The 72,089-nt window shown below is 35.8% G+C and overlaps 2 protein-coding genes across 2 annotated transcripts; both read right to left on the reverse strand.

Annotated features, from left to right (window-relative positions):
• Nucleotides 1–17,599: 17,599 nt before the first annotated feature.
• Nucleotides 17,600–23,135, reverse strand: LOC137387959 (alpha-(1,3)-fucosyltransferase 7-like). The gene is made up of 3 exons (XM_068074476.1): nucleotides 21,959–23,135; nucleotides 17,764–17,859; nucleotides 17,600–17,661 (listed from the first exon to the last, which is right to left on the reverse strand). Exons 1-3 carry the CDS (start codon nucleotides 23,133–23,135, stop codon nucleotides 17,600–17,602), a joined length of 1,335 nt encoding a protein of 444 aa, XP_067930577.1.
• An 18,829-nt stretch (nucleotides 23,136–41,964) lies between these two features.
• Nucleotides 41,965–43,086, reverse strand: LOC137387961 (glycoprotein 3-alpha-L-fucosyltransferase A-like). The gene has a single exon (XM_068074477.1). It carries the CDS (start codon nucleotides 43,084–43,086, stop codon nucleotides 41,965–41,967), a length of 1,122 nt encoding a protein of 373 aa, XP_067930578.1.
• Nucleotides 43,087–72,089: the final 29,003 nt, after the last annotated feature.

The raw sequence follows: 72,089 nt of genomic DNA on the forward strand, positions 1-72,089 counted from the left end.
GCAGAGACACTTGAAATTGGTTTAATAATGTTTGTTTTAAATGTTTTGAACAAAAATTATCAGACATTCAAATTAACTTTTAAAATATATTTTAAATCAGAATTTTGACCATTATTATTCATAGATATAGGAAAAATGTAAACGAGTTAGAGAAAGCATTGGAGGCTACATGTTTTATTTTAATATTTTATTCAGTCTAAAAATATCAAGGAAGGATGATGTAGTAAAGTTCTTGCAAAGACATACAATGGATCAAGATTTGAAGTCAATAAAGTACATGTACAGAGATCTTATGCTTAAGACTATGTGAAATTAACCTGAGATTTTATGCAGCTATAACTTATGTAAGAAATGTACGTAATGAATTCAAACAAATCTTTTGTATAATAAAGCGCAATTTTTTTTAATTGCGTATAAACTACAACCATACTAAAAATAAAAGCTAGTAAGTAAAGAAGGATGCATATGTGAGAATATTTGAAAAAAGTACAAGAGCTCTCAAGGATTATTAAAGGCCTGAACTATTGAAGGAAGCAAACGAGACACACTTTCAAATGTCTTCTGAGCGTGTATAACTGCTGACCAAATACATTATATTGTAAAAAAAACTCTGCAAATGCTAAACTACAAAATACATTTGTAATGCAGAAGAGCAAATATAGCCTTTAGCTAAACATAAGTTCAAAAATAGTATAAACGCTCAATTTGCTTCTGAAGCTACATTTAAAAAAAACTCACAAATATTGTGACTTTTCACTCACAAATATTGTGAGTTTTCATCTCTTGTAATTTCATTCTTGTAGCAACTCGCAAATATTGTGAGTTTTTACAAGGTAGAAATTAGCTCCCCAATAAGATATAATGTCCCCAATTGTTAGGTAAAAAGTTTCTATGAGAAGAAAACTCCGAAAATATTTGCCTACTAACAAATGGAAACATGTCAAATGTGTGGAAGAATTTAACAAACTTAATGGGGACTTACATATTTTTACACACACCCACACTCACAGATGTTCTCGTACAAATGCAGGTAATTGGGGACAGTGCTCAGATTTTGTCGGGAGTTGGATTAAACTATATATTTTTTAGTTTTTTATAAGAAAAAAGGGTTTAAAAGATTGGGGACGTCCCCAATTTCCGAACGTCCCCAATTTGTCTGTTAAATTCTGGTGTGAGTCCCCAATTGCATGCATTTACAAGTTCACACACACACACACACACACACACACACACACACACACACACACACACACACACACACACACACACACACACACACACACACACACACACACACACACACACACACACACACACACACACACACACACACACACACACACACACACACACACACACACACACACACACACACACACAATGATTGCCGTTTATATAGTAGACTAGCTGCATTACCCGTTTACAGGAATAGATTCACGCGCAGCATAAGGTTTATTGAGAGTTGTCTTTCATACTGTAAAACAACTCCAAATATGCAGTTACATCTCCCTCTCTCCATCTCTCCCTCTTTCCCCTCTCTCCCCTCTCTCTCCCTCCCTCTTTCTCTCCCTCTCTCTCTCTCCCCCCCCCCCTCTTCTCCTCGCTCTCCCTCTCTCTCTCCTTCTCTCCCTCTTTCCCCTCTCTCTCTCTCTTTCCGTCTCTCCCTCCCTCTTCCCCCTCTCCCTCTCTCCCCCTCTCTCTCCCTCTCTCCGTCTCTCCGCTCTCTCTCCCTCTCTCTCTCCCCTCTCTCTCTCTCTCTCTCCCCCCCCCCTCTCCTCCTCGCTCTCTCCTTTTCTCCCTCTCTCCGTCTCTCTCCCTCTCTTCCCTCTCTCCCTCCCTCTTCTCCCTCTTTCTCTCTCTCTCCCTCTCTTTCCCCCCCCCTCTCCTTCTCGCTCTCCCTCTCTCTCTCCTTCTCTCTCTCTCTCCGTCTCTCCCTCTCTCCCCTCTCTCTCCCTCCCTCTTCCCCCTCTCTCTCCCTCTTTTTTTCCCTCTCTCTCCTCCCCCCCCCCCTCTCCTCCTCGCTCTCCCTCTCTCTCCCCTTCTCTCCCTCTCCCCTCTCTCTTTCTCCCCCCTCTCCTCCTCGCTCTCCCTCTCTCTCTCGCCCTTTCTCTCCCTCTCTCTCTCTCCCTTAGTTCAACGCAACACATGCGGATAGACAACATTTTTGGTTTTTTTTGTCGGGCGTATGAAAAAGCAGTTTTCGGCGTGTGCCTACTTTTGAGCAGGCGACGTATAGCTGGTCATGGCTGATGCAGGGTAACAGTAAGTCGATAGCAGCTGCTCTCTTTTCACAATAGCGTATCACAACGCTCGGAGTACTCGTGAAAGTTCTGTAATAGTAAGTTACAGTAGGCCTACTCGTAGCTGGAAAAAAATTAGTAACTCGGCTGCTGAAGGAAATGAACATGACCCACTATCACGAACAGCGGCAAATCCAACGTTATTAAGTAGTGGAGATGTGGCAATTCATAGACAATACAACATCGTATAAGAAACACTTACCTTTTTGATGTGGAAATTTAGTAGGTGAGAAATGCGTTTTTCCAGTGGCTCCAAGAAACAAACGTTTACGTGACCTTCTCGGTACACGTTGGCAGTAAATGTTAATTGCATGTAAATAACTACTCGTTAATTTATTTTATTTAATGAATAGTATATTTGTATAGCTGTATAGACACCTTTGTATAGGCCGCAGAACTCAGGAAAGGTGCTTTTAAACACGGCAGAAAATTTGCCGTTTAAAAAGCGTGCTAACCGGGGATTTCGGTTAATGCGCTCGAGCGGTGAAAGAAAAACAACAGAATCGCCACACCTTTATTTAAGCCGCTTGGCTCAAATCGTCAGAGAAAAGTAGCGGCTAATAGTCCATATTACGAAATTACGATATCGTGATGCTTAATATCACAATTTGTAGTTGTCTTTCCTTGAGATCAAACATGTTCAGTGTAAAAGTTTGAGGTCTTTTTCTCCTCGCCTCTCCTGTGTTATGCATTGTCGTTATTAAGTATTGTAGCCTTACCAGCATTCACTCGCCTCGTCGCTTGTTTAAGGTTAACCATAACATAAAAAACTTCCGTTTCTTTACTTATCTTCTCTCTATAAGGCTCAACCAATTTTTCATACTGTAACCAGCCCTTGAAATCAAAGGCATACAGCAGCTGAAATCAAAAGCAAAATTTAATAATGGTTTTAAACTATCTTTGTTTTTGAATTTTAACATACTGATAGTACTATTAGTAATAGAGGTAATAGTAGCATTAGTAACAGTATTAGTGGTAGCCGTGGTGTTAGTAGTAGTAGTAATAGTAGTAGTAATACTAGTGACAGTACTAGTAGTAGTGGTAATACTAGCAGCAGTAATGATCATAGTAGTAAAAATAGTAGAAATATTAGTTATAGTAGCAGCAATTATAGTAGCAGCATCACCTCTCGTTATGGCCACATTGTAAAGAATATGTCAGCAAATCAGCAGTATGACCAATTTATGTTTTATATTTCAGCATAGTAATTGTTATAGTTATCATTCAGTACTCCATATGACTTGAATGTCTCAAAAATAAAGTCTGGTATTTTTGTTCTTATTAGATACATTCGTATATATTTTAGCCGGAGTTTATAGAATGTGGATGGTGCCATGCCTTAACCAATATACCGAAACTCGCAACAATTATTTATATTGATTTACTGCTAAAAGAGACAAGTTATCTGGTATTTGTTTAGTTAAGTTCTAAAATATGCAAAGTACATATTTACTAAAAACTCTAAACGACCTAACTTCTAATAATTATTTTCATTTTTAAACAAAGTTTCCAGATCTGTTTTACTAAGTCAATTTTGTAATTCTTCCAGTGGCATGATGCTATAAACAGATATTTCTGACATTTTTGAAGTTGTGTTCACTCTCATAAAACCTCTCTTCTCCAAGATGACTTGTTAAAAGCAGTTGCAGCTGAATATTTTAATTACAATTAATCAATCAAGTGGTTTATGAGTGCCCTATAGCGGATTATATTATCTGTACCTCCATGTAAATAACAACATTTCCACCGCCTTAACCTACTTTAAACGTACAACATACACAAACAAACCTTAAAAATTGTCAACTACAAGTTGCAAAATACTTTCAAAGCAACCATTTTAGACTTAGAAATCAAAAATATCTAATGCTAAAAAACCCTTCAAAGAGACATACATGTAAAATAATGTTATTGTCAGAAACAGATGACGCATAAGTCACTTATTCCTGTTTGCCAAGTTTCTACAGTTGCTCTGGTTATTCCACTCATCTGCAAAGAGGTGGCTCTGAACAGTTTGAAGTGACTCAGGATGATTGATACTTTCACAAAAACTACAAACAGACTTCTTGTTGGTTTTTCTGGTTACTGTGTAGCTGTGGTGCCACTAATGGTACCTGTAATAGGCAGCGTCATAATTCATTAGATATTGGAGATATTTCCCTAAAGCCTCTATTGATGAGAAGTTGTAGTCCTGAATAAATGAATCGAGAGGAGCAACATCAGTATACTCTTCAATTGATAAAAAAACCGAGAGCTACAGGAATAAAATAACCTTTGTTTTCTAAAGTCTTCCAAAACTTTTCTGTTATGTAGTCTTTGCATAAAGAATTCTCAAAAGCTAAGTAAAACCGGTATTGCGAGTGCACCTTCGCTTCACATGTAATATCAACTTTTGTTGGACGCGGCTGATGATTAGTGCAGCTTCCGAATATGTCTCCATTTACATATGTTAAAAGAAGCTTCATAACCTCTAGTCTATTATACTGATGAGAGCCACAGTTGGAGACATAAGCCTACGCCTCTTTTGTCTTATTTTTAGCATAGTCAACAACACCCTCTGAAGTATTCTCAGCTTGTTGTTTCATAAAACCATAAGAAAACTGTGCAAGAATAGAATCTGGTGAGTAGGTCATGCTTCCATTAAATGAGTTGATGACTTTGTTGAATCTGTTGTGAGAGAAGGCTGGTGATTCCATGCTGAAAACAAACCAGAGTTTTCGCTCACAATTGTGACCGAAGATGAGGACATCAGCTTGTTGGGCATAGTTGGTGTTATTTAAACTGTGTCTGAATACGCAGTTTGAATATTGACAATCTTCAAAGTTCAACTTCTTGCTCAACGATCGTCCACTCTGATCAATGCTCAGTATTAGCTTCATCTGCTCTACCCTCACTACTCCCTCAGAGTTATTCGACTGTGTTTCCATTTTACTCCTCTGGCTCATGTCTTCAGTTGTACTCTGGGTAGAGAATACTTCACTTTCTCGCTGCTGATGGTTCTTTACTAAATTCTTATACACGTAGTTGTTAGTATGTTTATGTAATACAACAGCAAGGCAAATGAAGATTATTACAGCGATACAAAATTTTCTCAACAGCTGATCCATTATTGACAACTCCCATACAGCTTTACCTGTAAAATCAATTCTTAAAATTTATATTATGATAGAAGCGATTACTGTCTGTCCATCCGTCCGAAGTCATGGTTAGAGGTTATAATATAACATTGTTTTGTACTCATATTCACAGTTATCTTCTTCGTACCTTGGCACATTGATACCTGCACCAATCAACAGCTTTACATCATCTATATATATATATATAAATCTCAGTGTAAGTGTGAATGTTATTTTGTGATTCTGTAAATCAGTGTGTCTGGCTATAGCTTTTAAAATCTTGGAATGAAAAGCTCACACCGTGATGGATTTGAACTCACAAAGATTGCAACCACATGTTTGTAAAACAATCATCTAACCACAAGTCTACGAAGGCTCTTATAATATTAGAGCTTTTACTATATACTCAATACCCTTTTCTCGATTTCACTCACTAAATGATATATTAGTTGATACATTGCGCCTACAGGTTAAGATGCCCCTGTTATAAAACATTTTTTGCTTATGCCTATGAAACACAATGCGTTTTTGTTTCGCCATATTAGGGCAATCTTGTTTTAAGCCAAGCGATATTAATAAAAAGTTCTCTCGAATTAAAAAGTTGACAATTGTTGCATGACAAAACAACAACTTTCCTTTGATTTTCTCAGTTCGTATTAACTGTGTCAATAACAAATCATCTGTTTTGTAGTTTACATACTTTTTATTTATTTCACATATACACTTATTTGCTCTCCAAATTTATTTCATACCCTCAAAACACTTTTTTCCAGCAACACTAAGTTTTCCTTCAATTTGATTATAGCACATTAATTTATAGCGAGATTTTGATGCTTACTTTGTGTTCCACAATCATTAAATACAAACAATATGTGCTTCTTCTCCTTATATAGATTACCTTTTGCATTTGTTTTTTTTAAGTGCTTTTAATTTATAACCATTATCTTTTTATTTTGTAATTTTGAAATGTGTTGCTTCAATTTCAAATGTGTGACTATAACGACACGTATTCAAATTTATTTTCCAAAGGGCATTCACTTAAAATTGCAAAACTAAAACCTTTTTACATGAAAACGCTCGAGTAGGGTTTGCGGCATTTGCCTCTACATTCTCTCCCCATTCAGTCAGACAAAGTACCTTTGTGCGCTTTATAGATGTGTGTAATTTCAATATATTTTACCTTATCTTATATGAAGAACAAGTAACATCGTATTCAAAGTTTTAATAGATAACTTTTGCTGCAACAGGAACTCTTTTCATACACACTCTTCCATGTAATAATACTAATTGCTATTAAAAATTCAACATATTCATTATTTTGTTTTGTTTACAATATCGAACAACTTTTTGTTGTAATCGTTGCAGCAAAACAGATTATTTAGCCATTATTAGAATTATTTCTTATTCAAACACTTTTATAGCTGTTTCATTTTTTCTTTTTAATTTATGTTTAATTTTAATTTATTTTAACTGAAAAAAGCATTTTACACATGATATGAAGTTTAAAAGTTAGAATGGTAAATGTTGCAAATGTTAAACAGAAATAAATTTTCGAGCATTCTTCTAGATAGGGAATAATTATCATCATCAGAGAGTAATTACGTAAATAGTTATTCTCTCATGCCATACACTACACGCAGCCTATCAGCAGCCTGATTACATAAGTAGCCTAGCATGCTGTCACTGGATACTTTGCTTACAATTTAGTTACTTTGATATATAGTGGGTTTATCAGTTAAGTTTATACAGTCAAAGTCTGTTGTGAACAGTTGAATCTCCAATTTTTGTCACCAAAAAATTTCTCAAATTCAATCAAAAAACAGTTTGAACGTATTAAGTAAATATAAAAACAATTTAATTATGTATGAAGAGGTTTGACCGTACCTACATACATAACTACTTACCTATCTACTAATATACATGACTAGAGAGCGGTATGATGAGTTGACTGAGTGCCAGCCTCAGTTGTTTATATGATAATAAAATAATTAACACCAAACCCAGAATCAGAATTATTTTCGTTGTTTATATTGTTCTTAAATATTTGTAGGTGAAATCATATAGTTCTGCAGGTTTGTGATAATTCAATTAACTTTTGTTTATTCAGCTTTGCTGTTAACCAGATCTACAATAGGCCTATTGGTTAAAGGTCATGCCATGGCTTTGGCAGCAATCAATTTTGGCCGATGAGTAGACAAGGAGAGATACAGCAAAACGAAGCTTGCCTTGACTATGCTGGCAGCAAAGATTGAGTAAATGTAGTTGCCATAACTGAGGATGAACCAGATATGGTTTTACAGAAAGCTACTCAGTTTGCTGCCCACTAGTATAATGGTCACAATACCTAGTTTTATATCCGTAAAAATAGCGAGTGAAAATTCTTAAACTACCAAATAATTTTACAACAGTGGCAACAGAGTGTCAATTCTTTCGGTCATGTTTGAGTATGTCTTATAGGCTTTGCATATTTTATTAAAATCTTTTTGGTTAGTAACAAGGACAAGTCGGAATTCAAAGCATAGCTCAAATCATCCTCGGGTTGTTCAAATCTGCTGATGATCTTAGAAAAATGCCAAAGAAAATCAGTGTTTTTGCAGTTTAAATAGGAAGTGATGATTACTGATTTAGGCTTATCGCAGTTTGAAGTTGTCTTTCCTTGAGATCAATAGCACTTTGCGTAAGAGTTTAAGGTTTTTTACTCCTCCCCTATTCTATGTATTAGTTATTCTTGTTATCAAGTCTTTCAGCTTAGCAAGATAATTGTCTGCCTAGTTAACTGTCAAAGACTTAGTAATAGTAATAGTTGTGGCAGTAATAATAGTACTAGTTGTAGAAGGAGTAGTGGTAGTTGTAGTACCAGTGGTAGTAGGAGTAATAATAGCGTCAGTGACTATGGTCGCGGCGATAGCAATAACAGTAGTGGTAGTGTGGGCGCGTGTGTGTGCGTGTGTGTGCTTGTGTGCGCGTGCGTGTGCGAGCGTGTGGGTGCTTGTGCGTGCGTGTGCATGCGTGTGTGTGCGTGCGTGTGTGTGCGTACATGTGCGTGCGTGTGTGTGCGGGTGTGTGCGGATGTGTGCGGTGTGCGTGTGTGAGCGTGTGAACTTGTAAATGCATGCAATTGGGGACTCACACCAGAATTTAACAGACAAATTGGGGACGTTCGGAAATTGGGGACGTCCCCAATCTTTTAAACCCTTTTACAAGACTGTGTGTGTGCGTGTGTGCGTGTGTGTGTGTGTACACGTGTGTGTATAGAGGTGTGTTGTAAACTCTCAACTTTGTTCAATGCATAGGATTATACATGACGTGATTTCACTGGTTATTAGGCAGGTCCCAATTTTTAATGAGTACCGTGAAACCTAAAAGAACATCTCTGTTCTATTTCCATACCAACACGTTTAGCACAGTATTTATGAATGCAATAAAACATGAAAAATTACCGTATGATAGCAAGTAAAAGTACTGAACATCAACTGAAATGTTAAAAAAGACAATATAACATGGTATAATAAAATAAAACAGCATAAGCAACTGACCTGCAATCTCTAATAAATAATCCAATGGTAATTGACAAGTAGATGTTTAAATTGGGCTGCTTTCTAATAAAGCTAGTGAAACTTACAGCTATAAGCTAATCACCACTTTAGCTTATAACTCAACGCCGGCAACTATCATTGGTTAGCACGTATTAGGCCATCCTGACTCAGCATGAAATCTAGGAACACTAAACTAATAAACTTTAGCTACAGTGTATCTGTGTGTACGCATTTGTGCACATGTTTGTGTGTGCATGCATGTGTGTGAATGTGTGATTGTGTCATTGAATGCATGTGTCAACTTGTTTATGTAAAAATTATGCATGGTCACATCTTGACTGATTTCATTCAAACTTCATACGCATATGCTCTATGCCTTCAATAAGCTCATCAAAAAGTGTTTATTTTAAAACTTCACATGGTTCTTGAGAACCTGCCTCTTAACCAGTGATCTAATTAGAAACTCATGAATGTGCCTTCCCATGAATTCAGAACAATTGAGGTTAACAACCAGGAGTTAAAAATACTTCTCTACAGTGATACTAGTAATAGTCAATACAAAGTACAGTGATACTAGTAATAGTCATTATAAAGTACAGTGATACTAGTAATAGTCATTATAAAGTACAGTGATACTAGTAATAGTCAATATAAAGTACAGTGATATTAGTAATAGTCATTATAAAGTACAGTGATACTAGTAATAGTCATTATAAAGTACAGTGAAGCTAGTAATAGTCAATATAAAGTACAGTGATATTAGTAATAGTCATTATAAAGTACAGTGATACTAGTAATAGTCATTATAAAGTACAGTGAAGCTAGTAATAGTCAATATAAAGTACAGTGATACTAATAATAGTTATTATAAAGTACAGTGATACTAGTAATAGTCATTATAAAGTATGGTGAAACTAGTAATAATCATTGTAATGTACAGTGATACTAGTAATAATCATTATAAAGTACAGTGATACTAGTAACAGTCATTATAAAGTTTATTCACAGATATTTATATAATTGTAGATATGGGGTCGGCAATAGTAGCCGCGCACATCTCTAGATTACTTCTAGACAGCTGCCTTTTTACAACCATTCTCTCAAAATAAAAGCAGTTGCTAAAATCAATTTGAAATGAAAAATAAGCTACTATTGTTTTTAGTGTCTGTGTTAAAATAGTACCGCTACTACTTGGATTTCATAGAATAATAGGACTTGATAAGAAAATTTCTTCAAGTGTAAAAGATAGTTTGGTGGCTTTTGTTAAATTTTTAGCAGACTAATACTCGTTTCTTAAAGCGATTTCTCAGATTTCTTTTCCCAAGTCAACTCCTTAACCCTTCTCGTGTTGTCATGTTGCAAGCAAAACTTTCTGGCATTTTGTATTGGCAATTTCTGTCATTATTATGTTCACTCTCATAAGTCCTATGCTGCTCTTGCAACAGTATACTTCACAGTACTGATAAAAAAATCTTATGAAGTTCAGGATTTACTGATTACAGGCAATCACTAGCTGCCATTGTTTAGTAGTGAAACAACAGGAAGATGTTTTTTTAATAGACATATTTTGTGTAATTTGTTGCTTTTCTAATCCTGCCTAAGTATTATCGATGATTACATTTCATTAATTTTAAGAGACCAATCAAAAACTGAGTGAGCTGAGTGCACGATGATGAAATTACAAAAGAAAGTTATGATTATGAACAGCATAATGATTACTACAGATCAACAATTGTATTATTTCTTTATTTTTATTTCGTATTCTTTGAATGCTTCTAGTATATTAAGTATTTAAAGTTTTATCTGATTTGGCAAAAGTCTGGTGATTTCTCAACAATTATGAAAGTTAGGGAGCCAGAACACAGTCAAAATCTCAATAATGTGTAGCCATACATAGCCAGCTGATCATACAAGTTTATTTGGATTGATGACTTAGAGTTATTACCCGCTACACTGAATATTTTTATAATACTTGGGCTAATCTGAGAGATATTGTCTACAGTTCCATGTGCTTTAGCTACAAACTTATTACATTTGACCTGAATTATGATTCGTTAAAAGAATTACAGCTGACATATTATTACAACTTATCAATAAAGTGTTCAATGATTGCCTTTTAACATATGATATCATCTGTACTTGAATAACAACATTGCTTCTGCTGGCAACATGCTTTAAATATAAAACTCATACAAAGACACTCACAAATTTATATAAGGTATTGCAAATTATTTTTGAAGAAATAATTTTAATACTTAGATATTTGAGCTATTTTATGTGAAAAGACTGCTCAAATACATACACCCAAAAAATAATGTTACCACCATAAATAGCTGCTGCTTAAGTGACACATTCCTGTTTGACAAGTTCTTACAGGTGCTCTGGTCATTCCACTCGTCTGCAAAGAAGTGACTCTGGGCAGTTTGAAATGTCTCAGGATGATTGATACTTTCACAAAGACTACAAACAGACTTCTTGTTGGTTTCTCTGGTTATTGTGTAGCTGTGGCGCCACTCATGGTACCTGTTATAGGCAGCGTCATCATTCATTAGATATTGGAGATATTTCCCTAAAGCTTCCATTGATGAGAAGTTGTAGGCGTGAATAAATGAATTGGGAGGTGCAACATCAGTATACTCTTCAATTGATAAACCACCGAAAGCTACAGGAATAAAATAACCTTTGTTTTCTAAAGTCTTCCAAAACTTTTCTGTTATGTAATCTTTGCATAAAGAGTTCTCAAACGCTAAATAAAACCGATATTGTGAGTGCACCTTCGCCTCACATGTAATATCACCTTTTCTTGGACAAGGCCTTTGATTAGTGCAGCTTCCGAATATGTCTCCATTTACATACGTTAAAAGAAGCCTCATAACCTTTAGTCTATTATACTGATGAGAGTCACAGTTTGAGACGTAAGCATACGCCCCTTTTGTCTTATTTTTAGCGTAGTCGACAACATCCTCTGAAGTATTGTCAGCTTTTTGTTTCATAAAACCATAAGGAAAGTGGGCCGGAATAGAATCTCGTGAGTAGGTCATGCTTCCATTAAATGAGTTGATGACTTTGTTGAATCTGTTGTGAGAGAAGGCTGGTGATTCCATGCTGAAAACAAACCAGAGTTGTCGCTGCCGTACTTCAGTTGGAACTTGTAGCGTTATTTGCGTATAATTAGGACCAAAGATGAGGACATCAGCTTGCTGGGCATAATTGGTGTTATTTAAACTGTGTCTGAATACACAGTTTGAATATCGACAAGCTTTAAAGTTCATCTTCTCGCTCAACGATGGTCCACTCTGATCAATGCTCAGTATTAGCTTCATCTGCTTTGCCCTCACTACTCCTTCAGAGCTATTTGTTTGTGTTTCTATTGTACTCCTCTGCTGTATCACTTCAGTTGCACTCTGAGTTGAGAATACTTCACTTTCTTGCTGCTGATGGATCTTTACTAAATTCTTATACATGTAGTTGTTAGTATGTTTATGTAATACAACAGCAAGGCAGATGAAGATTATTACGGCGATACAGAACTTTTTCACCAGCTGATCCATTGTAGACAACTCTCATACAGTTTTACCTGTAAAAGCAATTCTTAAAATTATTACTATGATAGGAGCGATTACTGTCTGTCTATCCATCCGAAGTCATGGTTAGAGGTTATGATATAACATTGTTTTGGACTCATATTCACAGTTATATTCTTCGTACCCTGACACATTGACACCTGCACCAATCAACAACCTTACATCATCTATATATATATATATATCTCAGTGTATGCAAGAATGTTATTCTGCGATTCTGTAAATCGGTGTGTCCAGCTATAGCTATTAAAATCTTGGAATGAAAAGCTCACACCGTGAGAAGTTTGAACTCACGAAGATTGCAACCACAAGTTTGTAAACCAATCGTCTAACCACAAGTCTACGAAGGCTCTTACGATATTATAGCTTTTACTATATACTTTATACCCTTTTCTCGATTTCACTCGCTAAATGATATATTAGTTGATACATAGCGACTACGGGTTACGATGCCCCAGTTATAAAACATTTTTCTAGCAACACTAAGTTTTCCTTCAATCTGATTATAACACATTAATTTATAGCGAGTTTTTGATGCTTACTTTGTGTTCCACAATCATTAAATACGAACAATATGTGCTTCTTCTCCTTATATAGATTACCTTTTGCATTTGTTTTTTTAAGTGCTTTTAATTTATAATCATTATCTTTTTATTTTGTAATTTTGAAATGTGTTGCTTCAATTTCAAATGTGTGACTATAACGACACGTATTCAAATTTATTTTCAATTTTAATTTATTAATTTATTATTAATTATATTTAATTCAATATTATTCAATTTGACACAAGTCAAATTTATTTTCCAAAGTGCATTCATTTGAGATTGCAAAACTTAAACCTTTTCACATAAAAACGCTCGAGTAGGGTTTGCGGCATTTGCCTCTACATTCTCTCCCATTCAGTCAGACAAAGTACCTTTGTGCGTTTTATAGACGTGTGTAATTTCAATATATTTTACCTTATCTTATATGAAGAACAATTATCATCGTATTCAAAGTTTTGATGGATAACTTTTGCTGCAACAGGAACCTTTTTCATACACACTCTTCTATGTAATAATACTAATTGATATTATTACTTCAACATAATCATGATCTTTATTTTATTTTCTTAGTTTGTAATAACTGCAACAATATCAAACAATTTTTTTGTTGTACTCGTTTCAGCAAAACAGACTATTTAGCCATTATTAAAATTATTTCCCATTCTAACACTTTTATAGCTGTTTCATTTTTTCTTTTTAGTTCATGTTTAATTTTAATGTATTTTAACTGAACAAAGCACTTTACACATGATATGAAATTTAAAAGTTAGAATGGTAAATGTTGTAAATGTTAAATAAAAATAAATTTTCTGTGCAAAGACCTATTTTATCGAGCATTCTTCTAGATAGAGAATAATTATCATCATCAGAGAGTAATCATGTAAATAGTTATTCTCTTGCGCCATACAATACATGCAGCCTATCAGCAGCCTGATTAGATAAGTAGCCTAGCATGCTGTCACTGGTCACTTTGCTTACAATTTAGTTACTTTGATATATAGTGGGTTTATCAGATAAGTTTATACAGTCAAAGTCTGCTGTGAACAGTTGAACCTCAAATTTTGTTAGTCAGTTTTAGATTTGTCACATGAGCTAAAATTTAGGACACTAGCTGTTGTTTTAGGGAAGCTATAACTAAATTTATGGCGCGTGTAGCAAACGAGACTTGGTGTGTGTCACTTGCTTATTCTACATAAAGTGAAACTGATAAAGGGCTGAAAAAAATAAAATTTGGTAAATTTTTATCATCAAGTAAAATCAAAGCTTTTAGTTTGCATCTAACATAACTATTCCTACTTAATTTGAAGTTCGTTTAATAAAGTGTTTGCTTTTAATAATTATGAGTTGATATTTGAGTTGATAATTATAACTTAAATTGGTTTAGATTTCAATGAATTTAATGTTAAAAAACGTTAGGTCAGTTTTTAGTCTCACCATTTTTAACTTTGAACACATACATCACCATGCCTTTTATGTATCTATAATAAGTTATTCATAAAAACTTTTTTTGTTGATTATTAATATTTTAATTATTACGTTTAGAACAAATGTTTTGTTTATTTTACATTTATTCGGTTATGTAAGTTTTTAAAATACATTCGTTTGAATGCCATCTATAATTGTTAGATTTTCAGATTTTAGAGAGAATGAAATGATATACAATGTATTCTCATTGAATTACTCGCTTTGACGCTGAACAGTTTTAACATGTTAAGTAAATATCAAAACAATTTAACTATGTATGAAGAGGTTTGACCGTACCTACATACATAACTACTTACTTATCTACTAATATGCATGACTAGGTAGCGGTATGATGAGTTAACTGAGTGCCAGCCTCAGTTGTTAATAAAACAATAAAATAATTAACATCAAACCCAAAATCAGAACTCTTTTCGTTGTTTATTCTGTTCCTAAATATTTGTAGGTAAAATCGTAAAGTTCTGACTGCAGGTTTGTAATAATTCAATTAACTTTTGTTTAGACAGCCTTGCTAGTAACCAGATCTACATTAGGCCTGTTGGTTAAAGGTCATGCCATGGCTTTGGCAGCAATCAATTTTGGCCGATGAGTAAACAAGGAGAGATAAGCAAAATGAGGCTTGCCTTGACTATAATGGCAGTAAGAAAGTGAGTAAATGTAGCTGCCATAACTGAGGATGAACCAGATATGGTTTTACAGAAAGCTACTCAGCCTGCTGTCTACTAGTATAATGGTCACAATACCTAGTTTTATATCCGTAAAAATAGCGAGTGAAAATTCTTAAACTACTAAATAATTTTACAACACTCACGCAGGTCACTCCTTTTGGTCATGTTTGAGTGTGTCTTATAAGCTTTGTATATCTTGTTAAAATCTTTTTGGTTAGTAATAAGGACAAGTCAGAATTTAAGCTCTTTTACTCTTCCTCTATTCTATGTGTTATTTATTGTTGTTACCAAGTCATTCAGCTTTGCAAGATAATTGCCAGCCTAGTTGACTGTCAAAGACTTAGTAATAGTAATAGTAGGAGTAGTAGCAACAGTGACTATGGTAGTGAGGGCAGTAATAACAGTAGTGGTAGTGCGTGTGTTTGTGTGTGTTTGTGTGTGTTTGTGTGTGTGTGTGTGCGTGTGTGTGTGTGTGTGTGCGTGTGTGTGTGTGTGTGTGTGTGTGGGTGTGTGTGTGTGTGCGTGCGTGCGTGCGTGCGTGCGTGCGTGCGTGCGTGCGTGCGTGCGTGCGTGCGTGCGTGCGTGCGTGCGTGCGTGCGTGCGTGCGTGCGTGCGTGTGTGTGTGTGTGTGCGCTTGTATGTGTGCGTGCGTGTGTGAGTGTGTATGCATACGTGTGTGTATAGAGGTATGTTGGTAACTCTCAACTTTGTTCAATGCATAGGATTGTACATGACGTGATTTCACTGGTTATTAGGCAGTTCCTAATTTTGATTGAGTACCGCGAAACCTAAAAGAACATCTCAGTACTGTTCCCATACCAACTCGTTTAACACAATAATTATGAATGCAATAAAACATGGAAACTTACTGTTTGATAGCAAGTAAAAGTACTGAACATCAACTGAAATGTTACAAAAGACAATATAACATGGTATAATAAAATAAAACAGCATAGGCGACTGACCTGTAATCTCTAGTAAATAATCCAATGGCAATTGACAATAATAAATTGACAGTAGATGTTTAAATCGGGCTGCTTTCTAATAAAGCTAGTGAAACTTACAGCTATGAGCTAATCACCACTTTAGCTTATACTCAACGCCAACAACTATCATTGGTTAGCACGGATTAGGCCATTAGGCCATCCTGACTCGGCTTGAAATCTAGGAACACTAAACTAATAAACGGTTCCTACCATTGAACTTGACTATCACATGACTTTACGTTGATAGTGATACGTAACGTATGCGCCTTATTGGAGAGTTAATCGAAGGCTAGTTCCGTTTGTAAACAAACGGTGAAAAATGACAGAAATGTACATAATGAATAGTTATTTTCCTGCTGGGTGTTAATGAAAACTCCTCCTACACAACGTTTCGAGTACCCTGATAGAAAAAAAACCTATTTATAACATATAGAGTGAGATATATCAAATGATAAGTAGATGTAAAATATATTTACGTGGACCATGTATCCATACAAACTGTTGTATTACAGATGCATAAACTCAGCAAATGATATATTCAGGCAAATAACAACTGTTCCATTATATTTAAAATATATATTACATATACATAAGTGCATATGGAAAAACTTAGCTCATGAAGTATTTCGATAAAAACAACACATAGGTATGCTGCCAAAACAGAAACGGTTTTCAAGATTTAAGTGATAATAGCTTATGAATGTATGATATGTATAATACAGTATCTGTAAAAGATGGAATGAACTACTGCAACAACTAAACAGAAATTAAAAACAGTTGTGATAGAGGATAATCAAAATAGTGCAAACAAAAAAATGCAGGAATTAGTGGAATCAGATAATTAAACTTATACATACACGTTACAGAAACTGTGTAAAAGGAGATTGTTATAGCACTGGATATTGAGCCAAGGTGCTTCAGAGTTTCTTAGAACTAAATCAGATTAGGAATAACAGCACAACAACAGCTGCAGATAAATATTACAGTGATTACATTGTTACTGGACTTTAAAAAGTACTACTTTAGTATTGTATGCCACAAAGAAGCACCTTGCAGTTTGAGTGTAGGATTTTACCATAATGATGCTGTCGGTGATCATAAAACGACTGAATAAGTTTTTCATCAATGCAGTGGTTGGATATGCCATCTGCCGTTTCCTAAGGCATAACACATCACTAGATCTTACACTACTGATAAAATACACCACACAATGGAGTGGATCTGGCTTTATATTAATACGAAAGTATTGATCTGCAACTAGCAGGATCCTGATGACACCGTCTGATGGACGCACCAATCCTCCATTGTTTTGTAGCTCGAGTAAAGTATAGAGATGTCGGTACTGGATACTTGACTTAGTGGTAACCATCGACTGATGGCCAATGTCACGACAGCACTTTAGTTAGCTTTTGCACAATGTAGCCAGCTATATAGACTATACTGTTACCTATAACAGAAATTTGACATCTGAAATCATTGAGTTCCACAAACTGATCAACTTTTGGAGTAGCCTGTATGATGAGAATCTCGTTTTGAGCAGTAACATTACCTGTCTTACCAGCATCTGATTTTGCACCACATTTGCTGATAAGCTTGCAAAAGGTAGCCTTGAACTGAGTAACAGTAGGATTATTATTCCAACCACCTAAACAAAAGCATCAATTATAACAATTACATAAAATCAACAAAAATGAATGTCTTATTCACATAAACATAGTACCCTTAATATACAACAATACAACTAATAAATTAAGCGAAAATAAAACAGCTCAAAATGCTACCATATCGCTATGTAAAATGAAAATGTGGCAATTTTCACTGAAGTCATTTACACCCATCTTAGGCATAAAGCTTAAAGGTTGACTTGCAACAAAATTCACATTACAGTTATTTGGTATCAACAGATTCACCATGTTTTATTCTGTTGTGTTGTAGGTGCCAAATATGTGGAAATGTGATGACAAGCTCTCGAAAGCTCAAAAACAAAAAGCCGCCGTAGATTGGAATCTGTTTATCTATCTGACGTAGTCATTACATTTTGGTTAAACTACTTAAGTTGAACAACCTTGCAGCACTATGCTTGACAATATGGTTTTAAATTCCATCATTGAAAAGCATCGTTCAATATTGAAAAATATTACCTTTAAATGACTTCAGTCGAACGTTTTAACCTGTTGTCAAAACATGGATCATTGAACTGTTCATTGCAGATAAGTGCCCAAGGATCAGGCTTATTCATTCTTCTGCAGTTGTGATACCATTGTAAATAACGAGAGTTCTCAGTTTCTTTGTTTGAAAATCTAAAAATTAAAATGAAACTGTAGTAGTTAGTTAGCCACAGTAGTAATAACAATAGTATTATTACTCTTATTTCCTTACTGCTAACTATATCTAGGTACAACAATAAGTAATATTATAAGCAATACAAACATTTTTTTTAATTTTTCTAAATATAAATGTTTAGAAATAACGTAATGGTTTGTACTTTCAAAATATTAATATAAAAAATTCCAAGTTTAAATAATAAAAGTCCCTCGTTCTGAAAGAAGAACATTTCACTCACTAACTTATAAATTTATGTAATCCCCGACAAAATACAGTCAAACTCGTACACTCAATAGTTACACTGATCGACTCTCACTCACCCAGTGACTAGTGTAGTAGAACTACTGTAACTAGTGGCAGCACTAACTAGTAGTAGCACAACTAGTAGTAGTCGTAGACTAGTGAAACTTGTGAAATGACTCACTTGTGAAATGTCATGCTCTTTCCTTTGAAAGTCCATTCTGCGGTTTTTGCAGTTCATGGAATAGCAACAGCACTGTCCACCTACACACCCTTCTCTCTCTTACACAAATTATTAGTAGTAATCTCAGTAGTCTGTTCCTTTGATTTAGCGGTGTATTCGTGATCTTCCATAGCTGTTAAAAATGAAATTAGATTTCTTTCTCACGTTGAATACAATGAAATTTACTAAAACGGTAACTGAAAATCACAGGTGTCCTTTAGCGGGAATATTGCCGAAGCCGAGACCGGGCCGTAGTCTACACACACAAAAAAACAACAAAGGTCCACGTAGTTCTGAGCAAAAACAAAAGTATCCATCCAAATATCTCACCAATCCGATGAGCAGCACACACAAAAACTAAACCAATCGACAGCGCCACCCATCATGTCAAAATATTCCAAGTTTCAAGCCATGTCTTGCACAACTCATCTTATGGTTTGTCAAAACTTGTCCCAAAATCCTTATTAATTTGAGACTGTCTAATATCCGTTTTAGAAATGGTCGCCGCTAGCCTAACCTAACGTTCTGATTCAACATCTTGGTAACTATCGGGGCATTGCTGAGTTCTCTTGATCTTTTTGAGTCCCTCTTAAGTTTTGTTTACAATAGCGTTAACCTGATTTTGATTGGTTTTTGCATGCTTAAGAAAGATTCATAAAGATCAGGAGCACTCAGCAATGCCCCGATAGTTACTAAGATGTTGAATCAGAACGTTAGGCTAGGCTAGTGGCAACCATTTCTAAAACGGATATTGGACAGTCTCAAATTAATAGGGACTTTGGGACAAGTTTTGACAAACCATAAGGTGAGTTGTGCAAGACATGACTTGAAACTTGGAATATTTTGACATGATGGGTGGCTCAGTCGATTGGTTTAGTTTTTGTGTGTGCTGCTCATCGAATTGGTGAGATATTTGGATGGATACTTTTGTTTTTGCTCAGAACTACGTAGACCTTTGTTGTTTTTTGCGTGTGTAGACTACGGCCCGGTCTCGGCTTCGGCAATATCCCCGCTAAAGGACACCTGTGCTGAAAATGGTGTCGGCCGGATTTTCGTACTCGCAAATGACCTCTGCCATTTCAGGGGTTTTGAGTTCAATGGTTCCTACAGTGTATGTGTGTGTGCGCATGTGTGCTCATGTTTGTGTATGCGCGCATGTATGTGAATGTGTGATTGTCTCATTGCATGCGTGTGTCAATTTGTCTATATAACAATTATGCGTGGTGATATTTTTGGCTAACTTCATTCAAACTTTATTTGCATATGCTCCATGCCTTCAATACGCTCATCAAAAGTGTTCATTTCAAAACTTCATATAGTTCTTGAGAACCTGCCTCTTAAACAGTGATTTAATTAGAAACTCCTGAATGTGCTTTCCCATGCATTCAGAACAGTTGAGGTTAACAACCTTGAGTTAAAAATACTTTTCTACAGTGATACTAGTAATAGTCAATATAATGTACAGTGATACTAGTAATAGTCAATATAAAGTACAGTGATACTAGTATTAATCATTATAAAGTACAGTGATACTAGTAATAATCATTATAAAGTACAGTGATACTAGTAAATAGTCATTATAAAGTTCATTCATAGTTATTTATATAGTTGTAGATATATAGTCACCAATAGTAACAACACACGTCTCTAGATTACTCCTAGACAGCTGCCTTTTAGAACCATCGTCTCAAACTAAAACTAATTGCTAAAAACAATCTAGAAAGACCAGTAAGCAACTATTGTTTTTAGTGCCTGTGTTAAAATGGAACTGTTTTTACTCGGGTTTCATAGAATAATATGAATTAGAAAAAAAATTTCTACCAAATTAAAATATTTTTTGGTGGCTTTTATTAAATTTTTAGTAGACTAGTACTCGTCTCTTAAAGCGAGTTTTCACATTTCTTTTACCAAGTCAAATTATTAACCCTTCTCGTGTCATCATGTTGTATGCAAAAATGTTTGGCACTTTGTATTGGCAATTTCTGGCATAGTTGTATTCACTCTCATAAGTCCTTTGTTGTTCTTGCAACATTACACATTGCAACATTGATAAGAAAATCATATGAAATTCAGGATTTATTAATTACAGGCCATTACTAGTCACCATTGTTTAGTAGTGAAACAACAGAAAGATGTTTTAATAGACACACTTTGTAATTTGTTGCTTTTCTAACTCTGCCCTAAGTATTATTGATGATTACATTTTATTAAATTTGAGAGACCAATCAAGAACTGAGGGAGCTGAATGCACGATGATAAATGTGCAAAAGAAGGTTATGATTATGAACAGCATAATGATTTCTACAGATCAACGTTTGTATTATTTTTTTATTTTGATTCCGTATTCTTTGAATGCTTCTAGTATATTAAGTAATTAAAGTTTTATCTGGTTTGACAAAAATATGGCGACTTCTAAGCAATTATGGAAGTTAGGGAGCTAAAACAAAGTCAAAATCTCAATAATGTGTAGCCATATATAGCTAACTGATCACAATAGTTTATTTGGATTGAAGACTTAGAGTTATTACCCGCTAGACTGAGTACCTTTATAATACTTGGGCTAATCTGAGAGATATTGTCTACAGTTCCATTTGCTTTAGCTACAAACTTATTACATTTGACCTGAATTATGATTTGTTAAATGAATTACAGCTGACATATTATTACAACTTATTGATAAAGTGTTCAATGAATACCTTCTAACATATGATATCATCTGTACTTAAATAACAACATTGCTTCTGCTGGTAACATGCTTTAAATATAAAACTCATACAAATACACCTACAAAATTATCAAAGGTATTGCAAATTACTATTGAAGAAAGAATTTTTGACTTAGATATTTGAGATATTTTATGTAAAAAGACTGCTCAAATAGATATACCCAAAAAATAATGTTACCGCCAAAAGTAGCTGCTTATTAAGTGACACATTCCTGTTTGACAAGTTCCTACAGTGTCTCTGGTCATTCCACTCGTCTGCAAAGAGGTGACTCTGGGCAGTTTGAAGTGTCTCAGGATGATTGATACTTTCACAAAGACTACAAACAGACTTCTTGTTGGTTTCTCTGGTTACTGTGTAGCTGTGGCGCCACTCATGGTACCTGTTATAGGCAGCGTCATCATTCATTAGATATTGGAGATATTTTCCTAAAGCTTCCATTGATGAGAAGTTGTAGGCGTGAATAAATGAATTAGGAGGTGCAACATCAGTATACTCTTCAATTGATAAACCACCGAAAGCTACAGGAATAAAATAACCTTTGTTTTCTAAAGTCTTCCAAAACTTTTCTGTTATGTAGTCTTTGCATAAAGAATTCTCAAACGCTAAGTAAAACCGATATTGTGAGAGCACCTTCTCTTCACATGTAATATCACCTTTTCTTTGACAAGGCCTTTGATTAGTGCAGCTTCCGAATATGTCTCCATTCACATATGTTAAAAGAAGCCTCATAACCTCTAGTCTATTATACTGATGAGAGTCACAGTTTGAGACGTAAGCATACGCCCCTTTTGTCTTATGTTTAGCATAGTCAACAATACCATCTGAAGTATTGTCAGCCTTTTGTTTCATAAAGCCATAAGGAAAGTGGGCAGGAATGGAATCTGGTGAGTAGGTCATGCTTCCATTAAATGAGTTGATGACTTCGTTGAATCTGTTGTGAGAGAAAGCTGGTGATTCCATGCTGAAAACAAACCAGAGTTGTCGCTGCCGTACTGTAGCCGGAACTTGCAGCGTTATCTGTTCATAATTAGGACCAAAAATGAGAGCATCAGCTTGCTGAGCATAACTGATGCTATTTAAACTGTGTCTGAATACACAATTTGAATATTGACAAGTTTCAAAGTTCAACATCTCAGTCAACAATAATCCACTTCGATCAATACTCAGTATTAGCTTCATCTCTTCTGCCCTCACTACTCTCGCAAAGCTTTTTGATTGGGTTTTCATTGTATTCCTCTCCTTCATCACTTCAGTTGTATTCCGTGTAGAGAATATTTCACTTTCTTGCTGCTGATGGTTCTTTACTAAATCCTTATACATGTAGTTGATAGTATGTCTATGTAATACAGCAGCAAGGCAGATGAAGAGTATTACAGCGATACAGAATCTTTTCAACAACTGATCCATTGTAGACAACTCTCATACAGCTTTACCTGTAAAGGCAATTTTTCAAGTCTTTACTATGATGTGAGTGATTGCTGTCTATCAGTGCATTCGTTGATCCATCTGTTCAAAGCTATGATAAAACATTGTACTGAACTCAAACCCGCTCAAACTCTTATCTTATCAGTAGCCTACCTGGTACACTATTACCTGCACCTATCAACCACCTTCCAACATTAAAGAATGATTATCATCATCAGAGATTAATTATGTACATAAAAGTAGTTATTCTCTCGTGTCAAATACACTCACTGCCTATCCGCAGCCTGATTAGATAAGTAGCCTAGCATGCTGTCACTGGTGTCACTTTTCTTACATTCTAGTTACTCTGATGTATAGTGGACTTATCAGATAAATTTATACAGTCAATGTTTGTTGTGAACAGATGAACCTCAAATTTTTGTTAGTCAATTTTAAGATTGTCATGTGAGCCACAATTTAGGACACTAGCAGATGTTTTAAGGAAGCTATAACTACATTTATGGTGCATGTGGCAAACGAGACTTGGTTTGGGTCACTTGCTTGTTCCACATAAAGTGAAACTGTTAAAGGGGTGAAAAATAATAAAACTTGGCAATTATTAAAGTTTCAAGTTCAAAGATAAAAGTTAAGGAATTTATTTGTTCTTTTGTAAAAAATGAGCAGATCCTTTTAGTCACTCACAAAAAGAGGAGTACATCACTGTCATTGTTGTTTGGTTGTTTTTTAGAATAACCTTTACTTCTAAATTTAAGAAAAAGCTTTTCTTCAGCTACTTTTACCTTCATCGGTCATACTCACCTATTACCAAGATAAGAAAGCTATATAATATCTTTATTTTACGTAAAACATCATTTCCTTTTTTATCTTATGAAGTATATGCAAGTATCCGGTATTTAAAACATGTTTATTTTCATAACGTTTCAAATTATTTTCAGCTTTTGAATGCATAAGTATATTTAGTTCTTTCAAGTGGAATTACTTGTAATTCAAGTCAACCTATTGATCGATTGATACACTAGCTCGATCAGAGACAATATTAACCTTGTATTTTAATTTTTAACTATATGTACTCGGCATTGACAGAACCCAAATTTATTAAATATATGTAACTATCGTTACAGTAATACATGTAGAATAACAGATGTAAATAGTGGAAACATCTACAGCATTACTTTTAGGTTGACTATTTAATAAATATATTATTTCTAGATATTTTTTTGTTTAACTCATGTTTTGCATACATTTATTTGTACAGGTTGTAGTCTTGTATAAAAGTCAATATAATCTATTGATGAGTGTCTTGTACTTATACACTATTACATATTATACGTACTTATGAAGTGATATTTTATATTAAACAAACCTTGACTCACCTGAACACCATCTTGTGTTATAGAGCAGTAAGTTTATAGTTTCTAATTCTACACACTTTGATTTTAGAAAAAAGTTCTCTTACTGCACTCTTAAGTACTGGAGTTGCGAGACCTTTAGGAGTGGTATGAGTTACAATCATAGGGCTAACAACAGCTCTATGTACTGGCTGGTTTATTCTATAAACCAGCCAGTACATAGTTCTATATTTTCTATATTTATAATTTCTAATTCTACACACTTTGACTTTAGGAAAAGGTTGCCTAAGAGTAACATTGATAAACAGATTAGCCATTTATTACATTTGTTTATTAAATTTCTCATTAGGTTTAGAATTAAGTTGACCTGATTTTATTATCAAGTAAAATCAAAGCTTTTAGCTTGTATCTTACATAACTATTCCTATTTAATTTGAAGTTCTTTAAATCGAGCTTTTGCTTTTATTAATTTTGAGTTGATATTTGAGTTGATAATTATAAATTGAATTAGTTTAGATTTCAATGAATTTAATGTTAAAAAAATTTATGTCAGTTTTTATTTTCACCATTTTTAACTCTAAATGCATACATCACCATGCCTTTTTATGTATCTATAATATAGGAAATGGCAAGTTAGTAGTACTAGTAATAGTAGTAATAGTGGTGGCAATATTAGTAGTAATAATAGTAGTAATAATAGTACAGGGCACCCTCAGGAGTAACCTGTCTTGACAAACTGTTGTTTTGCAAAGTTGTCCCCGTCGAGCGAAGTGAGCAAAACTACAGCTTGTCATAATACGCACTGCACCTGATGCATCAGTTGCACTGAAAGGGAGTTGTTCTCTTCCGTCTTTGCGGCTTGGCTGGGATGTTTTGTCGGTCGCTCCATTGGTAATCATAACGGATTTTATTGAAAAAAAGGATAAAAACATTTAATCAGAGACTAGTCTCTGCGGTAAACTTTAGTAGAACTTGAGAACTTAGGCAGCAACGGCAACTAAACGTGTTGTTATTTGTGCGCTCAGTCCGTTTTATTTGTATTTTTGTACCAGTCATTTTTATTTGTTCTAAAGTAAATTCAGTTTTATTGCTGGCTTTTTATTGCTGGCTCACTCATTGTTTTCAGTTAATTAGATTATAAATAGATAAGTTATATGGATGCCAAAATTCAATTACCATGGCTTCTGCTACAGAAGTTCAACATTAGCCAGATCAGGTCGTTACAGTATGACTTTTTGCAACCTGCAACCTTTTTGCAAAGATATGTTAATGTCAACGTTTTTATCTCATTTTTTTCTACATAAATGTTTGAGCTAATTCCATAGATATAGTAAACCCTAGATATGCAAATAATCAAAACAAGTGAGGCCTATAATTAGCATGACGCTATGTCATGGTGATGTGTAAAGTGAATCAGCTGTTTTATGAACTCCTATTGACTTAACACCTAAAACTGCTCAATGTTTCCATATTTTGTGCATGTGAGACTGCATATTTTATTGATCTACTATATAAATGGCAATCGTTGTCTGTGTGTGTGCGTGCGTGTGTGCGTGCGTGCGTGCGTGCGTGCGTGCGTGCGTGCGTGCGTGCGTGCGTGTGTGTGTGTGTGTGTGTGTGTGTGTGTGTGCGTGTCCGCCTTATAGAACACCGTACTTTTCGTACTATTAGCCGCGACTAGGTATCTAGGGCGCATTAACGGGAATCTCCGGTTAGTGCGCCTCTATACATAACCTATTCATCATTTTCAGTTTTCACAAACAAATGACGTCATATTCTGTTAGTTATCTCCGCCTCTTTCCAGTGCCCAACGGCACCGTTCCGTTTTAAACAGCAAAGCTGCTGCCGTGTTAAAAAGCACCGTCCTGAGTTCTGCGGCTTATACAAAGGTGCCCATACAGCTATACAAATGTACTAATTAAATTGAATAAATTAACGAGTATTAATTTACATGTAATTAATCTTTACTGCCAACGTGTACCGAGAAGGTCATGTGAACGTTTGTTTCTTGGGGCCACTGGAAAAAATGCTGTTCTCACCTACTACATTTATACATCAGGTGAGTATTTTAAAAGGTGAGTACTTCTCATTCAATGTTGTATTGTATATGAATTGCCACACCTCCGCTACTTAAAACGTTGGATTTGCAACCGTTCGGGATAGTAAGCATGTTCATTTCCTTCGGCAGCTGACTTACTTTTACTTTTTTCCAGCTACGAGTACCACAGAACTACAGCTACTGAAGAACTTGCACGGGCACTCCAAGCGTTGCTATAGGCGACGGTGAAAAGAAAGCGAGCTACGTATTTTACAAAAAAGCACACCATCTCATTCACTTTTAGAAACGCTTGAATCTGTGCAATGCCTTCCAAAAAGCCTACTGCCCAAACGTAAGAACAGATTGATTCCCTTAGAGAAAAAGACCGAATTTTTAAAGCAGCAGAGCAAACACAGTTACGCCCACAATGAAACAGAACTGCTACTGCAGCTGCTACAAGCGCGGAAACTACAGAGCAAACACAGCTACGCCTACAACGAAACAAAATAGCAGCTGCTAGAAGAGCAGAAACCGCCGAACAAACACAGGTACATCGAGAGCAGGCCAGAATAGATGCTGCAGTCGCTAGAAGTGCAGGGACTACTGAAACAACCCCTATCAGCAACTCAAATGGCTCAGAGCAGCCGCTACAGCGGCCAGACGTGCAGAAACCTCTGAGCGGATGCAGCGGCGGCAAGAACATGGTGCATTAGCTACAACAGCTGCTCGGCGAGCTGAATTTTTAGAGCAGATGAAACGGAAACAACAGCAAGATGCACTAACTACAGCAGCTGCTACCAGGCGCTGTGTATGGGCAGAAAACCTCGCACTTGACTACAGTCCTGCAACACAGTATAGGGCCAAATTTTTCTGTGGGACAAATGTCCAAAAATGCTCCAGATATAATACCTTATGTTGGACAGGTGAGAGGCCATATATGGGGTTTATGTAGTATATTCTATTGATAATAAATTTCATCGACACAACCACATTATTGCTGCACTGTTTGTATATACCATGTCAAAACACAGGCTATAGACAAAGAACTGGTGAGTCATGATTAGTGTTTTTAAACATGTGGAAGTCTCAATTCATTAAACGCTAGCAATAGCTTAGCATTGCAAAAGCAAAATATTTTCTAGAATTTCTCAAAATAAAAATGTAAAACTTTTCAATACTGCTAGTTTGAAGAACTTCAGTTTGCCTAGCAATGTCAATTTCATTATCAGTTCTGTGTACAAAATTACGACAACACCGATTTGAGTGGTTCGAGACTGATGCATTGTAGACTAGCTGTAGAACACATTGCATATTTTTATTGGTCTCACCAACATTATTGACATGTATGTCTGCATATGTGTATGCAGTCTGATCAGCACAAAAATTTCAGTAGATTGCATATTTGGAGTTGTTTTACAGTATGAAAGACAACTCTCAATAAAACTATTGCTTCACCTAAATCTGTTCCCGAACACGGGTAACGCAGCTAGTAACATATAAAACTGACTTTGAATGAGAAAGGCAAGAATTTTAGACACATGGTAATGAATAATACTAACGATTTAGAAGCTTCTATGTCATTGATAATACAAAGAATGATCAAATAGAAATTAAACTAATAACAAACTAATGAATCAAATGAGATTTAGAAGCAGTTGTCTGCAGATGGCATTTTTCAAATTCTTGATGACATCTGTCAAAAAGCCAGGCTGGCACTCTACTGTTTCAGACCCTGATCGGATAGTGTTTGATTTTGGCAATGTAAATTGTGTCCGCAGGTATTCATAAGCTTTGGGAGAATAATAGAACAATGTTATACGAAACTTTTTTACCTTTCCGCTGTAAGTCGTTTTAGTCTTTCTAGCTTTGTTTGTGGTTTCATTTGACAATAATTCTTCTAGACATCCATTCATCGATGTAAGCTCTATATTGTTAAGTTTATTGTCCTTTTTCAGTATTGTGATCAAATTATTTTGAATCCTATTCCTCTGCTCTAATCGATTCTTCTTTTTAATATTGCGATACCTGTGACAGCAGGCTGCTTAGGTCTACCACCACATCGGCAGCTCGTTGTCGAGGCTGTAGGTGTGTCCTGATTGTCAGAAGCTGCAGGTTGCTCATCGTCATGGATATTAGTATCACCAGGGGTAGTATTTTCAGGGTCAGGTATTTTGGTGCTGGCTGTTGTCTGAGATGTTCATGCACATTTCGGAGGCTTTCTGTTCTTATGGTCAGTGTCCGTCTTTTCACAGCTTTTGGCTGAAGGTAGGATGGATACATGAGCTGTAAATATTGTAGCTATTGCGTCAGATTTTAGCATTGGTTTTCTTCCAATACCTGGTGGAACCTTGTAGCAGTCTTTCTGAAAATATCTACTGCATAATACAGAGCTTGATGTTGGAGTCCAATCCTGTCTTCGCACCGTCTTTACCCAAGCTTTACGGGTTTCAGCTCATTTCTCGTTTGGAAAGCAGTGAAACGCCAGATCTAGGCATTTCTCAGGATTGCTTGAACATCCATAGGCACAGCACCAGCTGCGGCTTGACTTTTCTTAGCCTGAACATTAACAATGCATACATGTAGTAGAATGAATATCATTACATTACTTAGAATATGACAAAAAAGGCATTTGATCAATCATGCCAAGCTAGATTACAACCCTATCAGCTGAGAGACGAGTTTGTAATATATGTTGTTGTAATCAGTCTAGACACATTTTCTTTTATAGTCCCAAGAATTTATTCACTTTACTTCAGAATAATCGTAGAAAAGTTTGTTCGTTGTTATGAGACCATGATAAGACAAGTAAGTTCAGTTGAGTTGGTAAGGTAGTTGGTTTGTTTCCAGTAGTAACTTACAACGTGAACCAATGGTATAGTACATGTGCAAAGGTTAAGTTTACCGATTGTTTAAAATTTTTATTGTGGGTTCACATACCAGGGGTAAGTTATTAGAGTTAGAGTTATTAAACAGTGTAATAAAGTCAATAAACTCAAAAAAACTTTGACAGTGAGAGAATGTTTAATTTGAAACAAAATGTCTCAATGGTTACTTGAAAACTAGTTTTGTAGTCAAGTTTTATAATTTCAACTTTCCATCAAAGAATCAAGATCCTGTCTTCATGTTCTACAAAATCTACTAGTTCTCCATTCAGAGAATCATTGTTCGACAAGTCAATAAGGTCTGATGACAAAGCTTCATCAAATTAGGAATGGTCAGAGGTAGGAGTAGCAGAGTAGGAGTAGCAAAACATTTAGGAGTTTAGTTTATGTTTAACCTTTCATTGACGAGTCAAGAACCCCTCTTCATGTATCACAAAGTCTATTTTTTCACCATTCAGAGAACCATTTGTAGACAAGCCAATAAGGTCTGGTGACAAACTTTTACCAAATGAGGAATTGTCAATTGTCACTGGACCCACGAGACCTTTAGGAGTGGTATGAGTTACAATCATAGGGCTGACAACAGCTCTATGTACTGGCTGGTTTATTCTCAAAGTTGGGCTGACTTCAACCATTTTATTATCTTTAGCGTTCTTTTGTCAAGGTGAATCATATTGCATGGGAGAAAAAGATGTTGATTCTTTAAAACTCTTTTCTTGCGAATTATCAGCGATCCATTCATCTAAATCCGTGATCATTTTTCTGTGCATTTTTTTCTGTGTATTTTTGTAGTTTTTCTGAATGTATTCAAAGATGAATCACCCCAAACTGCCTATGAATTGTTGATATGTTACAACTTGCATCAGTGCTGAAAGAGAGTATATCGATTAGAGTACAGTCGTATACCTCGTTATAAGTGTCCTGACATACGAGAAGTTGGAGATATGAGCATAATTCTGAGCGTATTTTGGCCTTGTGATAAGAGACGACTTTGAGATACAAGCATACAAGAAGGTTCTCAATGCAGTCGTTCGACAACTGAGTATATGAGAGGCTGTTTATGAGAGTAGCAGAGCTCAGTCTTTATTGTCGAATCAGTTTGAAAGCGTTTTAAGAGGGCCGGCTAAAAGTGAAGGCAAAAAGAAGTCAAACAGCGAGGCAAGAAAAGGCGAACCAAAGAAGAAAATTCAAAAACTTAAAAGGAAAACCAAGTTACAATTAAGTTTTGATTGTGATTTGAGTAAAATTTATTTTTAAGTATGTGTTTTAATAGGCTAAGTTCATTTAAGTTAAGTTTAATGCTTACGTTGTGTAGTGTCAAAAAAGTGTAACGTTTTGAATTTTTTGCCGTCACTCATTGCCATCAGCTGCTACTGTCTGTCTCAAAAGTAAGAACTCTATACAGTACTGTACATAGTTATGTCACATTTTGTTGTAGAACGTAACCATTAAATAGGGATTTGTTACTTTGTGAGTGTAGGTGGTGAATTAGAGCAATTAAAAATAATGTTGCTCGGTTGTAATTTCCCGTCTTGTGATATGTTTTTAGAGGATGAAAGAGGATTAGTTTTCATTTACATGTAGTTGTTTTATATAGAAAAAACGATTTGAAATACAAGTGAACTGACTTACAAACTTGGCCCTAGAACTCATTAAGCCCGTATGTTGAGGTATGACTAAACAACAATTATGTTCAATAGAAATCATTGAATAAAACTGGTTAGGTTTGTTGGAACAGCTGGAAACATGTTGCCAGATACTATCGACCAGATCAATGACACAGTAACAGTATATTGGCATTTCTCATATATAAATGCATGTGCACACATGCGTGTGCACGCATGCGTGTGCGCTTGTGTGTGTATGCATGCACGCATGCACGCATGTGCGTGTGTGTGTGTGCATGCGTGTGTGTGTGCGTGCGTGCGTGCGTGCGTGTGTGTGTGTGTGTGTAAATATGCTTGCGTGTGTATGTGAGCATGCATGTGTATGTGCACGTGTGTGTACACTCGCGCGCATTGTGAGCACATGGCTATGGAGGTAACAAAATATGGTTGTACAAAGAAGTACATAGTTTGCTGCACACTTACATAAGATTCGTAATTTATAGTTTATATGCGTAAAACTAGCTAGTAGATTTCTCATACGTCAGATACTTTTAACCCTCTAAATCACTTTAGGACACTTGCTATAGGTTGTCACTAATTCCCATTATATTTGATCGTTTGTCTTAATATAGTTTCGCTTTTTTATTATTATATCTTTGGGTTAGCTTAGAGGCAGAGTTCATTCAAGTTATTGGTTTCATTGCAAAATGTTCTTACATAAATTTCGCTAATGAATATTCAATCAAAAATAATTTTTTTCATATACTTTAATCTAGCAGTTTATCGTACAGAATAGACTGACATTTGAGCATAACACTTTTCATACTCAGTGTATTAAAGTCTGCTGATGATTTTAGTAAATTACTAACAAACCATTATTGCTTTTATCCTAACTACTGGGTATATAGTAGATATCTGAATGCCTAATATCACAATTTGTAGTTGTCTTTCCTTGAGATCAAACATGTTCAGTGTAAAAGTTCGAGGTCTTTTGCTCCTCGCCTCTCCTGTGTTATGTATTGTCACTATTAAGTCTTGTAGCCTTACCAGCATTCACCCACCTCGTCGCTTGTTCGAGACTAACCAAAACATGAAAAATTTCCGTTTTTTGCCGATCTTCTTTTCATAAGGTTCAACCAATTTTTCCATACTGTAACCAACTTTTGAAATTAAAGGCACAAAGCAGCTGAAATCAAAAGCAAAATTTTATAATGGCTTTAGACTATCTTTGTTTTTGAATTTTAACATGCTGATAGGACTATGAGTAATAGAGGTAATAGTAGCATTAGTAACAGTATTAGTGGTAGCCGTGGTGTTACTAGTAGTAGTAATAGTAGTAGTAATACTAGTGACAGTACTAGTAGTAGTGGTAATACTAGCAGCAGTAATGATCATAGTAGTAACAATAGTAGAAATATTAGTTATAGTAGCAGCAGTTATATTAGCATTAGTAATAGCGGTAATAATAGTAATAATAGTCATCATAATAGTAGTAGTAGTAGTACCAATAGTAATAGTAGTAATAGTAGTAGTCATAATAGGAGTATTAATAGTAATGGTGATAGCGGCAGTAGTCGTGGTACTAGTAGTGGCAGTAATAGTACTAGTAAAATGGTTTTGTTTCATAGTGAACTGATCGACTATTTTGTATACTATTTTTCTACGGAAAGTTTAGATCTAGGATAACTGATCATGAAGGATTTCAGGGATACATATTTACATCAGCTCTTGGTGTGGCCACATTGTAAAGAATATGGTAGCAAGTCAATAGCGTAACTATTTATGTTTCATATTTCAGCATAATAATTGTTATATTTATAATTCAGCACTCCATATGACTTGAAATTCTCAAAAATGAAGTCTGGTATTTTTGTTCTTATTAGATAAATTTGTATATATTTTAGCCAGAGTTTATAGGATGTGGATGGTTTCATGCCTTAACCAATATACCAAAACTCGCAACAATTATATATATTGATTTACTGCTAAAAGAGACAAGTTATCAGATATCTGTTCAGTTAAGTTCTAAAATATGCAAAGTACGCATTTACTAAAAACTCTAAAGAACTTAAGCTCTAATAACTGTTTTCATTTTTTTTTAAAAGTTTATAGGTCTGTTTTACTAAGTCAACTTTTTAATTCTTCCAGTTGCATAATGTTATAAACAAAGATTTCTGACATCCTTGGAGTTCGGTTCACTCTCATAAAACCTTTTCTCCAAGATGACTTGTTAAAAGCAGTTGCAGCTGGATATTTTAATTACAATTTATTAATAGAGTGTTTTATGAGTGCCCTATAGCGCATTATAATATTATCTATACCTCCATGTAAATAACAACATTTCCACCGCCTTAACCTACTTTAAACGTATAACATACACAAACAAACCTTAAAAATTGTCAAATACAGGTTGCAAAATACTTTCAAAGAAATTGTTTTTGATTTAGAAATCAAAGTCATCTAATGCTAAAAACCGTTCAAAGAGACATACAGGTAAAATAATATTACTGTCAGAAACAGATGACGCATAAGTCACTTATTCCTGTTTGCAAAGTTTCTACAATTGCTTTGGTTATTCCACTCATCTGCAAAGAGGTGACTCTGGGCAGTTTGAAGTGACTCAGGGTGATTGAGACTTTCACAAAGACTACAAACAGACTTCTTGTTGGTTTCTCTGGTTACTGTGTAGCTGTGGCCCCACTCATGGTACCTGTTATAGGCAGCGTCATCATTCATTAGATATTGGAGGTATTTCCCTAAAGCCTCTATTGATGAGAAGTTGTAGGCATGAATAAATAAATTAGGAGATGCTACATCGGTATACTCTTCAATTGATAAACCACCGAGAGCTACAGGAATAAAATAACCTTTGTTTTCTAAAGTCTTCCAAAACTTTTCTGTTATGTAATCTTTGCATAAAGAGTTCTCAAACGCTAAGTAAAACCGGTATTGCAAGTGCACCTTCACTTCGCATGTAATATCACCTTTTGTTGGACACGGCTGTTGATTAGTGCAGCTTCCAAATATGTCTCCATTTACATATGTTGAAAGAAGCCTCATAACCTCTAGTCTATTATCATGTTGAGAGTCACAGTTGGAGACATAAGCATACGCCCCTTTTGTCTTATGTTTAGCCTAGTCAACAACATCCTCCGAAGTACTCTCAGCTTTTTGTTTCATAAAGCCATAAGGAAAGTGGACCGGAATAGAATCTCGTGAGTAGGTCATGCTTCCATTAAATGAGTTGATGATTTTGTTGAATCTGTTGTGAGAGAAAGCTGGTGATTCCATGCTGAAAACAAACCAGAGTTGTCGCTGCCGTACTTCAGCTGGAACCTGCAGAGTTATTTGCTCACAATTGTGACCGAAGATGAGGACATCATCTTGTTGGGCATAGTTGTTATTTAAACTGTGTCTGAATATGCAGTTTGAATATTGACAATCTTCAAAGTTCAACTTTTCGCTCAACGATGGTCCACTCCGATCTATGCTCAGTATTAGCTTCATCTGCTCTACCCTCACTATTCCCTCAGAGCTATTTGTTTGTGTTTCTATTGTACTCCTCTGCTGTATCACTTCAGTTGTACTTTTAGTTGAGAATATTTCACTTTCTTGCTGTTGATTGTTCTTTACTAAATTCTTATACATGTAGTTGTTAGTATGTTTATGTAATATAACAGCAAGGCAAATGAAGAGTATTACAGCAATACAGAATTTTTTTAACAGCTGATCCATTGTAGACAACTCTCATACAGCTTTACCTGTAAAAGCAATTCCTAAAATTATTACTATGATAGGAGCGATTACTGTCTGTCCATTCATCCGAAGTCATCGTTAGAGGTTATGATATAACATTGTTTTGGACTCATATTCACAGTTCTTCTTCATAGTCTGACACATTGACACCTGCACCAATCAACAGCCTTACATCATCTATATATATATATCTCAGTGTATGCAAGAATGTTATTCTGCGATTCTGTAAATCGGTGTGTCTGGCTATAGCTATTAAAATCTTGGAATAGAAAACTCACACCGTGATAGATTTGAACTCACAAAGATTGCAACCACATGTTTGCAAACCAACCATCTAACCACAAGTCTACGAAGCTCTTACGATATCTTTGCTTTTACTACATACTCTATACCCTTTTCTCGATTTCACTCGCTAAATGATATATTAGTTGATACATTGCGCCTATGGGTTACAATGCCCCTGTTATAAAACATTTTTTGCCTATGCCTATCAAACGCAATGCGTTTTCGTTTCGCCATGTTAGGGCAATCTTGTTTTAAGCCATGCGATATTAATAAAAAATTCTCTCGAATTAAAAGTTTGACAATTGTTGCATGACAAAACAACAATTTTCCTTTGATTTTCTCAGCCCATACTAACTGTGTCAATAACAAATCATCTGTTTTGTAGTTTACATATTTTTTATTTATTTCACATCTACACTTATTTGCTCTACAAATTTATTTCATTCACTCAAAACACTATTTTCCAGCAACACTAAGTTTTCCTTCATTTTGATTATAGCACATTAATTTATAGCGAGCTTTTGGCGCTTACTTTGTGTTCCACAATCATTAAACATGAACAAAGTCTGTTTCTTCTCTTTATATAAATTACTTTTTGCATTTATTTTTTTAAGTGTTTTTAAGTTATAATCATTATCTTTATATTTTGTAATTTTTTTAAATGTGTTGCTTCAATTTCAAATGTGTGACTATAACGACACGTATTCAAATTTATTTTCCAAAGGACATTCACTTAAAATTGCAAAACTTAAACCTTTTTACATGAAAACGCTTGAGTAGGATTTGCGGCATTTGCCTCTATACAATCTCCCCCCATTCAGTCAGACAGAGTATCTTTGTGCGCTTTATAGACGTGTGTAATTTCAATATATTTTACCTTATCTTATATGAAGAACAAGTATCGTCGTATTCAAAGTTTTGATGGATAACTTTTGCTGCAACAGGAACCTTTTTCATACTCTTCTATGTAATAATACTAATTGCTATTATTACCTCAACATATTCATTATTGTGTTTTGTTTACAATATCAAACAATTTTTTCATTCTAACACTTTTATAGCTGATTCATTTTTTAACTGAACAAAGCACTTTACACATGATATGAAATTTAAAAGTCAGAATGGTAAATGTTGTAAATGTTAAATAAAAATAAATTTTCTGTGCAAAGACCTATTTTATCGAGCATTCTTCTAGATAGAGAATAATTATCATCATCAGAGAGTAATCACGTAAATAGTTATTCTCTTGCGCCATACAATACATGCAGCCTATCAGCAGCCTGATTAGATAAGTAGCCTAGCATGCTGTCACTGGTCTTTTTGCTTACAATTTGCTTACTTTTGCTTACATGGTATAATAAAATAAAACAGCATAGGCGACTGACCTGTAATCTCTAGTAAATAATCCAATGGCAATTGACAATAATAAATTGACAGTAGATGTTTAAATCGGGCTGCTTTCTAATAAAGCTAGTGAAACTTACAGCTATGAGCTAATCACAACTTTAGCTTATACTCAACACCAACAACTATCATTGGTTAGCACGGATTAGGCCATTAGACCATCCTGACTCGGCTTGAAATCTAGGAACACTAAACTAATAAACGGTTCCTACCATTGAACTTGACTATCACATGACTTTACGTTGATAGTGATACGTAACGTAACGTATGCGCCTTATTAGAGAGCTAATCGAATGCTAGTTCCGTTTGTAAACAAACGGTGAAAAATGACAGAAATGTACATAATGAATAGTTATTTTCCTGCTGGGTGTTAATGAAAACTCCTCCTACACAACGTTTCGAGTACCCTGATAGAAAAAAACCTATTTATAACATATAGAGTGAGATATATCAAATGATAAGTAGATGTAAAATATATTTACGTGAACCATGTATCCATACAAACTGTTGTATTACAGATGCATAAACTCGGCAAATAATATATTCAGGCAAATAACAACTGTTCCATTATATTTAAAATATATATTGCATATACATAAGTGCATATGGAAAAACTTAGCACATGAAGTATTTTGATAAAAACAACACATAGGTATGCTGCCAAAACAGAAACGGTTTTCCAGATTTAAGTGATAATAGCTTATGAATGTATAATATGTATAATACAGTATCTGTAAAAGATGGAATGAACTACTGCAACAACTAAACGGAAATTAAAAACAGTTGTGATAGAGGATAATCAAAATAGTGCAAACAAAGAAATGCAGGAATTAGTGGAATCAGATAATTAAACTTATACATACACGTTACAGAAACTGTGTAAAAGGAGATTGTTATAGCACTGGATATTGAGCCAAGGTGCTTCAGAGTTTCTTAGAACTAAATCAGATTAGGAATAACAGCACAACAACAGCTGCAGATAAATATTACAGTGATTACATTGTTACTGGACTTTAAAAAGTACTACTTCAGTATTGTATGCCACAAAGAAGCACCTTGCAGTTTGAGTGTAGGATTTTACCATAATGATGCTGTCGGTGATCATAAAACGACTGAATAAGTTTTTCATCAATGCAGTGGTTGGATATGCCATCTGCCGTTTCCCAAGGCATAACACATCACTAGATCTTACACTACTGATAAAATACACCACACAAAGGAGTGGACCTGGCTTTATATTAATATGAAAGTATTAATCTGCAACTAGCAGGATCCTGATGACACCGTCTGATGGACGCACCAATCCTCCATTGTTTTGTAGCTCGAGTAAAGTATAGAGATGTCGGTACTGGATACTGGACTTAGTGGTAACCATCGACTGACGGCCAATGTCACGACAGCACTTTAGTTAGCTTTTGCACAATGTAGCCAGCTATATAGACTATCCTGTTACCTATAACAGAAATTTGACATCTGAAATCATTGAGTTCCACAAACTGATCAACTTCTGGAGTAGCCTGTATGATGAGAATCTCGTTTTGAGCAGTAACATTACCTGTCTTACCAGCATCTGATTGTGCACCACATTTGCTGATAAGCTTGCGAAAGGTAGCCTTGAACTGAGTAACAGTAGGATTATTATTCCAACCACCTAAACAAAAGCATCAATTATAACAATTACATAAAATCAACAAAAATGAATGTCTTATTCACATAAACATAGTACCCTTAATATACAACAATACAACTAATAAAATAAGCGAAAATAAAACAGCTCAAAATGCTACCATATCGCTATGTAAAATGAAAATGTGGCAATTTTCACTGAAGTCATTCACACCCATCTTAGGCATAAAGCTTAAAGGTTGACTTGCAACAAAATTCACATTACAGTTATTTGGTATCAACAGATTCACCATGTTTTATTCTGTTGTGTTGTAGGTGCCAAATATGTGGAAATGTGATGACAAGCTCTTGAAAGCTCAAAAACAAAAAGCCGCTGTAGATTGGAATCTGTTTATCTATCTGACGTAGTCATTACATTTTGGTTAAACTACTTAAGTTGAACAACCTTGCAGCACTATGCTTGACAATATAGTTTTAAATTCCATTATTGAAAAGCATCATTCAACATTGAAAAATATTACCTTTAAATGACTTCAGTCGAACGTTTTAGCCTGTTGTCAAAACATGGATCATTGAAATGTTCGTTGCAGATAAGTGCCCAAGGATCAGGCTTATTCATTCTTCTGCAGTTGCGATACCATTGTAAATAACGAGAGTTCTCAGTTGCTTTGTTTGAAAATCTAAAAATTAAAATGAAACTGTAGTAGTTAGTTAGCCACAGTAGTAATAACAATAGTATTATTACTCTTATTTCCTTACTGCTAACTATATCTAGGTACAACAATAAGTAATATTATAAGCAATACAAACATTTTTTTTTAATTTCTCTAAATATAAATGTTTAGAAATAACGTAATGATTTGTACTTTCAAAATATTAATATAAAAATTCCAAGTTTAAATAATAAAAATCCCTCGTTCTGAAAGAAGAACATTTCACTCACTAACTTATAAATTTATGTAATCCCCGACAAAATACAGTCAAACTCGTACACTCAATAGTAACACTGATCGACTCTCACTCATCCAGTGACTAGTGTAGTACAACTAACTAGTGGCAGTACTAACTAGTAGTAGCGCAACTAGTAGTAGTCGTAGACTTTAGTGAAACTTGTGAAATGACTCACTTGTGAAATGTCATGCCCTTTCCTTTGAAAGTCCATTCTGCGGTTTTTGCAGTTCATGGAATAGCAACAGCACTGTCCACCTACACCCTTCTCTCTCTTACACAAATTATTAGTAGTAATCTCAGTAGTCTGTTCCTCTGATTTAGCGGTGTATTCGTGATCTTCCATAGCTGGTAAATCTGAAATTAAATTTCTTTCTCACGTTGAACACAATGAAATTAACTAAAACGGTAACTGAAAATGGTGTCGGCCGGATTTCCGCACTCGCGAATGACCTCTGCCATTTCCGGGGTTTTGAGTTCAATGGTTCCTACAGTGTATGTGTGTGTGTGCGCGCATGTGTGCTCATTTTTGTGTATGCACGCATGTATGTGAATGTGTGATTGTCTCATTGCATGTGTGTGTCAATTTGTCTATGTAACAATTATGTGCGGTGATATTTTTGGCTAACTTCATTCAAACTTTATACGCATATGCTCCATGCCTTCAATACGCTCATCAAAAGTGTTCATTTCAAAACTTCATATGGTTCTTAAGAACCTGCCTCTTAAACAGTGATCTAGTTAGAAACTCATGAATGTGCCTTCCCATGCATTCAGAACAATTGAGGTTAACAACCTTGAGGTAAAAATACTTCTCTACAGTGATACTAGTAATAGTCATTATAAAATACAGTGAAACTAGTAATAGTCATTATAAAGTACAGTGATACTAGTAATAGTCATTATAGAGTATGGTGATACAAGTAATATACTCATTATAAAGTACAGTGATACTAGTAATAGTCAATATAAAGTACAGTGAAACTAGTAATAATCATTGTAATGTACAGTGATACTAGTAATAGTCAATATAAAGTACAGTGATACTAGTAATGGTCATTATAGAGTATGGTGATACAAGTAATATACTCATTATAAAGTACAGTGATACTAGTAATAGTCATTATAGAGTATGGTGATACAAGTAATATACTCATTATAAAGTACAGTGATACTAGTAATATACTCATTATAAAGTACAGTGATACTAGTAATAATTATTGTAATGTACAGTGATACTAGTAATAGTCAATATAAAGTACAGTGATACTAGTAATGGTCATTATAGAGTATGGTGATACTAGTAATATACTCATTATAAAGTACAGTGATACTAGTAATAGTCATTATAAAGTACAGTGATACTAGTAATAATCATTATAAAGTACAGTGATACTAGTAATATACTCATTATAAAGTACAGTGATACTAGTAATAGTCAATATAAAGTACAGTGAAACTAGTAATAATCATTGTAATGTGCAGTGATACTAGTAATAATCATTATAAAGTACAGTGATACTAGTAATATACTCATTATAAAGTACAGTGATACTAGTAATAGTCATTATAAAGTTCATTCATAGTTATTTATATAGTTGTAGATATATGGTCACCAATAGTAACAACACACGTCTCTAGATTACTCCTAGACAGCTGCCTTTTAGAACCATCGTCTCAAACTAAAACTAATTGCTAAAAACAATCTAGAAAGACCAGTAAGCAACTATTGTTTTTAGTGCCTGTGTTAAAATGGAACTGTTTTTACTCGGGTTTCATAGAATAATACGAATTAGAAAAAAAATTTCTACAAAATTAAAATATTTTTTGGTAGCTTTTATTAAGTTTTTAGTAGACTAGTACTCGTCTCTTAAAGCGAGTTTGCACATTTCTTTTACCAAGTCAAATTATTAACCCTTCTCGTGTCATCATGTTGTATGCAAAAATGTTTGGCATTTTGTATTGGTAATTTCTGTCATAGTTGTGTTCACATTCATAAGTCCTATGTTGTTCTTGCAACATTACACATTGCAACATTGATAAGAAAATCATATGAAATTCAGGATTTATTAATTACAGGTCATTACTAGTCACCATTGTTTAGTAGTGAAACAACAGGAAGATGTTTTAATAGACATACTTTGTAATTTGTTGTTTTTCTAACTCTGCCTAGGTATTATTGATGATTACATTGTATTAAATTTAAGAGACCAATCAAGAACTGAGGGAGCTGAATGCACGATGATAAATGTGCAAAAGAAAGTTATGATTATGAACAGCATAATGATTACTACAGATCAACATTTGTATTATTTTTTTATTTTGATTTCGTATTCTTGATTGCTTCTAGCATATTAAGTATTTAAAGTTTTATCTGATTCGGCAAAAGTCTGGTGACTTCTCAACAATGATGGAAATTAGGGAGCCAAAACAAAGTCAAAATCTCAATAATGTGTAGCCATACACAGCCAACTGATCACAATAGTTTATTTGGATTGAAGTCTTTGAGTTACTACCTGCTAGCCTGAGTACCTTTATAATACTTGGGCTAATCTGAATCAGAGATATTGTCTACAGTTCCATTTGCTTTAGCTACAAACTCATTACACTTGACGTAGATGAGGATTTGTTAAGGCAATTACAGCTGATAGATTATTACAACTCATCAATCCAGTGTTCAATGATTACCCTATAACAGATGATATTATCTGTACCTAAATAACAACATTGCTACTGCTGGCAACATGCTGTAAATATAAAGCTTATACAAATAAACCCCCAACATTTTCAACGGCATTGCAAATTATTTATGAAGAAATAATTTTTTACTTAGATATTTGAGATAATTTAAGAGAAAAGACTGCTCAAATAGATAAACACGAAAAATGTTACTGCCATAAATAGCTGCTGAACAAGTCACACACTCCTGTTTGCCAAGTTCTTGCAGTTGCTCTGGTTATTCCACTCGTCTGCAAAGAGGTGACTCTGGGCAGCTCTAAGTGACTCAAGGTGATTGATACTTTCACAAAGACTACAAACAGACTTCTTGTTGGTTTCTCTGGTTACTGTGTAGCTGTGGCGCCACTCATGGTACCTGTTATAGGCAGCGTCATCATTCATCAGATGCTGGAGGTATTTCCCTAAAGCCTCTATTGATGAGAAGTTGTAGACGTGAATAAATGAATCGGGAGGTGCAACATCAGTATACTCTTCAATTGATAAACCACCGAGAGCTACAGGAATAAAATATCCTCTGTTTTCTAAAGTCTTCCAAAACTTTTCTGTTATGTAATCTTTGCATAAAGAGTTCTCAAACGCTAAGTAAAACCTGTATTGCGAGTGCACTTTTGCTTCACATGTAAAATCATCACCTTTTCTCGGACAAGGCTGCTGATTAGTGCAGCTTCCGAATATGTCTCCATTTACATATGTTAAAAGAAGCTTCATAACCTCGAGTCTATTATACTGATGAGAGTCACAGTTTGAGACATAAGCATACGCCCCTTTTGTCTTATGTTTAGCATAGTCAACAATACCCTCTGAAGTATTCTCAGCCTTTTGTTTCATAAAACCATAAGGAAAGTGGGCCGGAATAGAATCTCGAGAGTAGGTCATGCTTCCATTAAATGAGTTGATGACTTTGTTGAATCTGTTGTGAGAGAAGGCTGGTGATTCCATGCTGAAAACAAACCAGAGTTGTCGCTGCCGTACTTCAGCCGGAACTTGTAGCGTTATTTGCTCATAATTAGGACCAAAGATGAGGACATCAGCTTGCTGTGCATAACTGATGTTATTTAAACTGTGTCTGAATACACAATTTGAATATTGACAAGTTTCAAAGTTCAACATCTCAGTCAACAATAATCCACTTCGATCAATACTCAGTATTAGCTTCATCTCTTCTGGCCTCACTACTCTCGCAAAGCTTTTTGATTGTGTTTTCATTGTATTCCTCTCCTTCATCACTTCAGTTGTATTCCGTGTAGAGAATATTTCACTTTCTTGCTGTTGATTGTTCTTTACTAAGTTCTTATACATGTAGTTGTTAGTATGTCTGTGTAATACAACAGCAAGGCAGATGCAGAGTATTACGGCAATACAAAATCTTTTCAACAGCCGATCCATTGTAGACAACTCCCATACAGCTTTACCTGTAAAGGCAATTTTTCAAGTCTTCACTATGATGTGAGCGATTGCTGTCTATCAGTGCATTCGTTGATCTATCTGTTCAAAACTATGATACAACATTGTAATGAACTCAAACTCACTCAAACTCTTATCTTATTATTAGCCTACTTGGCGCACCAATATTTGCACCTATCAACCATCTTCCAACATTAAAGAATGATTATCATCATCAGAGATTAACTATGTACATAAAAGTAGTATTCTCTCATGTCATATACATTCACTGCCTAGCAGCAGCCTGGTTAGATAAGTAGCTTAGCATGCTGTCACTGATGTCACTTTTCTTACATTCTAGTTACTCTGATGTATAGTGGACTTATCAGATAAATTTATACAGTCAATTTTTGTTGTGAACAGATGAACCTCAAATTTTTGTTAGTCAATTTTAAGATTGTCATGTGAGCCACAATTTAGGACACTAGCAGATGTTTTAAGGAAGCTATAACTACATTTATGGTGCATGTAGCAAACGAGACTTGGTTTGTGTCACTTGCTTGTTCCACATAAAGTGAAACGGTTAAAGGGGTGAAAAATAATGAAACTCGGCAATTATTAAAGTTTCAAGTTCAAAGATAAAAGTTAAGGAATTTATTTGTTCTTTTGTAAAAAATGAGCAGATCCTTTTAGTCACTCACAAAAAGAGGAGTACATCACTGTCATTGTTGTTTGGGTTATTTTTTAGAACAATCTTTACTTCCAAATTTAAGAAAAAGCTTTTTTTCAGCTACTTTTACCTTCATCGGTCATACTTACCTATTGCCAAGATAAGAAAGCTATATGATATCTTTATTTTACGTAAAACATCATTCCTTTTTTATCTTATGAAGTATATGCAAGTATTCGGTATTTAAAACATGTTTATTTTTATAACGTTTCAAATTATTTTCAGCTTTTGAATGCATAAGTATTTTTAGTTCTTTCAAGTGGAATTACTTGTAATTCAAGTCAACCTATTGATCGATTGATACACTAGCTCGATCAGAGACAATATTAAACTTGTATTTTAATTTTTAACTATATGTACTCGGCATTGACAGAACCCAAATTTATTAAATATATGTAACTATCGTTACAGTAATACATGTAGAATAACTGTTACAGATGTAAATAGTGGAAACATCCACAGCATTACTTTTAGATTGACTGTTTAATAAATATATTATTTCTATTTTTTTTTGTTTAACTCATGTTTTGCATACATTTATTTGTACAGGTTGTAGTCTTGTATAAAAGTCAATATAATCTATTGATGAGTGTCTTGTACTTATACACTATTACATATTATACGTACTTATAAAGTGATATTTTATATTAAACAAACCTTGACTCAACTGAACACCATCTTGTGTTATAGAGCAATAAGTTTATAGTTTCTAATTCTACACACTTTGATTTTAGAAAAAGGTTCTCTTACTGCACTCTTAAGTACTGGAGTTGCGAGACCTTTAGGAGTGGTATGAGTTACAATCATAGGGCTAACAACAGCTCTATGTACTGGCTGGTTTATTCTATAAACCAGCCAGTACATAGTTCTATATTTTCTATGTTTATAATTTCTAATTCTACACACTTTGACTTTAGGAAAAGGTTGTCTAAGAGTAACATTGATAAACAGATTAGCCATTTATTACATTTGTTTATTAAATTTTTCATTAGGTTTAGAATTAAGTTGACCTGATTTTATTATCAAGTAAAATCAAAGCTTTTAGCTTGCATCTTACATAACTATTCCTATTTAATTTGAAGTTCGTTTAATCAAGTGTTTGCTTTTAATAATTATGAGTTGATATTTGAGTTGTTAATTATAAATTGAATTAGTTTAGATTTCAATGAATTTAATGTTAAAAAACGTTAGGTCAGTTTTTATTCTCACCACTTTTAACTTTAAACGCATACATCACCATACCTTTTTATGTATCAATAATAAGTTATTAATAAAAACTTTTTTTGTTGATTATTAATATTTTAATTATTACGTTTAGAACAAATGTTTTGTTTATTTTACATTTATTCATACATTTTACATTTATTCATACATGCATACATGCATGTATGCATGCATACATAGAAGTTCTGAGGTTGCAACCAGGTTCTGAAATACTCCAGTTATACCCGTCCCAGGTACAGTGCGTATTACGAGGACGGGTATAACTGGAGTATCTCAGAACCTGGTTGCAACCTCAGAACTTCTATGTATGCATGCATGCATGTATGCATGCATACATGCATACATGTATGCATGTATAATGTATGTTTCGAAGCCAGAGCAGTTCTGGCGGAAGGATCCTCCTTATGTCAACCAGGCAGGCATCAAACGTAGGCAGTTTATAAGAATAAGTATAGTGTATTTAGCATATATCAGTACATGTATAATTTCGTCTTGACAGTATAAAATCCGTTAACAGAATCCCAAAGAGTTGGCTTATGCCTTCTCCTTTTATACTATTTGCTCCGCCCACAATTATATAACATTCATTGTTTCACATCAGGCCTGTGAGGCAGGCCCAGACAATAAGCATAATGGTGTGCTAGCAGGCCTGTGAAGCAGGCCCAAAAATGTAGTGTTATATAACAGTTTTACCAGGGTATTATATAACCGGTTAAGAAATATACATAAGTGACTAGGCATAATGTGGTCTCAAGCACAAACATATGGTTTAGTATAGTCCCGTCCTCCACAATATTGTTAAGTTTATTGTCCTTTTTCAGTATTTTGATCAAATTATTTTGAATCCGATTCTTCTCCTCTAATGGATTCTTCTTTTTAACATTGCGATGCCTGTGACAGCAGGCTGTTTAGGTCTACCACCACGTCGGCAGCTCGTTGTCGAGGCTGCAGGTGTGTCCTGATTGTCAGAAGCTGCAGGTTGCTAATCGTCATGGATAGTAGTATCACCAAGTGTGGTATTATCAGGGTCAGGTAGGTTGGTGCTGTCTTGTCATGAAGGTTTCCTTAAAATAAGAAGTTAAGCGGTAGATAACTTGTGGAAAAACGGTTTGCAATGATAAATCTGAGTTTGTCATTGTGGGTATGCATATCAAGTGTGTTTATGTGTGCGTGTGTGTGTGTGTGTGTGTGTTTGCGTGCATGCATGCCTGTGTGTGTAAATATGCTTGCGTGTGTATGTGAGCATGCACGTGTGTACATGTGTATGTGTGTATGTGCATGTGTTTGCGCGCTGGCGCGCATATGTGAACACATGGCTATGGAGGTAACAAAATATGGTTGTACAAAGAAGTACGTAGTTTGCTGCAGACTTATCAAAGATTCGTAATTTAAAGTCTATATGCATAAAACTAGCTGGTAGATTTCTCAAATGTCAGATACTTTGAAACCTCTAAAGGACACTTGCTATAGGTTGTCACTAATTCCCATTATATTTGATCGTTTGTCTTATTAGCTTTGCTTTTTCATTATTGTCTTTTTGGGTTAGCTTAGAGGCAGAGTTCATTCAAATTATCTGTTTCATTGCAAAAAGCTCTTACATAAATTTCGCTAATGAAAATTTAATCAAAAAAAATCTTTTTCATATACTTTCATCTAGCAGTTTATAGTACAGGATAGACTGACATTTGAGCATAACATTTTTCATACTCATTGTATTAAAGTCTGCTGATGATTTTAGTAAATTACTAACAAACCATTATTGCTTTTATCCTAACTACTGGGTATATAGTAGATATCGAGATGCCTAATATTACAATTTGTAGTTGTCTTTCCTTGAGATCAAACGCGTTCAGTGTAAAAGTTTGAGGTCTTTTTCTCCTCGCCTCTCCTGTGGTATGTATTGTCGTTATTAAGTATTGTAGCCTTACCAGCATTCACTCGCCTCGTCGCTTGTTCAAGACTAACCATAACATGAAAAAATTTCAATTTCTTTATTTATTTTCTCTTTAAAAAGGTTAAACTAAATTTTCCATACTGTAACCAACCCCTGAAATCAAAGGCACACATCAGCTGAAATCAAAAGCAAAATTTAATAATGGTTTTAGACTATCTTTGTTTTTGAATTTTAACATACCGGTAGTACTATCTACATCTACTATATAAACGGCAATCGTTGTCTGTCTGTCTATCCGCCTTATAGAGCGGTCTTTCCTTTTATCGTCGTACAAATTTCGTTCGTACGAAGCGAACTGCATTAATATGAGTAGTGACAGTGAATAAATTATAAAAGCAGTCTTTCTTTTTCCATTCGGTTGTATGAAGCCAACTAGATTAATATGAGTAGTAAATATCGTAATTTTGGACTATTAGCCTTTACTTTTATCTGACGATTTTAGCCACGCGGCTTATATAAAGGTGCGGCAGTTCTGTTGTTTTTTTTCACAGCTAGGGCGCATTAGCCGAAATCTCCGGTTATCACGCTTTTTAAACAGCAAAGTTTCTGCCGTGTTAAAAAGCACCGTCCTGAGTTCTGTGGCCTATACAAAGGTGACTATGCAGCTATACAAATGTACAACTCATTAAATAAAATAAATTAATGAGTAGTGATTTACATGCAGTTAATATTTACTGCCATTGTGTACCCCAAATGTCACGTAAACGTTTGAAAAACGAAGTTCTCACCTATCGGCCTACTGCCAGCCATTTTGTCGATATTGCTTTAATTTCAAACTCCTTCTAGATTGTTTGATTTGGTTATATATTTCATTTTGCCAACATGTTAATAAGCACTGCTATGCAAAAGAATTCATGGTATCTATACTTTGTGCATTGATAAAGCGATGTGAAGCTACAAAGCAAAACGATCCTCTACAATGTTCCTTATTACAAAACCATTATTTTCACCACCGTCAGAGTCGGCGCTGCTATTGCTATTTTAATTATCTGTGTAATCACAAAAATCTGAATAGGCTATAATTCCATCAACATAAGTAGTTATTTGTTTTCTAACTCGAACGTATTTAAGGAACTGCACAAAAAATCTTCGTTTTCAAGTTGTAAATTATCAAACAAAGATTTAAAATTAAACTTAAGGCTAATTTTATAAAGAAATCTTAGGACAACACTGTCACTACCATAAAAGTCCTAAAGACCGTTGGTTATGTTATCAACGAATAATAAAATTCAGTTAATAGCAATTGCTGATAAAATCGCAAAAATACGTCTACGCGGTTGACCATAGAAAACGCATGAGTCTACTTCAGTGAAAGGGTTAAAAACGTTGGATTTGCCACTGTTTGTGATAGTAAACATGTTCATTTCCTTCGGCAGCCGAGTTACTTTTACTTTTTTTCCAGCTACCAGTACACAGAACTACAGCTACTACAGAACTTGCACCTGTACTGCTACTGTGTTTTACCTACTAAACTTCTACATCGAAAAGGTTAGTACTTCTCATTCAGTGTTGCATTGCTTGTGAATTTCCACACCTCATCTACTTAATAACGTTGGATTTGCTGCTGTTCCTGATAGTGAAACATGTTCATTTCCTACAGCAGCTAAGTTACTAATTTTTTTCCAGTTACAAGTAGGCCTACTGTAACTTACTACTACAAAGCTTGCATGAGTACTCCGAGGGTTGCAATAGGCGATGTTGAAAAGAAAGAGAGCAGCTGGTATCGACTTACTGTCACTCTGCTCTAGCCATGACCAGCTGTACGTCGCCTGCTCAAAAGTAGGCACAAGCCGAAAACTGTTTGTTCATACACCCGGCAGAAAAACAAAAAATGGTATCTATTCGCAAGTGTTGATTTGAACTAACATTGTGTTATTGTTATGTCACGCTATGTTCTTCATGTTCTGCTATCCCACATGCAGCTTTTTCTAACATATTTCTCAGTATATATAGATTTTCATGCATTTGTTTTCCTTATTGTATCTCATACAAAGGCTATCATGTTGGCGTTATGTTTTATTATTATAAGGTGCTAATGCTGTATCTGCCTTGACATCATACTGTCTGTGCTGTTATACATATAAACTTTATCGAAACAACCTCATTACTGTCTGTATATACCATGTCAGAACACAGGCTATAGACAAAAAACTGGTGAGCTATGATTAGTGTTTTAAGCATGTAGACGTCTCCATTCAATAAATGCCGCAAATAGCAAAATATTTTGTATAATTTTTCATAAAATGCAAAACTTTTCAATACTGCCAGTTTGAAGAACTTCAGTTTGCCTAACCATCTCAATTTCATTATCAGTTCTCTATACAAAAATAGGGCAACTCCGATTTGAGTGTTTCGAGACTGATGCATTGTAGACTAGCTGTAAAACACATTGCAGATTTACACTGTTACATGAGTCTTCCCGTAGACGGCTAATGCAGCTAGTGGTTTGGGACCGTGGCGTCACTCGGGGATGCGCGGGAGACCTTTTTTGCCCCGAGTGCAGCGAGAGTATCCAGGCGCTGCTTTCTGGATGAATGAGTTGGCGAGTGCGAGGCGATTGATTGCGAAGCGATTGAGTGCTAGGCGATTGATTGCGAGGTGATTGATTGCAAGGCGATTAATTGTGAAGCGATTTATTGCGAGGCGAGTGCAAGGCGATTGATTTCGAGGCGGGTGCGGGCCAATTGATTGTGTGGGAATTGATTGTGAGGCGAGTGCAAGAGTGTGATAGTCAACTGCTCAGTGGGTAAAGACTGGTCAGCCAAGGCGACGGCCTCTGCGGCAGAAGTGCGCGATTGTCAATTGCAAATATAGACGGGTATGAACGGATACATGAATCTAGACACATGAATCTAGAATATTTACTAGATTTTACACTCATCTAGCTAGTAAACACATTGCAGATTTCCATTGTTGTCCCCAACATTATTGAAATGTATATGTGTATGCATATTCAGGGCAACAATTTCAGTAGACAATTTACATAATAATACATCAGGGCAACAATTTCAGTAGACTGCATATTTGGAGTTGTTATGCAGTATGAATGACAACTCTCAATAAAGCTTATGCTGCACGTGAATCTGTTCCTGTAGGCGGCTAATGCAGCTAGTTAGTAATAGATGTAATAGTAGCATCAGTAACAGTATTAGTGGTAGCTGTGGTGTTACAAGTACTAGTAATAGTAGTAGTAATACTAGTGACCGTACTTGTAGTAGCGGTAATACAAGCAGCAGTAATGATTGTTGTAGTAAAAATAGTAAAAATATTAGTTATAGTAGCAGCAGTTATAGTAGCATTAGTAATAGTAATAGTGGTAATGATAGTAATAGTAGTCATCATAATAGTAGTAATAATAGTAGTAATAATAGTAGTAATAGTAATAGTAGTAGTGGTAGTAGTAGTACTAGTAAAATAGTTTTGTTTCATAGTGGGCTGATCGACTATTTTGTATACCATTTTTCTACGGAAAGTTTAGATCTAGGATAAATGGTCATGAAGGATTTTCGTGATACATATTTACATCAGCTCTCATTGTGGCCACATTGTAAAGAATATGGCAGCAAGTCAATAGCGTAAGGATTTATGTTTCATATTTCAGCATATTAATTATTATATTTATCATTTAGCACTCCATATGGCTTGAAATTCTCAAAAATAAAGTCTGGTATTTTTTGCTCTTATTAGATAAATTGGTATATATTCTAGCCAGAGTTCATAGAATGTGGATGGTTCCATGCCTTAACCAATATACCAAAACTCGCAACAGTTATATATATTGATTTGCTGCTAAAAGAGACCAGGTATCAGGTATTTGTTCAGTTAAGTTCTAAAATATGCAAAGTACGTATTTACAAAAAACTCTAAATGACTTAAGCTCTAATAATTATTTTCATTTTTAAACAAAGTTTCCAGATCTGTTGTAATCAACTTTGTAATTCTTCCAGTGGCATGATGCTATAAACAGATTTTTCTGGAGGTATTTCCCTAAAGCCTCTATTGATGAGAAGTTGTAGGCGTGTATAAATGAATTGGGTGCGTGCAACATCAGTATACTTTTCAATTGATAAACCACCGAGAGCTACAGAAATAAAATAGCCTTTGTTTTCTAAAGTCTTTCAGAACTTTTTTGTTATGTAGTCTTTGCATAAAGAGTTCTCAAACACTAAGTAAAACCGATATTGCGAGTGCGCCTTCGCTTCACATATGATATCGCCTTTTGTTGGACATGACTGCCAATTGATACAGTTTCCGAATATGTCCTCAATTACAAGTGATTTTGCCTACAATCTAGGAGATGTGTGTGTGCGCGCGCGTGCGTGCGTGTGTGTGTGGTGCATGTTTGTTTTTGCATATGTAAATACAGTATTTTTGGATCAGATCCTATTATCCCTTCTGCACAAAAAAATGCATCATTAAGCAAAGTTAAAAGCAGGTACAAAGTGTATATATACATGTATAGCATATACTGTAAGTATGTCTACAGTATATAAATATATACCTATATATACATAAATGTACATATATAGTATACAGCATATATAGTATGTGTAGCATATACCCTACAGGATGAATTTATTCGCGGAGTTATATTTCGCGAAAATGCCATTTCATGCATATTCGCGGATTAATTTATTCGCGGCTGAAAACTGTCACTCTCTATGAAGAGTTAACTATATTGCATCTTACAATAGAGTTAATCATATGCATGTGTGCATTGCGTGTGCTCATACACCAAAATGCGGTATACACCACAGCTTCCAACTATGAGTCGATCATGCTAAGCTATAAATCTTTTGCTGCACTCAGAGGTTTTCACGAATATTCATCGATTTGGAGGCCTTTGATGAACCAACAATTTGTGGTAAGTAATGAGTTTTTTCAAAACCATTTACTAAATTAGTTGAATTTTACTTTGGTTCTTTGGTAAAACGCAATATTTATTTTTTCCATCCCTACCGCTTCATTATTTGTTTTAGTGTGAGAGAGATTTTTTATCGTACGCGGAGGCACCATGACTACAAGGGTGGTAGATGTCATTCTTAGAAGATCATCAATCATTCAGGGAGGTCTTGAAATTAGGTAGAAGTGACTGCAGCTGCTAACGAGAAGAATGTTGTGAAATTACATTTTGGCGAGTCCAATGATACTAATTTTTATAGCTTATGTTCCTAGAATTATTTTTTTGTATTGTGTGATTTTTCTTTTGTGATCAGATGGCTAGCTTTACTTTTAAATGAGATAGCTTTTTGTTTTGCGTTTAACTCACTCTCTTTTTGATGATCATTCAGTCAATTCGGACGTGTTTTAAGAAGAGTGTGTTAGAGGTAAATAGAATTCCATCGGAATTGTTAATTTTCCTTGTCGTATTTGTAATTGTAATTGTAAATTGTATTGTATTGTATTGTTGTATTGTATGTTTTGAATCTGGGTTGATTCTACAACTTGTTGTACAACCCAGATAGTATTCATTTGTAATAAAGTAAATACTCACTAGACAAAGGACCCGTGTTTTTGATTTGGAATGATATTTATTTGAGATATATAACCAATTCCATTTCATTGGGGGCTTGTCCGGGATATTTAAATTTAGAGTTGGGATTTAAGATTCTTAACTTTGAGTTTATTTGTCTAGTGAATTTGTCAGTCTGTGTTAGCAGTAGCTAATTGCAATTATGTCAAACCATGATGACTCTGTTGAGGCTGGGTATATTGATGGAGATGACATATTTTATGACAGTAGGGAAGACACTTTCCAATCTACCACTGTAGGTTTACCTACTATACCTTCATTTATTCCACAGAGAACTATTCCTCCTACACCTAGGCCTAGATCTACCGTAGTAGTTGGGTCATCTTATCCTTCTGTCACCCCCAGAGAAACGTTATCTGCTGAGACTGTGATAGATGATGCCTATAATAGGTGCTTTCCCAGCTCAGAGCCACAGATAGGCCTAAACATTTCTCCGGTGCCCACTGCTAGGTCAAAATTAGTGAGGATAAATCAATATCCTGATTCTTTAGGGAAGAGATTGAGTAGGCCTAACCAAACTGTAAATAAGTTTGAAACGACTCCTTGTGTTTCCGACGCCTACGCAAGTACAGGGCTGCCTGTGTTACATAAACCCAGTGCTGCTGAGTCGGCTCCAAAGCCGTTGCATTCTTCAACCTCAGCTCAAATTAATAGTAATACCAAAGATATGTTGCGGACTTTGGTCAACGAGTTCACCCACGCTATAGAGGAAAGGTCAACTTCAAATGTAGTCAAATCAACATTGAAAACCCCTCGCTTTGATGGTACAGGAGATGTACATCTGTTTATACAACAGTATAATGATGTATGCGCATTGAGTGGTTGGGAGGAAAGGGTGGCTTTAGCACAGCTGAGAGGTGCTCTCGATAAAGGAGCAAAAGAAGCCGGCAGAGCTGATAGTGTTAAAGAGGTGTTTCGACGGTTGTTATACATGTTTGGTCTTTTACCAGAGGAAGCACGTGAGAAACTTCATCAAACCCGACGTGAGCCTGGTGAAAGCTATATGAACTTGGGAAACCGGGTAGGAAGACTGGCTCGTCTTAGTTATGGGGGTCTTGGTTCAGAGGTGGAAAGTACTCTTGCTGTGGAAGCGTTTGATCGAGCGCTAGACGACCCAGCATTAAGGCAATATATATCCCTAGCCAAAGTCAATACATTGGATGGAGCTGTTAAAGCTGCAGAGCGCTATGTAATGCTTGCACAAGTACCTCCTAAACCTGCTCCACGACTGGAGCGAAGTGCTAGAGTGGCTGTAGTGGACTCCACACCTGACGAAACTTCAAGATTCAAAGCCGGTTGCCCGAAACCCGACAAATTTGAAACACTGTTAGCTTCATTCTCCCAGAAGTTGGATGCACAGACTAAGCAAATTGAGGAACAGTCACGTCGTCTTGCTCTCTACGAGCAAGGTAACCGACGTCAGACTGACAATTTGTTGAGGCCTAATTCTTCTTCAAATCGTGTTAATGCAGAAAAGAATAGTCGGGCCTGTTACCAGTGTGGCAGTACATCGCATTTTAAGCGAGAGTGTCCACAATTAACCAGTGCTAAATCTAAAAATTCTAGCAATTCGGAAAACTAAGTAGGTCTGCACAGAACACTGCGGAGGCTGGTGGTAGACCGGAATCATATTTCCGCATAAACAGTGGTGGGGAGGAAACAGTAGTTAACATTGATAGCCGAGACATGGTAAAAGAGCCAGTTGAGGTGCCTGATCACCTACTCACCAACAGGTTACCTGCGTCAACGTACGGTTCTTCAGTTACGACTACTTCGAACCAAACCACTGCTTGCACAATATCGGAAAACTTTTCCGTGAACATGGCATCATGCACACCTGCGTTATATTTGCCTGGAAGAGTTGGGCGTATAGCAGTTCGCTATCTATTGGATAGCGGATGTACCCTCAACATTCTCTCCAAAAGAATATTTAATAAACTTCCTCAGGTTACTAAGAAGAGTATGAAGCCTTTTCATTGCAATACTGGAACCTTGGCAGATGGGTCAGGGTTGCCAATTGAGGGTCAGGTAGAGTTGGATAGTAGACTTAGATCAGAAATGATCAATGTGTCTTGGGTAGTAGCCAACATTGAACCTGACGCCATTTTAGGTATGCCTTTTCTGCTAGGTAATAATTGTCAACTTTTCTGTAGTAATTTCACATTAGTAATGAATGGTAAAACTCTACGATGTTCTGACCGCCATGGAGTGGACTACACTAGCTCTGTGCAGGTAGTGTCTGACGTAGATGTTCCTCCGCAATCTGAAAAACTGTTGGATTGCCAATTATCAAGAGTTATCAATTCTTCTGTTGGAATGGTAGAAATGAGTAGAGCGACAGTTTCCAGAGGTTTAGCTTTGGCTTCTTGTGTTGTAGCATGCACCAAGGGAGATAGGTTTGTGGTCAGATGTTTGAATCCACAAAATAAGACGGTATTCATTCCGTCTGGGTCAATTATTGGGCAATGTTTTAGTGTGGAAAGTGACCAGCTTGTCGAAACGCCAGTCGAGTGTGACACAGGTCAGAATTCAAAGCAAGGGGAATTGCTATCTGATAAACCTGTACCAGAACACTTGGAAAATTTATACAGAGAAGCCAGTAGCATTTGTACACTGACATCACAACAGAAAGTGATTGCCGGCCTACTAGACCGGTTTGGAGATGTTTTCTCTGCCGGAGATCACGATATGGGGTGCACAACTCTGGTTCAACATTCGATTCCTATCGAACCGGGAACTAGACCCATTAAACAGGCACCTCGTCGTCTAGGGGCGGAGAAAGAGGTGGAGGTCGATAAGCAGGTTAAGAAGTTGATCGAGCAAGATCTTATTGAACCAGCACAGGGGGCGTGGAGTTCTCCAGTGGTGCTGGTTAAAAAGAAAGACGGAAGCTGGAGATTTTGTATCGATTATCGACGACTTAATGCCGTCACGGTACATGATGCTTACCCACTTCCCAGAATCGACGAAAGTTTAGAAGCTTTAGCTGATAGTCAATATTTTTCTACTCTTGATTTAATGAGTGGATATTGGCAGGTTCCTTTAGATGAAGACGCGAAGAACAAATCTGCTTTTTGTACTCGGGGAGGGTTATGGCGATGGAAAGTCTTACCATTTGGTTTGACCGCCGCCCCGGCCACTTTCCAACGTACGATGGAGCGGGTTCTCCACGGTCTTCATTGGAAGTCAGTGTTACTCTATCTAGACGATATCATTGTCATTGGTAAAACCTTTGAGCAACAATGTTTGCATCTAGAAGAGGTCCTATCACGTCTTCGCGCTGCCGGGTTAAAGCTCAAACCATCGAAATGTCACATTTTTCAACAAAAAGTGAAATATTTGGGTCATGTGGTTAGTGATGCAGGAGTGTCTACCGACCCGGATAAGATAGCCGCTGTGCAGGAGTGGCCAGTTCCAGAGAACTTGACAGAGCTGCAATCGTTCCTCGGGTTCGTGGGGTACTATCGTCGTTTTGTCGACAACTTTGCATGTAAAGCCCGCCCTTTAACTAAATTAACTGGGAAAAATACACGTTTCCAGTGGTCAGAGGAATGCCAAAAAGCGTTTGATTTTCTTCGACAATCTTTGATGACCGCACCTGTCCTGTCTTATCCTAATCCTCAGTTGGAGTATATCTTAGACACGGATGCCTCTCTAAATGGTGTGGGCGCAGTGTTATCCCAAATTCAAAAGGGTGAGGAAAAAGTGATATCGTATTACAGCAAAGCTCTTTCATCGGCAGAACGCAATTACTGTGTCACACGTCGTGAGCTCCTAGCTATTGTGAAGGCGGTAATCCATTTCAGACCTTATCTATACGGTCGAAGATTTAGAATTCGCACCGATCATGCTTCTCTGCTCTGGCTGTGCCGGAAGACAACTCCTTCAGCACAAGTGGCTAGATGGCTAGAAATTCTAAGTGAATTCAATTTTGGTATAGAGCATAGGCCCGGCGGAGTCCACAGTAATGCAGATGGCCTGTCACGCCGCCCATGCCGCGACTGTTCACAGTGTGACAGAATGGATCGCACTGGTGGGGGCCCTAGTTTACCTGATATTCGTAAAGAACTCTCAGACATGAGAACCCAGGAAGATACGGTTGTCACCGATATTATTGGCGAGCAACTGTATGGTGCTTCTGACTTTGTTAGTCACTATGATAATCCCTCTAATGAGTGCCATAGTGTCTTGCAGGAAAAAGCCAGAGATGGTTCTCTTGTGTGTCCAGTTAATGGAGACAATCTGCAAGACAGCGGGGAAGAACAAGTATCTCTACCGCTACCAACGCCTGATTCTACCGAAACCAACCTTGTACTGAGTGGCGCTCAGAAGGAACAAGGAGAAGTTTCAACGGTATATAAGGCTGTTGATGACCAGGTAGCTATTGATGCATCTATCGTCAATTTGGGAAGTTGGGAACTACGAAAACTCAATTCAATGATGTCATTAATGAGAATTCGAGACGATGGTGTCCTGGTTGTTCGAATTCTCAATGGCCAAAGAACTAAAGAGGTCATTGTCTGTCCTAAGACATTGCGAAAGGATTTAATATGGTCCACCCATACCCTCTCTCATTCCGGTCGGACAAAGACCTTAAAAAGGTTGAGGCTAACCCGGTATTGGCCGGGCATGACCGCTGATGTACGTAGGCTGTTACGTACTTGTGAAATTTGTCAACGTGCTAAGTCCGGGGGCCTTCTTCCCTCTTCCAGGGCTGGGCCACTCTGGGTTGGTCGACCATGGCAAAAAGTTGCTATTGATTTAGTGGGACCGTTGCCAGAAACCTTGAGAGGAAATAAGTGGGTCTTAGTTCTTACCGATCACTTTACTCGGTGGCAAGATGCGTTGCCTCTTTCGGATGCAACCGCACCCGTTGTTGCCGAAGCTTTAGATAGTCGAGTTTTTTGTTATTTTGGTCTCCCTGAAGAACTTCATAGCGATCGTGGTTCGCAGTTTGAAGGTGAACTTATGACCGAACTATGTCGTTTTTGGCGAATAACTAAAACACGTACTACACCGTACCACCCTCAGTCTAATGGAGTGGTGGAACGGGGTAATCGAACTCTTGGTGACTCACTTCGATCCATGCTCCTCAGTTCCGGACAAGAACAGAATAACTGGGATTGTTTGCTACCTCAAATTATGCGAGCTCTGCGAGCTACTCCGCATTCAAAAACTGAGGAAACTAGCAACTTTCTCATGTTTGGACGGGAATGTCGCCTGCCAGATCAGTTGATTGGTGGTACGTATTCATGTGAGCTGAACACAAGGCTAGAGTATGCCCAAAGACTAAAGGAGCGTCTAGAGTCAGCTCATGATCTGTTGAGGTCCCAACAGAGTTTACTCATGAGATGGCCTGACTCTGACGAGGAACCCTTATTTAAACCCGGCGAGTTGGTTTTGGTACAACGCAAGCGAAAGAAAAAAGGAGTTAACCCTAAGCTTCTGCCAAAGTTCGAGGGTCCTTTTTTTATTCGCAAGTCATTTAATAATGGCACCTATAAAATAGACGGCCGAGGAGTAGTCAACGAATGTCGATTGAAATTATTTGTTCCTTGTGCTGACGCGGACGGTCGACAAACTCCTCATTTAGGACAAACCACCCATCAGTCTATTCTAGAGTACACAGATGAACCTGACAACAGGTCTGTTCACTCAGACTTGGCTGGTGATCCTGTTGTTCCAGAACCTGTGTTGCCTACGGGAAGGTTAGGAAGGACTCGACGCCGACCGAGGCATTTATTTGATTACACATTGTATTAGTTTTGAGTAGCGGTGCAAAACTAAACTAAGTAGATTGACTTCTTTGGTAGTGTCAGTTGTGATAATTATGAGCATGTAGATCTAATTCTCTTTTCATATGTAATTGTTAACATAGACTGTTTGGTTTATTTCCCTATGCACGAGGTGAAGGACTTTCTGTCTATCATTGCACACACCAGCATGCTGCACCTACAACTACTTATGGCACCAGCAACTCTTCCTTGCTTCCAATTCTGAAGTTGGTTACGTCTCTTACTACAGATGGCGGAATCGGTCCCACTCCAAATTGAAGTAGACGTAGAGGAGGAACAGATTGTGCTGGATAATAATGAAGACGAAAATTTAACGGTATCACCGGAACCTGAAGAACCGGTGGTCAATGTAGAGGAGCCCGAAACTCAGCTTACGACCACGGGCCCCGTCAGAAAGCGACTGCGCACTGTAAAGTTTGTCGATGAACAAACATCCGTGGAAGTCAAGAATGCCCGCCTTCACCCTAATGGATGCAAACTGTGTTCGTTTACCATATCTATCCCTGACAAACTTACGGAGCATATCCGCACCCACTTCACAAGGTTTTTCTGCTCCTGTGGTGTGTCGGAAAATATCAAATCGTTGATCGGCATGCATATTCAACAGCAGAAGAGGAACTTGGCCGCCGATCACCAGGACATAACGAGTTGTTATGAAGTGGACCGAACGCTTTTCCAGAATTTCCTACAGTTTGTGGGGTTACCAGATTCTACAGCGTTTGGAGAACTGGTGCACAGGAAGGATGGTGCTCGCAGCATCAAAGTGGAAACAGTAACTGCCCCAGCCACCACTTCTAATGATGCGTCATCCCTCAGTGTGACTTTCAACAAACGGAATCGGGATGTTCGGCTACTTATGAATGAAGAGGAGTCGACTGCTGCCGCAGCAAGCATTCGTGCTGGTCGGGAACAAAAGCAACAACAATCCCATAAACCATCCTCGGCATGTGTTGCTGCCCTCCGACCTGCCCTGAAACGAACAATGAGCGGTAGTGTTGTTAGACCCTCGACTCCTTTCACAGCGGTTCCCCGACCAACTACGCTAAATACGGCTACTACCAATGTACACTGCAATGCTGAAGTTTTGGTACTTCGAGAGGAGTTAAAGAGGGTTACTGCAGAACGTGATCGCCTCCGCGAAGAGAACATTGCTCTGCGAGTGGAAAACCAAGGCGCTCGACAGACGATTGGAACTGTACAAGAGCACCTTTCCCAAATCCAGCAAATTGGGAGACACCTGGGAATGGCTAGAGATTTGATTCACAAATTTATAGGGAATTAAAGTTGTACGAGTTTCCAATGTTGAATTGGGGTAAAACTTAACAACTTCTCCTATTAATAAGTTTCGACGAATTGTCGAAGAACAAACTTATATGTAATTTCTTTTTGTTGGCAATCGATGCTAAGATCATGTTGATACTGTGTCGCATCTAGGGGCGGAGAATGTTGTGAAATTACATTTTGGCGAGTCCAATGATACTAATTTTTATAGCTTATGTTCCTAGAATTATTTTTTTGTATTGTGTGATTTTTCTTTTGTGATCAGATGGCTAGCTTTACTTTTAAATGAGATAGCTTTTTGTTTTGCGTTTAACTCACTCTCTTTTTGATGATCATTCAGTCAATTCGGACGTGTTTTAAGAAGAGTGTGTTAGAGGTAAATAGAATTCCATCGGAATTGTTAATTTTCCTTGTCGTATTTGTAATTGTAATTGTAAATTGTATTGTATTGTATCGTTGTATTGTATGTTTTGAATCTGGGTTGATTCTACAACTTGTTGTACAACCCAGATAGTATTCATTTGTAATAAAGTAAATACTCACTAGACAAAGGACCCGTGTTTTTGATTTGGAATGATATTTATTTGAGATATATAACCAATTCCATTTCAAGAATATATCTGTTTTAAAAAAGAAACAAAAACGCCTTTACGAGCACAAATTTTTGGCCAACCGGCAGAACTTTGCAATACCCTAGGACACTTATGTATTCGCGGCATCTAACTTTTGCGTTTTCGCGGCAACAGCCTCTCGCGAAAATTTCATGAGCGAAACTAAACTATCATAACGAACGAGCGAAAACGCGAAATTAAATGGCTTTGTTCATTGATGTTCACAATAAAATCACCATATTAGAAATGCAGACAATTTTCGTGTGTGGTTGGCTCATTGGGCAAGTTTTGTTAAACTCATTATAGCTAATACACCAACTGAGCAGCTTGGCAAAACAAATTAAGATAATAAATTTTTTTGGAAAAGCCTAGACAAATGAAGAAGATGATGATATTAGTTTAGTCATTGAATTTGTAACTGATGAGGATGACAGTCTGGTAGGAAAAGTCATAAAATTGAATAATAATTATTGTGGTGATGAATTTTATTACCAACCAAAAGCAATAACAACCCGGTGCCATGGCCACCGCGTGCTATAAATACTTGAATTCTAATATTGGTACCAATCAGTCACTGCGGCTTTGACGTCATTGATAGTCTAGGAAACAAATGGCAGCAAGCGATCAAATTACATTATTGATCTAGCCTACACATTTCTACCTGCGGTTCACAAATACAAACTACCGTACTTTTCGGACAATTAGCAGCTACTTTTTTCTGATGATTTGAGCCATGCGGCTTATAGGTAGGCCTACAAGGGTGCGGCTAATCACTGTGGCTTATTCTGTGGCTTTTTCTTTCACCGCTAGGGCGCACTAACGGGAATCTCCAATTAGTGCACTTTTAGCTGTGAAAGAAAATACGAAACAATGCCTCACGGTACTGTCCCGTTAGGCACTAAGTTAAAAAGCGTCGGATAATACGAAACTGTGCCGTTCTGCACTGTTCCGTTTTAAATGGCGTTAAAAAGCACAGTCCTTAGTTCTGCGGCCTATAGTAAGATGCGGCTTATGTATTGTTTTATTATCGTTTTTGGAAAATAAAGCACATGTAGCTTATATAGAGGTGCAGTTTATAGCCCAAACAGTACGGTAGTCCCAATTTGAAAAATATTTCGTACCAGCGAACTGAACCTGAGGAATCTAATGTTTGTTCCACTGCATTTATTTTCACATCACTATATTTTCGCACTCATCAGAGCTGCGAAATTAAGTTCCAGCGAAATTTTACTCTGTATGCTACTCACGAAACTAAATACTAGCGAAATATAAGTGTCCTAGGGTAGTATGCCACGAGGAGAGTTCTGAAGATCACTTCCTTACCAGTCACGCAGTAGCGATAGAATCGCCTTTAACATCCACTCAAGACAGTGAAAGGGATATAGAGCTGCTATTACCAAAATAGCTAGTCACAGAGCACCATTACACGCTAGTATTCACTTATCAAGAGTACCAGTTCAATTTTATTGTTAGACAACCGCCATATGGACTAAACTGTTTATATTTACTCCATTCATCGTTCGTAAAATTTTATTTGTATTTGAAACATTTTATTTCTACTCAAGTTTGTAATAAATTATGATATATCTATACGCAAAATAAAATATATAATATAATCGTGTTTGTTGCAGCGATATCGAGGAGTTGTTGTCGATTAAGGGGTCTAGGTTGACTGGTTGCTTCTCTGCCAATATTCCTGCCTTGATGAATATTACTACTTGTCTCTAGTTTTCGTAATCGGAGTAGATTGTTTCATTCTCAATCTGCAGTAAACACAAAAAGAAAACATTAATAAGTGCAAAAACGTGCTGTGGTACAGAAATGCAAAAACAATTGCTGAAGTATTTAATGAAAGCTATCAGTTTTTAAACAAAATAATTAACTAATGCAGTTAATTATGGAAAAACATATCTGCACTGCAAATCAAATACATACCATAATGTCTAGATCAGAATCATGATCGTCCTCAACTTCGGTTTTAGAGATTGATGGAGTTGATTTCAATGTAAAAAGACTGGGAGAGATTTTTTGCGATGACGAAGCCATGGCAAATAACTTGTGAAAACCTTGAATAATTTTGTAAAGTTTGATGCAATGGCAATAAAACTCGAAGCCTGCGATGATTTTAAAAAAGTTTTAGAACTCGGCCACGTTTAGTACTTCTGCCTAGCATCTATTTTTGCAATGACGCCATTCTGCATATCTTGTGACAACCTTGAAAAATTTTGTAAAGAAATGTGATGCAATGGCAATGGTGTTAGCTCAAAGCCCAGGCAATGATTTAAAAAATGTTTTGGAACTCAATTACGTTTAGTATTTATGCTTAACGGCTAGTTTTTTAATTTGATGCAGTAGTTATTCTCCCTTGTGATTAAAAATATAACTAATTATTCACGGAATTTAATAATTTACGGAATTGACTGTTCGTGAAATCGCGAGTTTTTATAACCAACAAATATTTTCATTCTGTAGGGTATATATGCCATAGGTATATATGTTATGTATATGTATATATGTTTACACACCCAAACACACTTTTAGCTAAGAAATAAAACACGCGTATTAATAATACCTACAAACTATTACATGGCGTTACACGCACATGCATTACATTGCATTACACGCACATGCATTACATTTCATTACACGCACATGCATTACATTTCATTACACACATCTGCATTACATTGCATTACACGTACATGCATTATATTGCATTACACCCACATGAATTACATTTCATTACACGCACATGCATTACATTACATTACACGTACATGCATTACATTGCATTACACACACATGCAATACACGCACATGTACTGCAATGATGAGCAACTTTCTTATGGTCATCAATTAAATTACTGAATGAGTTTATTTTAGTTTACTAAAGTTTCCTTGAGTAGATTATTGCAGATCACTTCAAAAGCATTCATTTGCAACAAAGCAAAAACGGATGTCTCCTATTATGTATAAATCAGTAATAAATAAGACATTAAAACATACCACAAGTAAACAGAAAAATGAAATAATTAAGCTGCTAAACACTTATTTATTTGTTTACTTTTTAATTGTAAGTAATTTGATTGTTTTGGTTCATCCATTTACACACATTCGTTTCACTATTAACTAATTAGAGACAAGCAGATCAATGTCAAAAATATTGACTTATTGATATTAGTTCACCGCGAGTTGCAAACTATTAATAAATTACAAACTATTATAAAATAATAGTTTGTAATAAAAAAAGGTACTCTCACCCTTAGGGTGATTATTTTATCATATTCAGAGCATCTCCAGTCTGAGCATCTCATCTGAGCATTTTGGTGGTTCCAAGCAAGGAGCCTACAGTAGCATTAGTAATAGTAATAGTTAGAGAAATACTAATAGTGTAGTAGTAATAGTAGTAGTAGTAAAGATAATCCTAAGATCAATAGTATTAGTGGTGGTATTAGTAGTAAAAGTAGTAGTACTAGTAAATGTAGTAACAACTCTTAGCATTGTAGTTGGTTATTGTAGCAATAGTAGTAGTAGTAGTAGTATTAGTAGTAATAGTAGTAGTAATAGTAGTAGTAATAGTAATAATAGTATTAGTAATAGTAGTAGTAGTAGTAATAGTATTAGCAGTAGTAGTACTAGTAGCAGTAGTAGTAATAATAGTAGTAGTAGTAGCAGTAGTAGTAGTAGTAGTAGCAGTAATAGTAGTAGTAATAGTAGTAGCAGTAGTAATAGTAGTCATAGTAGCAGTAGCAACAGTATTAGTAGTAGTAGTAATAGTAGTAGTAGTAGTAGTAGTAATAGTAGTAGCAGTAGTAATAGCAGTAGTATTAGTAGTAGTAGTAATAGTAGTAGTAGCAATAGTAATAGTAGTAGTTATAGTAGTAGTAGTAGTATTAGTCCCGGTAGTAGTAGTGGTAATAGCAGTAATAATAATAGTAGTAGTAGTAATAGTAGCAGTAGTCATAATAGTAATAGTAATTTTATATTAGTTTACCCTATATCAGTCTACTAATCTACCCCTTTTTTATTTATAGTATGCGGTATAATAGAGTACAGCACAGTTTATGGTGTAAAATGTAAAATACGTTGCCGAAGTTGTTTTCTCGATTTGGAATGGATTAAAATTTACTTACATTCATTCTAATGAAAAAAATTGTGTTCGACAAATGAGGTTCCACTGTACGTTATTAAAAGATATACGTCATTGAAAATTATGAAATTTACAGCGGTTTGAAAACTTATACACATGTTTTATCTATTTTTAATTTAGTTGCCTCCACAAAACTTTTTCTTCGTGTAATTAATTTTGAAAGTTTCAATTGTTTGACAAAGTTTGAAAACTTTTACAGTTTTATCTTCTTTTTTAATTTATTTCAACTACACAAAACACTTTTCTCATGATATGCAGTTGGAAAGTAAGAATGGCAAATCTTGTTATATGTTAGATATAAATCAATTTATTTTTATCAATTTTTATCAATATATTTATACTAGCTGTACAACCCGGCGTTGCTCGGGTAAAAATAAGTCTTTGGAAAGAAAATAGATTTATACTAACATATAACATTATTTGCCATTCTAACTTTTAAACTTCATATCGCAAAAAAGTGTTTTGTGTAGTTGAAATAAATCAAGAAAGAAAATAAAAACAACTTTAAATGGTTTTTAAACTTTGTCAAACAACTTTGTAACTTTCAAACTTTATATCATGAAGAAAATAACTTCCACAGTTCATATAAATAAAAAATAAAATAAATCAACTATGAAAGGGTTTAAATGTAAATGTGAAATAAATAAGGAGTAATAGCTAAATTAAGTCTGTTTTGCTACAATAAAAGATGATTCAATAGTGTTTCTACTAACTCGAACTGAGAAAACAAAATCAAAATCTTGAATACGTTGAATTAATAATAGCAAAGCTTAAAAAAGCAAAGCTAAAAAGATTACTGTTCCATCAGAAGCTATCCATCAATACTTTGAATAAGATGATGCTGGTACCTTTGGATACTGGTACAAATGTAAAAATGAGATATCGTATTGTATTTGTCTGACTGAAGGGAGAGAGTAAGTTTAGGCTCTTCCTACGGAGATAATACAATTGTCCGCATAAAAAGAATCGGCCTTGACTGCGATATAGCAATGATATACAGCCCCCTATGGGGGCAGTATATGTATATGTATATGAGGGGCTGTATATCATTGGATATAGCAATTGAACCTTACAAAAACCGAAAATAGAACTTCAAGAAAAGTTACCATAACAAATAATGCTGAACTCTCCATGGCGAGCAACATATATCTTTTAAAAACTTATATAATCATGACAAAAATTGTCAAATTTTAGGTTCAAAATAAACTAATGTTAATATCGTGGGGCAAGACAAATTGGCCCTGAGAAAAAAAATATACGTACGTGCTATATATGTACATGCTATATATGTACGTGCTATATACATACGGGCTATATACATACGTGCTATATAGTACGTATATATACTACTCACTGTGCTACCTGGCGTTGCCCAAGTAATGAAAAGGTCTTTGGACAGAAAATTGATTCGTATTTACCATATAACAAAATTTGCCATTCTAACTTTCAAACTACAGATCATGAGAGAAGTGTTTTTTGTAGTTGAAATAAATTAAAAGAGAAAATAAAAACAACTGTTAAGGTTTTCAAACTTTATCAAACGACTGTAACCTTCAAACTTCATATCACGAAGAAAATGTTTTGTGCAGGATAACTAAATTAAAAATAAATAAAACAAGTTTAAAGGTGGTAAAATTTTATAACTTTCAGTGACGTATATCTTTTAATAACGTACAGTAGAACCTCGGTTCTCGAGCATAATCCATTACAGAAGGTTGTTAGAAAACTGAGTTGTTCGAGATCCGAAACAACTTTTTCCCATTAAAATGAATGCAAGTAAATTTTAATCCATTCCAAGTCGAGAAAACAACTTTGGTAAAGTATTTTTTATTTTACACCATAAACTGTACTGTATACTGCATACTATAAATAAAAACGGGTAGACACAGACCGTGTTTAAATTTAATCAAAGGTTTTCTATTTATGATGATGGAAAAAAAGTAAACATTTCGTATATTTTGCTCTTAAAACATCAAAAACATTAAAGGTTAAGATACATTGACAAAAACTTCAGAAATTGAAAATGAAACAGCAAAAAAATGTAACGGATCAGTTCTATCAAAAATCGTAGAAAAAAGAAAATATAAACAGAAATGGCACATTTACTTCACATCTTTGAAGGAGAATCCTCCTCCAAAACAATTTAGGGTAACTCGAATGGAGGGGTTATCTACCTAGCAAATCTATTCGGTAAATCTTTTCATCTCAGATGCTTCCTTCCTCGTTGTAAAAAATTTATGAAGTGTAAATTGCTTCTCTGTTTGTTAACAAATGTTTCCATGCTGTTGGCGGAGCTGTTCCAATTCCAATGCGCATGATCCGGTTTAGTCGAGAACTGAATTTATGTTCGAGATTCGTGACGAACAAATCTCAAAATCTTTGGTTGTAAACCAAGTTGGCCGAGAGAGGTCCAAATATTGGTCCAAGAGCCGAAGTTCTACTGTATATAATCAGTACACAAATCGCCAGATTTTAATTTCGGAATAAATTATTGTCGATATCGTGAGGTCGAATAAATTAGCTCTAACGAAAAAAGACAAATAAGCATCACATTGCATATACTTAGGTCCCAAAATATTTCTGGACAGAAGCATCATAACTCGTGGAGGCAAGGCTAAAATAATTAGCACCCGCATAGTGTATGCGGTATATGAAAACGCATCTGGTCATCATGTCGTTGTAGTTCAGTGGTAGAGCGTCCAAATATGCATCCGGGCATTCGGCGTCAGTTCAAATCTTTCAGAATGCGGAATTTCAACATCAAGATTTTAATAGCTATAGCCGGAATGCAGAAAAACATACTTTGAGAAATGTATATATAGATATATGATATATGAAGGTGAACAAACTAGGATGAAGTTAACTCTGTTTATTTAAAGGTTTCTTGAAAATATATAAGTAAAGTAAAATTGTTTAAAATATTTGCTTTTAAATACCTTACTTTTACTAAGTAATAAGCTAGGCGAAATCTGATCACTTTCCAATACAACGTCTGAAATCTGTTTGAGGTTAACGACTTTTCTAAAAAAATTATTTTCAACTTGGATATCTAAGATCTTACAAATTATCGAGCAAGTGTTCGTTGAGTGTCCTATAACAGATATATAATCTGTACCTAAATAGCAATATGGCCGCTGTCGTAACTTGCTTTAAATGTTCAGCATACAAATTAACCTACAAAATTTCAAAAAGGTTTTGCAAAGTATTTTTGAAAAAATAATTCTTGATTTGGATATCTGGGAGATATTATGTGAAAAGACAGCTCAAAGAGATATACACATAAAATAATGTTACTGCTATAAACAGGCGCCGAATAAGTAACGCATACCTGTTTGACAAGTTCCTACAGGTGCTCTGGTCATTCCACTCGTCTGCAAAGAGACGACTCTAGGCAGCTTGAAGTATCTGTAAGTATCTGCTATCTGTAACTTTTAGCTTTTCAGACTTCAAAGAGAGTGAAATGATAAACAAAGTATTCTCATTGAATTACTCGCTTCAACGTTGAAAAGTTTCATTATGGTAGGTAAATATCAAAACAAACTACAAACAAACAATTTAACTATGTATGAAGAGGTTTAACAGTACTTACGTATATAACTACATGTACTTATCTATCTACAAATGTACACGACTGGAGACTGGTATGACAAATTAACTGAGTTAAAGCTTCAGTTGTTTATAAAACAATAAAATAATTGGCATCAAACCAATCCAAACCAGAATCAGAACTTTTCTCGTTGTTTATTCTGTGCCTAAATACTAATTGGTAACATCTAACATCGTAGAGCTCTGACTGCAGGTTTGAAATAAATCAATTACCTTTTGTTTAAATAGCCTTGCTAATAACCAGTTCTGCAATAAACATATTGGTTAAAGGTCATGTCATGGTCAATTTAAGCTTATCACAGTTTGTAGCTGTCTTTCCTTGAGATCAAGGCATTTTGTGCAAGAGTTTAAGGTATTTTACTCCTTCCCTCTTCTATGAGTTATTTATGTTGTTACCAAGTCTTTCAGTTATATCAGCAATCGCCTGCCTAGTTAATTGTCAATGACGTAGTAGTAGTAATAGTAGTAGTTGTAATAGTAGTAGTAGGAGCGGTAGCAATAGTTGTGGCAGTAATAGTAGTAGTAGTAATAGTAGTAGTAATAACAGTAGTAGTAGCAGTGGTAGTGGTAGTAGTAGTAGAAGTTGTAGCAGTAGCAGTGGTAGTAGAAGTGGTAGTAGGAGTAGTAGTAGCATCAGTGGCGGTGGCAATGGTAGCGGTGTTAGCAGCGGTAGTGGTGGTAGCAATAATAGTAGGAGTAGTGGTAGCAGCAGTAGTAGTAGCAGTAGTAACAGTAGTAGTAGTTGTTGTTGTAGTAACAGTGGTGGTAGGGCTAGTAGTAGTTGCAGTAGTAGTGGTAGAGGTAGCAATAACTGCAATAGCAAAAGCAGCAGTAGCGACAGCAGTAACGGAAGTGGTAGTGGCATCGATATTGGCTGGAACAGAAATAGCAACAACATTAGCAGCAGCTGTACTAGCAGCGGTAACGGCAGCAGTACCGGCAGCAATACTGGCAGCAGTACCGTCAAGGGTTTTGGCAGTGGTACCAGCAATACCAGCAGCAGTTGTGGCAGCAGTTGCGGCAGCGAGTGCAACAGAAATAGCGGCAGCGGTACAGCAGTGGTACTGGCAGCAGTACTGGCAACATTACTGGTAGCGACAGTTGCAGCGATAGCATCAGCTGTAGCAGCAGAGCAAACAATAATTTAGTACAATTAGTAGCAGCAATATTGGTAGTAGTAATAGAAATAGTATTTTAATTACAACTGAAAAATCAAGTGTTCATTGAGTGCTTTATAATATATGATATTATCTGTACCTATATAACAACATGGCTGCTGCCTTTACCTGCTTTAAACGTAAAAATCATACAAATAAACCTACAAAATTGTCAAAGTATTGCAAATTATTTTCAAAGAATTAATTCTTGACTTACATGTTTGAGATATACTATGTGAAAAGGTATCTCAAATAGATATACGCGAAAAATAATGATACTGTCATGAAAAAATGCTGAATAAGTCACACATTCCTGTTTGTCAAGTTCCTACAGTTACTCTGGTTATTCTACTCATCTGCAAAGAGATGACTCTGGGCAGCTTGTAGTGTCTCAGGATGATTGATACTTTCACAAAGACTACAAACAGACTTTTTGTTGGTTTCTCTGGTTACTGTGTAGCTGTGGCGCCACTCATGGTACCTGTTATAGGCAGCGTCATCATTCATTAGATGTTGGAGGTATTTCCCTAAAGCCTCTATCGAATGAATAAATGAATTAGGAGGTGCAACATCAGTATACTCTTCAACTGATAAACCACCGAGAGCTACGGGAATAAAATAACCTTTGTTTTTTAAAGTCTTCCAAAACTTTTCTGTTATGTAGTCTTTGCATAAAGAGTTCTCAAACGCTAAGTAAAATCGGTATTGCGAGTGCACCTTCGCTTCACATGTAATGTCACCTTTTGTTGGACACGGCCGCTGATTAGTGCAGCTTCCGAATATGTTTCCATTTATATATGTTAAAAGACGTGTCATAACCTCTAGTCTATTATACTGATGAGAGTAACAGATGGAAACATAAGAATACGCCCCTTTTGTCTTATTTTTAGCGTAGTCAACAACATCCTCTGAAGTATTCTCAGCTTTTTGTTTCATAAAACCATACGGAAAATGGACCGGAATAGAATCTGGTGAGTAGGTCATGCTTCCATTAAATGAGTTGATGACTATGTTGAATCTGTTGTGAGAGAAGGCTGGTGATTCCATGCTGAAAACAAACCAGAGTTGTCGCTGCCGTACTTCAGCCGGAAATTTCAGAGTTATCTGCTCACAATTGTGACCAAAGATGAGGACATCAGCTTGCTGGGCATAGTTGGTGTTATTTAAACTTTGTCTGAATATGCAGTTTGAATATCGACAATCTTCAAAGTTCATCTTCTTGCTCAACGATGGTCCACTCCTATCAATGCTCAGTATTAGTTTCATCTGCTCTGCCCTCACTACTTCCTCAGAGCTGTTTGTTTGTGTTTCCATTGTACTCCTTTGCTTTATCACTTCAGTTGTACTCTGAGTTGAGAATACTTCACTTTCTTGCTGTTGATGGTTCTTTACTAAATTCTTATACATGTAGTTGTTAGTATGTCTATGTAATACAACAGCAAGGCAGATGAAGATTATTAGAGCGACACAGAACTTTTTCAAAGTAGAATTCATTCTCGACAATTCTAATACACTCTACTAGCTACTTTGAAAACAACGCTTCAAATGCGTACGTATGTAGGATTTAGGAATTGTGTCAATAGGGATGCTACACTCAGCCTAGGTAGGCGATTGATTGCCACAATAGGTAGGCGTTGATTGTATTACATTTTTGAGCTCGCATTACAGCAATAATAATGTTCACACAAAAGGACATTGTCACCATTATTCATAAGAAAATCTGGTGTAGTGTTATCATGCTATTCATTCATAAACATGTCATTACAATGCTTCTGTGAGTTTATGTTTGAGGTTGCTAACAGCATACTCTTGCCATTATATGTTTACAAGTGCTCGTGGTACACTTCTAAGCTGATTAGGGAAATACAAAAGTCTATCAAACTCGTATGCTACAAACAGTCTATCGATTAACAAACATTCTGCAGCTGCCCTGTTAAAAACTATTAAATGAGTTGATAAAACAAACAAACTTAATAACTTCCCAGCTAGAGAATGTTGAATTTGAAACTAAACTAATTTCACAAGACAGTTTTGTAATTTTCAACTTTCCATCAAATAGTCAAGATTCTGTCTTCATGTTCCACAAAATCTACTATAGTTCTCCATTCAGAGAGTCATTGTTAGACAAGTCAATAAGCTCTGATGAAAAAGCTTCACCAAATTAGGAATGGTCAGAGGTAAGTACTGGAGTTGCGAGACCTTTAGGAGTGGTATGAGTTACAATCATAGGGCTAACAGCAGCTCTATATACTGGCTGGTTTGTTTTCAAAGGTGGGCTGGCTTCTACAGTTTCATGATCTTTAGCATTCTTTTGCCGGAGTGAATCATATTGCATGGGAGAGAAAAGTTGTTAATATTCAGCACTGTTTTCTGTTGAGTTATCTGTTATCCATTCATCCAAGCCAATCATCTTTCTTTCTTTGTATGAAGAGAGTATCCCGGCACTGTTTCTAAAAGTTAAATGACTTGACTGATGATCTGCTGTCAAACTCTAGGAGAAATCTCTAGATATCCACTCTTTGAGTGTTTTCAAAAATTATTAAACCGACTCTGCCAATAATTGTTGGTGTGTTAAAAAGTGTATTAGTGCTGAAAGAGAGTGTGCCGAGTAGAGTGCAGTCATACCTCGACATACAACTGTTCCAACATATGAGAAATTTGAGATATGAAGAAAATCCGAGCATACTTTCCCTTCAAGATACAAAACAAGTTTGAGATGTGAGCAAATGTGTCAGTTCTCAATGCAGCCGCTAGGTAATTGAGTATGCAAGATGCTGCTTACGAAGGCAGCATAGCTCAGTCTTTCTTGTCGAATTAGTTTGGAAGAGTTTTAAGAGAGTCAGCTAAAAGTGAAGGTAGAAAGGAGTCAAATAGCAAG

This window comes from Watersipora subatra, chromosome 2, assembly GCF_963576615.1.
Source record: "Watersipora subatra chromosome 2, tzWatSuba1.1, whole genome shotgun sequence".
NCBI lineage: Eukaryota > Metazoa > Bryozoa > Gymnolaemata > Cheilostomatida > Watersiporidae > Watersipora > Watersipora subatra.

What these genes read in the sequence shown, in the direction of transcription:
- LOC137387959 (XM_068074476.1), bottom strand. Translation starts at nt 23,135, where the DNA reads ATGGATCAGTTGTTGAAAAGATTCTGTATCGCTGTAATACTCTTCATC. An exon ending in GTGGAATGACCAGAGACACT is followed by an intron (nt 17,860 to 21,958) that starts GTAGGAACTTGT and finishes GCTTTTGTTTAG; the next exon opens with GTGGTTGGAATAATAATCCT. An exon ending in ATCAGATGCTGGTAAGACAG is followed by an intron (nt 17,662 to 17,763) that starts GTAATGTTACTG and finishes TTTCTGTTATAG; the next exon opens with GTAACAGTATAGTCTATATA.
- LOC137387961 (XM_068074477.1), bottom strand. Translation starts at nt 43,086, where the DNA reads ATGTATAAGAACTTAGTAAAGAACAATCAACAGCAAGAAAGTGAAATA.